Raw genomic sequence first — 72,089 nt, 5'->3', positions numbered from 1 at the left:
TTAAAAGCATTTGTCACACTGTTTCAGTGAAAACAAACATCACCTGCAGCTCTCAGAAGGGAATACTAATGTCGATCTCTGTGATGGTGTGAGCCAGGAATAATGATGAAGCTCCCTCTCAGCAGGTCTGTGTGGATTAGCATCAAAGCACAGAAAGCAAGTTCCCAAAATGTAGAAGCTCATTAAACACCATAGACATCCGTCAACTCATCACAGAGGAGCGTCCGGCTTAAGCAGTGGAAAGTAAAAAAAAAATTAAAAATTAAAAAAAAGCACATAACTGTCTCTGAAAAGTACAGTCATCCAAATGCTCGCCTAAAACTTTGCATAAAACGACTTCACTTTCTACCATTGTGAATTAAGGAAACCAATCCTTTCCATTCATTACTGTCTTTTATGTAAATAAACCTTTCCCAGAGAGTTTATGTTATTCCTGGGGGTGGAAATAAAGCATAGCAATGCTCAAAAACAACTTTAATATGATGTGAGTTTTGTGCTGTTGTTTGTTCTGTTGGAAAATGGGAAAAGTTTTCAACAAGTTCTCAACATGTTATGTATTATTATTATTTGTGCAGCAGTGGTAAATAACACTTGAAGTGCTTCGTAATATGAAGTTTACCAAGGACTGACAACAAAAATGGAAAAAAAACATCTTAATTTGCTGCATCATTGTGTCTCTTTGAGTGGTGTGTGTGTGTGTGTGTGTGTGTGTGTGTGTGTGTGGGGTTTAACCTTCAACTGTAGAAACTCTTCTGCTGGGAAAAGGTTTCTAATAAACAAAAGATGACAAGCTCAAAAAATAGCACAACAGATTAAGCAGTGAAACACCTTTTAACCATTATTTCTCTATTTTCACAAAAAACAAAAAGGAAACGTGCAACAGTTTTTGTGTTTTGACCACTTTAGTCACCAACATCCCTTGCAACCTTTTACAGACCCTGTTACCATGAAAAAGGAACAAATGGTTTAGAAAATGGAAGTCTGCAAGATTGTTTTTTATTTGTTTTTTTTTGTTTTTTTTAACAATAATTCATGTTGTATAATTACAAAACTGTATAACTACATATAGGTACTGTTAGAGCCCGATATGTAACAACAACCCAAATGCAACAAGACCCAAATTAAGAGCAAAATTGTTATTTAGAAAGTAATGTAATGAAGCCCAAAATGTAGAAAAAATTATAAGTGATGTAAGAAGATGCTGAGCCCAAATATACACATAAACTGAACAAAAATATTAAAAACACTTTTGCTCCTATTTTTCATGAGCTGATCTCAAAGATCTAAAACATTTTCTATGCACACAAAACACCTATTTCTGACAAATAGTGTTCACAAATGTTTCTAAATGTGTGTTAGTCAGCACTTCTCCTTTGCAGAGATAATCCATCCCACCTCACAGAAATACGTCTTTTGTGTATATAGAAAATGTTTTAGATCTTTATGATCACTTTCATAAGGGTTGGTACAGGACAAGTCGGTGCACTTGATCATGTGACCGACCGAGGGCAGTTCTAAAATATTATTATTTTGTTTTATTATTAATTCATTCATTTTCACTCTCTCCACCTTTCAAAGTAAACTCAAAACCTGCTTATTTGCTAAAGCGTATACCTTATAATAGCGTTAACCTAACCACTAGGAAAAAAAGCCCTAAACCTAATAATAGGAACTAAGAACTAAGATTATATAGTAGAACACCAACATTTAATTCAAACATGATCCACCATCTACACAAAGCTCTAATGGGCTAAATATATATATATATATATAGTTTTTCCTGCAGACAGTGCCTTCTCCCCATCTTGATGCTGGAGCTGACGGTTCCTGATCAATGGTTCGCGGCTCAACTAGTCTGAGACACTGGGATGTTCTGTCCTTCTATCATATCCTGTTTGCCCCTCTGTTCACTAACCCAACCAGTCAAAGCGGATGGATGGCTGCCACCTCTGAACCTGGTTCCGCTGGAGATTTCTTCCTATATATTTCTTCCCACTGTTGCTAAATGCTTGTTCATGTGGATCTTGTTGGGTTCTTTCTTTCTTACTATGGGCTTCATATTTTGCGCTTTGAGATGACTTTGTTGTATTTTGTGCTGTATAAATAAAGTTAAGTTGAATTGAAAATGATTTGATTTTTAAGAATAGTTCTTTCTGTCCAGTGTCCAACAATGTAAGTTGTAATCTGTATATTATTATTTGTTATATTCTCATTTCTGATCAAAAAAGTCGATCAAAACTCCCAGAAGATACTTTTGTTTTTTTCTAAGAGACTGTTTTTTTTGGGTTTTTTTTCTGTAATCAGATTTGTTTGGAGGACTTGTTTTTACAATCCTTGAAAATGTCAGTCCTTTTATGTCTGAGCACGCTTCTTCTCAAAATTGATCCTGTCTTCTCTAAAGGTTTACATTTCAACAGTAGATTCTTTACAGTCTAGCTTTTTCAGGAAAATTGTTTTTGCAGCAGTACATCATCTATGAGGTGTCATCATCCCAGCTCATGTTTCCAATTTAAAAATAAAATAAATCCATAGTTCATGATGAATTCTGCTTTTCAGGCTTTGGAAGCAAACACACTATATACAGGACATTCCTACTCTAAGTTTTATAACGCCACTTTTATCAAATCCAAAGATCTTTTTCTACATTTCACATAGCTTCCTCTTACTTTCTCATCTTTCCAAAATATTTGATCAGCTGTTCATTCATTTACATGTCATTCATCCACAAGTTACTTTTTTATAGCCTTCCAAATACATTAACTTAAAAAAAAATGTTCTTTATATAATATTGTGTTCATGTAAACTGAGATGCGTAAGAATTTTTAGATGCAAGATACTGTTTTATTTTTTGATGTCAATTTATTTTAAACTGTTTTTAAGTTGCCATTGACATGATCAATAAAAATCAAGTAAAATTAAATCAAACATTATTCTATATAACTTTAACTGTATTGAATTTAATTCACTGTATTGTCTTCATTAAGAAGGTATTTTTTCAGCTCCAGGAGGACTTTAATCCAGGTCAGATGAGGAAAAACTATTACTTTGAGCGTAAAGCATCTAAATGACATCATTACATCATACAAGCATGAAAGGGTTGAATAGATAAAGATTTAGGTGTTAGAGATCAAAGGAAGAAGACAGTTTAAACACAGTTCTTGGTGAAATCAGAATTTTCTATTTAGATATTTAAGTAGAAAAATAAATAAATGTAATTACATTTGGAGTTTTAGGCTATACTACCGCCCTGTGTGGGACAGACACACATAGATGTGCTGGCCTTTGTGATATAGTCAAAAGACGGTTGTGATTCTTGTCTAATAACTCACAAAAATGTAAAAATTAATAAAGGAAAAAAAATGCATTGTGTCAGTCACGTGTGGCATCCCTTCCAATTTTGTATGCAGCAGGGGCCACACAAATGTAATTGTCTAATCTAAGGGCCACATTATCAACATTCAGTGTATTTGAGTATCGTGTGTGTTTCTGTTGTCATTTTGTGTATTTGTGTTGTTTTATTTCTTGTTTTGTGTGTTTCTAGAGTCGTTTTGTTTATTTTTGTCGGAGTTTTGTATATTTTTCTGTTATTTTGTGTGTTTTTGGAGGAATTTTGATTATTTTAATTGTATTTTGTGTATTTTTGTGACAATTTTTTCCATGTTTTTGTAAGTTTGTAAGGTCATTTTGTGTATTTTTGTTCTAATTTTGTTAAATTTTGTCAAAGTTTTGTATATTTTTCAGTAATTTTTGGTATATTTTTCAGTAAATTTTTGTATACTTATTTTGAGTGTTTTTGTTGCTGTGTTGTATATCATTCCTAGTTTTGTGTTTTTGTTTAATTTTGTCAGAGTTTTGTATACTTTTCAGTTTTTTTTTTGTATACATATTTTTTGTGCTTTTGTTGTTGTTTTGTATATTATTCCTAGTTTTGTGTGTTTTTCTTTCATTTTGTCAGAGTTTTGTATATTTGTCATCATTTTGTGCATTTTTAGAGTAATTTTGATTATTGCAATTGGGTATCTGTGTTTTTTGTGACCATTTCATGTTTTTTCCTGTAAGTTTTTATATCGTTTTTCTGTGCATTTTTCAGAGTTTGGGGGCCGCAAAAAATTAGTCCAGTTTTTAGTCTGCTTTTAAAAGGTTCAATAAGAAGATTGAGAGTAAAAGCACAGAGCTCTGTCGCCCCCTTTAGGCAATTTCGATAAAAACATTTCTCAATAACACTGTGTGATATCCCTGTACTAACATAGTTTCTAAGAATGTGTGCTGTACATTAGACTCTGTGGGCTTTTTTTACAAGCTGGTGCATGTTTATGTGGATTTGTTGTTTTTTTTTTCTTAAGAATCTTAAATAAAGTTGATTTGAATTTAATTTGTGCTTATGGGAACTTATCTCAGATGTCTATAGGAGTATTGCTCACCATGTAATATGTCTATAGAATTACAAAGAGCCCAAGTTGTTTTTTATACAGTTATTGCACTTTGATGCGGTTTCTTTGTCTTTCTTTTTAAATTGTTATTGATGTGTTCAAAACTTTACTTAACTTAAATTATTAAAAGTTGTTGGTTTGAATCTGGCTCTTTGTGTGGAGACCCTGCCCATGGATGGGTTATCTTATTTCCTCTCAATATTTGGGAAAAAAAAATACACATTTGTTTATTTTTTAAGGTTTCTATGTATTTCATTTAGTATGATTGAATAGGTGTGACTTTATTGATATTTTACAGGTACTTTACAGAGTCTTGTTTGTTGTTTTATCAACAGTTTCCTCCCTTTTATTAATGGATTTGTTGATTTTAGACCTAATGGATGGTCTCTTTTCAACCAATCTGTCCATAGAAACATTCACAAAGGTTATTGATGAATTAGCCAACTTAAACACATTTAAAGGGTAAAGACATCAAATATGAAAAGACAGCACATTTTTCTCCTCTTTTAGATGACAGACAATACTTAAACTGTGTCCTAAAACAGTGTGAAAATATTCAGTTATTATCAGGTCAACAACAACAATCAGTGATTGTAAAAAGTCACAAGTCCACAAAGTCAACAGGTGTTGCTGCGAGTCATCTGTTTTTCTGCTGTATTTCTTTACTTTACTTTACATTGTGCTATACAAAGAAACAGCCATAGGAAGACAATAGTAGGATGTCAGCATGTTTATCTGTCTCATTGTGAAGGACTTTGTTTGAATGCGAGACACCACGACAAACATCAAGAGAAGGAAATTAGAAACGACTCCCAAAGGATCAGTCACTCCCTGCTCCTCAGATGGTCGTTCTCAGACAAAAGTTCATATTGATGTGTGAATTATACCAACACAATACATGCACAAACTGTTGACTCTTATACACATTTATATAGCATGTATTGATAATGTTAAATATTGAAAATAAAGGGCTGCTATGATAGAAAGTTGTGCGTTCAACTTAGCCCTGGTGGTAATTTTCTAGTTTTTCTGCAGGGTTTGCATGTTCTCCCAAAGAATGTGCATGTTTTTCCTGTGCAATCAGCTCTTCTGCCTCAAAACAAAAGCTTTAAATTGAGCCTATACAAAGGTGAAGTATGTCACAAAACCAAAAAATAAAATAAAAAAATGACCAAACCCCCACCCCTTTTTGGAGAAACTGAGAAAAACATAAACATGGAACAATACATATTTCATTACATACATTTTTAATACATTTATGGTTATGATTAAACATTTGATAAAAAGTTAAAAATGAAAGCTGAGGTTTCATCGATTAGATATTTTGTCATATCCTTGTATAAAGTGTGGTATGAGCATTTTTATTACCCTATGGTACACTTTTTTGTAATTTAGCATGTTTTATTTTGTTTGTTTTTTTGTAACTTTAATTTAGTAAATTTTTTGTATTTTTGTGTAATTTAATGTGTTTTTTTGCAAGCTTTTTTTTTTAGAGTAATTTTGCATATTTTTTAGTAATTTTCTGTAAGCATGTTTTTTTTTGTAATTTTGTGTATTTTTGCATGTTTTTTGTAATTTTGTGTATTTTTGCATGTTTTTTGTAATTTTGTGTATTTTTGCATGTATTTTCTTTTTTAGTCGTTTAAATTTTTTGAAAGATTTTTTGGTAATTTTGTGTAATTTAGCATCTGTTTTTTAGTCATTTAAATGCTTACAAGGTTTTTTTTTGTCATTTTGTATAATTTAGCATGTATTTTTGTCATTTTGTGTAATTTTGCATGTTTTTGGAGTAATTTTGCATATTTTTGAGTAATTTTACATGTTTTTGGAGAAATTTTGCATATTGTCATATAGTAATTTTGTGTACTTTTGCTGTTTAGTGAGTTTTTCCGAGTTATTTTGTAAGCTTGCTTTGGAGGTTGCAAAAATTTAAACCGACTAAAACTTGAGCAGAAAATCTGCAGCTCACAATTCAAAATAAGATCTACAATGTGACGTTTGAACCCTGTAGTTCAAAAACATACAACCAGGTAAAGATCCAATAACACAACATGATTTCTATGTAACAAACTGTATAAAACCGCTCTTCTATTGTGTGGATTTTGTGTAATCACATTAAAAGCGACCCTTTTTAATCAGCCTATACCTTAAAAATAAAGAATCACTGATGAGATCACATTTAGGGATGATTTATACTCACGGGGCACAAGGATGGAGGTTTATTACAGGAAACTTCTGTTCCTGTTGAAGTCATTAGAATAACATGGCTTTCAGGAAACTCAAAAATCTTTCTAAAATGCAGTTTTAGCTTTGAGCTAATGTTTGGTTGTGTTGTGAATTACTTTTTTAAATATGTAGAGAAATGGTATGGAGAGATAAAAGTCCACATCAAAGCAATATTTACCAAAGGCAAGACTCTGTTAATGAACACTGCTGAATAAGAAGACTGGTTACATCTTCATCTGCAGTAAAAAAGGGCAAAAGTCATAACCTTTCAATTCTGAGTCACGTCTTTATTAGCTACTTATTAGTAGCTATTCAAACAGTAACAAAACAGGCTTCCAACCCCCCCATCCCTGCACCCCAACCACTCCCCCATACATTCATACCACAATCATCCACTCATTCATAGTGTAACTTGGGGCAGGAAAGCGAAATATAAATAGAAAAGGAGCACAATGCAAACAAAAATCAATAACATAACAGAATGAAAAAGAAAGTAAAATCAGTAACACTAATCAAAAACCAATAAACAAAATTCAACACAATTAGCATAACATTCATATAACAAATGGCACACCTGTCAGAGAGTATACACCTAATCACTATATCTCTAACTCAAGTAAGCAGACATTCCATTTCTTTTCATGCTCAGTTATTCTTATTTGTTGCTATAACTGTTTCTAGCATATACTGATGATAAACTCTATTCTATACATTTGGGTAACACTTTATATGAGGGATTATTATTAACCATGAATTCATTGCTTATTAGCATTAGTAACATAATGGCTCTTAATTAGTCATTATTAAGTACTCATTAATGCCTTAGTCTTGTAGTCCAAACAGGGTTAGGGTTAACGTTAACCCTAACATATTGAGATCGTAATTCATATACGACTTCCTTATTTACTACTAATAAGTAATAATTCTGAGGTTATTGAGGGAAAACACTTAGTTAATGGCTTACTGGTTGTATAATAAGGCCATGCATGATAAGGCATCAATAAGTACTTAATAATGACTAGATAAAGAGTCAATATGTACTAATTTGCATGATAATAAGCAACTAATTCATGGTTAATAGATGTTCCTAAATTTGATATAGTTTGTTGAAAACTTTAAGTGACCTGCTTATTCCATCATAGTGCTACTATCAGAGATTATGACTGCATAATAAACATGGGTGTCAGCAAACTTGTAACTGTCTCCTTTGTTAACAATGGGCGAGATAGCCTGTACTCTCTCCCACTAAATATTTCCTGTCGTCAACCAGTGGAAATAACAAAGTGGAAAGTGATGTGAATATACAAGTTGGGCCAAGGACATGAGACATCCTGCACTGTGGACAATTGGGATCATTAGTGCTTTACGTGGTAGAAAGTCATTTAAGAGCTAAAACAATGTTGGTATCAGGTGATGTAAGTCATGTGTTTAAGTCACAAGTTGGACATTTTTTAGCTCTCTGGTGATGTTTGGAATTATTTTGTCAATAGAATATTCCTGATTATTGTGTATTGATTAGCTTTGTGAGCTCTCGAAATGCCTGAGTGCAGGGTTGGGGTCAATTACATTTTTAAATTACAATTACGTCTTCAAATATCCATGGTCAATTACAACTCAATTATGATTACGTTCACCAACATTTTTCCAATTACAGTTAAATTACAATTATTATTTTCCCCCTGAAAGTCAATTACAATTACGTTCTCAATTACTAAAGTTCAAGTACATTTAATTACAATTACTGAGCCTTTAATAAATAAGAACATTAAATGTAACCTTCCTTGTATGTTAGCCTTCTGTTAGCATCTCTGGGCGATACATCGATATTCAAGATACTGTATATCTAGTTTAATATTTTGGTGATATAGAAAATTACAATATCGCCTATATTATTATACATATGTTTTATATCTTATTTTGTATCAAAATACTTGTTTTAGGTGTTGCAGCTTTCGTTACTTCTCAGAGCAGCATGAAAAACGCAACTACAATGATGATTTTACAATTATGATTGACCCCAACCCTGGCTGGGACATATATCAAGATTCAAGATATATCAAGTTTATATATCAATATATGTATTTTTATAGCTTATTTTGTATCAAGATATACTCTTTTTAGGACTGGCTGCTTTTGTTATTTCTCAGAAAAGCATGAAAAGCACAGTTAATTGGATTTCTGAGTCCGTCCTAACCTGGACCTTCATCTAAACAAGCCACACTACAGAACTTACTCACACGTGCTGTCAGGAGAAAAAGCCAAAAATGTCACATTTTGTTCAGGTGTTTGTTAATAAATGTGACTGTGTACATTTTGAATCAGCAAATTTAACCCAGAATTGTCTTTCTGGTCAGACCTAATTTGAATTAAAATGATCAAGATTTATATTGTTTATTATCATTTTGAGTGAAAACATTGAGATATGAGTTTTGGTCCATATTGCCCTGCAGCCCTGGTTTGACTCATGTCTTAAATCAGCTGTAAAAAACACTAAAAATATTTACTATCATTTATTTTGATTTTTATCTTATGGTTACCTTGCTAGGCTTCCTTATCCATGAAAATATTGGTTTTAATGTTTTTCATGTGAGCGTCTTTTTTCTATCAGTTTAACCCTCAATTTAATTTTAATGCTATATTGATCCTTTAGAGGACTGACAGGTAAACTTGATATAAAACGTATTTCAATAATTGTTAACTATGTATGTGTAAGTCATAGAACTATAACGTGGTTCCCCGATTTTGCATTAAACTAAATTGTAAATGACAGTTTTTATAAAATTGCCAAATACAATTACACAATTGCAATTCAATTACGATTACAACAGCAACACGTTTTTACCCCAACCCTGCATGAGTGTCTTTCACAGCAGTCAGTGACCTTTTATGTTTCACCTCTTCACTGCTTTTAATACTTTTTGGCTGCAGATATGTAATAAATATGGTTGTTATGAGGCTGTTGCTATGACGATTTCCTCCCACTTTCAAAGTATATTAAGAAGTGTCAATCAAAGCATATGACTTTCTCTTTTTGTTTGCTTTCATAATGTAGATTTCACTTCTATCCTCCCACATTTGAGGATATGAAATACAATATTTCCACTGCATAATTACCTAATTTTACAATTTTCTGTGCTGACCTTCAAGTTTAACCAGCAGATGAACTCATCACACACAGCTGTAGTAATGGGGAAATTCACACGTCGTTTTTACGCAGAAAAACACACATTACATACACTTATGTGTTAGGATCAAGGGAGGAGGTGATTCAGGGAGGGACTCTGTGGGTGATTAATCACAAGTGCAGTGCATTGTGGTTGATCACACCTGTTTTCATTTTCTGGAGAGCGGGTGGAAAAGAGAGAGCTACACTCCTGCAGAGTCAGAATCTTCACTTTAAATGTATTTTGTGGCCAATTCCTATTTAATGAAAGAAATTTGATCTCATAATTTGAGGAAAATTTAGGGATTTTATTTGTAAGAATTCTGAGTCTTACAACAGTTTAACATTAAAAATGTCTGCAATCTTGCAAAATAAGCAAATACCAGGCAAAATGTTCTGGAATAGCCCTGGCAGTGGCTAAAAAATGCATTGCATGTTACAGGGAAGTCTGACTCTCCCCTGCCTTTAACCAAATGATACACAGAAATGAACAGTTGTGTGACTTTAGAAAAAATAGCATACAGCCTGAGGAAGTCATACAAAAAATTTTTTTTAAATTTGGCAACCATATTTGGACCATGTAGGAATACATTTGTAAACTAACTAGCCCTACTGTGTCAAAATTGGAGCATTTGTCTGTTTTTCTTTTTTTTTTAATTATTATTTTTAATTTTTGAGTGAGCATGGGAGGGGGGTCGGGGGGCTATAGTAATTGTTTTTGTTTGTATTTGTTTGTGTTGTCTTTTTAAAGTTTATTTTGTATGTAAATTCCAAAATTAAAATGAAATATTGCAAAGACAAAAAAAAGCATGGGGAGTTTCATTTAGACATAATTTCTCTGTCATTTTTACTTTTTCTTGCGGGCCAAATTGGATGCTCCAAAGGGACGGATTTGGCCCCCACGCCATGCGTTTGACACTTGTGACTTATTATAATACTGCAGCTTTAAAACTAAAAATAATCATTTTGATGACGTGTTTAGCCTTGGGTTAGTTACCACTCTATTGACTGAGAAAATGTTAAGAACATTTTAGAACAAGCTGACTTGTTGCACGTGTTTACTATATTTACTATAAAGGCATTCTATTTGTCTACTGCGTAAGACTGAGGGGGATTTTTAATCATATTATTGTCGATTTAATGTTTTTACTGATGATTTTAATGTTCTTATTGATTTTTAAACTGGTAAATGTTGCACTTTTTAATTATGTAAAGCAATGTTTCTCAAATAGGGGTACGCGATGGCACTAAAGGGGGTACTTAACAGAGAGATAGGGGAAAATTAGCAAATTAAAGCATTATTTTATAATTCTGATAATCACACTGAATATTACCAGAAACTCACAAAACAACAACAAAGACACACTAAATGAGAGAAAATTACACATCACTACAAAATAACAGAGAAACATACAAAACAACACAAAAAAACAACCAAAACACACACACACACTGAGATATAATAATTTAAATAATACCAACAACGCACAAAAAAGACAACAAAAACACACAAAATAAGAGAAAAACATACACTGAATAATAATAAGACGAAAAGACAAACAACAAACTATAGAAATAAATCTATTCAGGAGGCTCTAAATACTGTTTCATTCCACCTATTTACAAAATGAGATTCTTTAAAATGTGTGTTATCACTCATTCAGTCCATCAATATGCTCAATAGTTGTTTTTTTTTTCTTCTCAGAATTCTGAGCAAAATGTTGTAGTCAGACATAAGGGGGTACTTGGGTTCAAAAGTAAGAGAAAGGGGTACTCGAGCCAAAAAGGTTTGTCAACCACTGATGTAGAGAACATTGAATTGTGTTGTGTATGAAATGTGCTATACAAATACACTTGCCTTGCCTTACTATTAATTTTGGCACTAAGTAACAATGGGGAGTGTTGACAACTGCCAAGATAAATGTAAAACTAAGATAAGTTTTGTATGTTGGAATGTGAAGTATTCCATCTCTTTTTTTTACTGTATATATGAGCCAAATACTCACATGTTGTACTTTATTACATGCTTGACCATCGTACAGTTGGAGCACAATCTTCTCTTCATTTATTTATTTGTCGTCTCTACTATTGTAGATGAGAAATATTGTCTTTTTTTCAGGACACTCATACACTCTTCTCGGTTCCACCAAATATGTGCAGCATTTCCGAGCATGTGGCCAAGACACCTCAGCAACCGAGGAGGTAAAAACATGACCTACCAAGTGCCCTCGTTCATAAATCAGTGAAGTGAGTCCTACGATGTGGTGAACGCTCCCATTTTTGAACACTGTTCTGAAGTTTTAAGAACAAACCTTAGGGTTCTGGTTTCTCTGGATCCAAATGGCTAATTAGAGGGTCTCTTGAGATCAAATGGCCGAGCAGAAGAGGCTGGAATCTGGTGAAGAAGTAGGTGGAGTCCTTTGGATAACGTAAGGACTGAAATAGAAAGAAATGTGAGCACAGTCCATTCCTGGGAGTTGGCCAAGGATTGCATTGTAGCATTACATTTTTGTTTTGTTTTAGCCATTACTCGTATAACTGCTCACACTGGCTACATTTGGTGCACAATCATCTTAAATGACCACTAGAGACTACATCAATATGCAAGAAGTAAATATAATCCCTTTATTTTGTTTGATTTAAAATGCTTTACAGTACTCAAACCAAAAGTAGTTGGTTTAATTTTGTAACAGCTAACAAATTAGACAATTTTTAACCTATGTGACATCTTGTTGGTGGATGGTGATCTCACATATAATCCTTTATTTATAATGGCTCAGTTCTACAATTAAATAGAAAAAATAGATAAACTAAATGTCCCAAATAATTTTTTAGACATTAAAAGTCACCAAAAAGAAAGACTGTGCACTTTCAGTTGAACACAAAATTCAAATTTACTGTATTAAGGTTTAATTTATTCACACAACTTTTTTCAGGAAAGTTACTTTGAAATTTACTTTGAAATTTACCTTGATATTTACTTTGATATTTACATTGATCTCCTGACATGTTTTGACTGCCAACAGTCAGTCTTCCTCAGAGGCATCTACTGATCACCTGCTGAGAGGGGGCGTGGCCAGCCTGACAGAACTCTCAAGTAGGCCACACCCAGAAACAACTCATAAGGACATATCCAAATGACAAATAGATGCCTCTGAGGAAGACTGACAGTCGGCAGTCGAAACATGTCAGGAGATCAAAGTAAATTTCTAAAAAAAAGAGTTGTCTGAATAAATTAAACCTTAACATAATATTTCAAAATAGAAGACAAAATGAACTTGCTGGAATTATTGTAAATTTACCTTCGCTTAATATTTTTCTAATGAGAATTTAAGGTCACTTTTCTGTCTTTCTATGGTTAGTATCTAATTACAGTTGTGACATACACTAAATTCCTCTATGTAATACATTCTAAAGAGAAATTCCAATCAGTCACCAAAACTAAGAATCTTCCAAGAGACATTTGTCGTTGTTGTGGACTTTTTTCCACATTCTTCCAAGTTTGAGTTCAAACACTTTACCAAACAGATGGTTCACCATGTCTAATCAGGCCTCTATGTAATCGTTTGCAGATTGTCTTTTCAGCTTGAAAGCTACTGAAGCTGCGGTTTCACTAATTTCATGGTATTTGAGGTAATTTCGGAGCCACACTCACACTGTATTTGAATCTACACCCTTAGTTCAATATTGACGAGCTGTTGTAAAAATATGAGCTCATGTACAAATAAAGAACTTCTGTCGTTGTTCCTTTACACAATGGCCTGTTCAAAAGAGGAACATGCTATTGAAGCCGACCACGCCACTGATTGCATTTTCCTGTTATGTGCACCATACGTGTAAAGAAAACTTTTCAGCTTTTTTTACGATGTAGACTAAAGGGGAAATGGTGCCAAACAAACAATAGACATATTTCCCAAAGTCTATTTTTAAAAATTAGGCCATGCAGGAGATGAAAAAGGCCTCCTTTTTTTTTGCTCTTCAGACGAGTTGTTCTTTACAGACGACAATACATTTTGTCTTTGTTTGCACGTTAACACCTGTTTACCACTTGCATCACTTGCATTCTCAAAGCTCTTACGTCTGTGAGACAAAACACCCTGCGGATAAAGAACGAAGTGAAACGAGGGTCAGTGTAAGAAAAGCATGTGATCCTCAAGGCCAAACAAAGTGACTCAATGTTCTCATTGGTTTCAGTTCAGCAGCTCAGTGGAGGAACAAAATACATGTCCAAGCTTGTACATTTTAACTCTATAAATATATGGCTGTGGAAAAATAATCTGCAATTTTTTCTCCTACATCTATGAAAGTTATGGGTAGGGTTCAATAGTCATTATGGATATTGTAAACATTCATGATCAGCTTTTCAGTGCAGTGTTATTTACTGATATGCATAGGTGTTTCTGGCTATAAATACAATGTATTTGCATAAGGCAGTGTTTTTCAACCTTGGGGTCGGGACCCCATGCTGTGGAGTCACCTGGTGTTTAATTGAGGTCGCCTGAAATGTCTAGTAATTGATAAAAAAAACAAAACTAAATTTGTTTTACTTATTTGAAGTTATTATTCTTTTAAAAAATAAAAAACACAATTCTAAACAACAGTGTTCTATACTTTTTTTACTTCTTAAATCTTTGGGGTTGCCAGAATTTTGTGATTTCAAAATGGGGTCATGATCCAAAAAAAGCTTGGAAACCACTGCTATATTTACACAAAAAGATATGTCAATAAATGTGAATACTTTCTTAATGTACTTTTGGTTAAAATTGTCCTTATTCACAGGTTATTATGCCAGGATTCTCCTGGTGGCCACTGGAAGTGATGATGATGATGTTGATGATGATGATGATGATGATGATGATGATGATGATGATGATGATGATGATGATGATGATGATGATGATGATGCGGTTACTAGTTACCAGTTAGGGTTTCTCCAACCTTGGGGTAGTGACCACATGTAGGGTTGCCTGGAAATGTTTTTTTTAATTGTACTAAAAAATAGAAAAAAAAACCCCATACATAATTAAATTTTAAAAAAAACTGTTAAATAAATAAAGAATACAAGTACACACCTCCTGTAAAATATACAATACAAAATGTACAAATATACAAATATAATACAGAGAAATAAAAGTATAGTAAATAAATGTAAGTCAAGTAATCAATAAATGTGAACACTTTCTGAATGTACTTTTAGTTATAATTCTTCTTATTCACGGGTTTTTCGCAAATATTTGAGACCCAAATAATTGCATTTGAACACTTTTTTTTTTATTGAAAAAGGTTTTGCTTTTTCTCAAAAAAGGTGTTTTGATTGAAGTAAGTTCCTTTGTATTTGGGCCTTATTATGGGTAAGTACATTTGATTTTTTCTTCTGTCTGTGTGTGTTCCTCAGATATATCTGCGAATCAAGCTCAGACTTTCAACATGGCTGCTGCTTGGTTCAAGGGTGTGCAACGTCGGATTTGTTTGGACTGCAATGATACCGTTAATGAATTATTTCATAAAATTGTCTTGAATGCAGCTTTGCAGAACAGCTCAATGTTGACAGGCAGTCATGGCAACTCGGGATAAGCTGAAAGAGTGACTGCACAAAGGGCTTTTAAAAAAGACTAAAGTGGGTCTAATCTCCTAAAAAAAACACCCCGTAAATATTGACCAGCAGGTGTCCTCAGTGAGCAATGTTTGTAACGAAGAAAAGTAATAATAATAATAATAATAATAATAATAATAAATAAAGTGTTTACAAGGTCAGTTTTAAGATTTATTCTGAATTTAAGAGGAATTAAAGCTACCCATGTAAACTATCCATGAAAAAGCTACTTAACCTCCCACTTTTCTGTAGCAAGACATACTTCCTACGGTATCAAATGTTTTTTTTTTTTTGCATTTGAACAATTTTTTTTTCTTTGATTGAAAATATTTATTTTTGATTTAGGTATACATTTTGTTTTTAGTTGAAAATGTTTTTATTTTTTTATTTAATAATAAAGACAAAAATCTTCCTCCATACATTACTAGTGACTTGTTTTACTGATAGCGGGACGAGAAATGTACTGACGCTTCCTCGACCAATCAGGAAGCCGGACGCAGCTTGGGGGCGGAGCCCTGGCTGCCCGCTACAAATACAGCGTGGCATATTTCTTTATTCTGAGCTCACCCACGTTCTCAGCTTGTGACACAGCACACGGTGTGCTCATATTTCTCACAAAAAGCTCGTTTTCAGGGTCCAATTCTCACATTTAGACGCTCACTCAAACTTTTCTACAACTTTTTTAGGAGCGCAAAGAGGAAACGAAGCCACGCGGAAAGAGTTGGAAACTCCAAAGGAGGTCATTTCTGGTGAAAACGACTACAAGTCTGTGCTCCATCGGTTAGTGTGAGAGGAACCACCTGCAAACATGAGCCGGAGGTCCTGCTCCATCTACACGGTGGGGATCATATGTGCGCTGCTGCTGGTGCTGGGGATCGGACTGATGGTGGCACAGGTTTTCCGCACAATGATGCACAACCGCCTGAAAAAGGTATATATATATGTATATAAACTATAAACATGGTATCTTTAAATTTTGATTAATTAGGGCTGTTTGGTATGGGTGCCAATTGTAAAGTTGCACATGCTAAAAATAAACAGAAACTTTTTGAGACATTTAACAACAAACCACGTTTACAAAACGTATGTTGATTATTTAAATGTTACTTTTGACCAGATTTCCAGCAGAATTTGTGATATTTTTTTCTTGTAAAAATATAATGTCAATGTTAAATCTAAATGTTAATTATTAAACCTAAATCTAAAAGCTTAATGTTGCATCTAAATGTTAAATCTAAATATTACATGTTAAATCTAAATCTAAATGCAAAAATACCAGTGCAGTGCCCAGGAAGTATGTTTTGCTATAGAAAAGTGGGAGGTTTAATATTTAGCACTGTAATATAGGCTAGCATATATCTGCAGTTTGCTGAGAGAGAGAGAGAGAGAGAGAGAGAGAGAGAGAGAGATGTATATTAAATGTTAAATTTTTAGTTTCACCCATAAGATTTAGATGTAAAATCTAAATGTTAAATCTAAATCTCAATGTTAAATGTTTAATCTCAATGGTGAACTTGCATATTAGCTAATTACTTAGTTTCACCCGTGACATTTTGATTTAAGATTTAGATTTAACATTTACATTTTGCATTTGAGATTTAGATTTAGCATTTAGATCTACATTTATATTTTATATTTAACCTTTAGATTCAACATTGACATTATATTTTTATGAGAAAAACATTTTTTAAACATGGTTTGTTGCTAAATGTTTATTTTAGAATGTTCAACTTTACAATTGGAGACCCATAGTTTGGATAACAATTGAAAGGCATTTTCCCCACTGAATGGATCACTGTGTGTAAGTTGGGTCTATTATTGAAGAAAGAAAGAAGCGACAATGAGCTATTGAGGGATTGTGCTGTGTGTTATTCTACAGACCTCTTACTGTCTTAAAGTTTAGATCTGTTTAGCGTTTTTTAAGGGTATATTACAGATATGGGCAATTGGTGTCACAGGGGCCAATTGTGGCCTTAAAACAAAATTTTGTGAACCCCAAAGTAAGTGACTCAAAACATACACAAAATTAACCCCAAAAATTACAAAAATCACTGTGTAAAATACTCAAAAGAGCGTGATGATGTCATCCCTATGTTCTAATAGTCCTGCGTAGGGATGTAACGATTAATCGTAAGGCAGTTAAAAATCGATTCATAGGTATCACGGTTGATATCGATTTTCTGAAAATTGAATCGCAGTACTTTTTTTAACCAGCAGAGTAAAAAGTGTAGTGTAGGCGGGCGGAGTTTGCTAATACTTTCTTTCTGGCCGCCTTCTACTCTTAAATATGTTAATAAATGATTCATTATCCCTTTAGCACCTAAATAATATCTGTAATATTACTTGAATATCTGTAAAAGTCACGTTTTTCTATTAGCTCCGTCTGCTAGCATAGCTTCTCTTCTTCACTGCAAGATATCTGCATGCCAACTGACCACTGTGTTACCAGCGCCCTCTGCTGGTCCAAACAAATATGATGTAAATCAGTGAAATCACGGTTGTTGTTTTTTTTAAAGTCCAATTGTTAAGGCACAAAATACATTTTCAGTTGCACTTTTAAAAAGAAAAAGAACTATTATGCAGTTTTGCATTGTTTATTATAGAACCAGAATTTAAATTAATAGGCTTCATTTTCATTTGTATTATTCCTTTATTTATTTCATTCAAGATTTATTTTTAGTTAAATTGCATTGTTTTGAATAGTTTATCAAGGAATTCTTTTGACAATGAAAAATAAAAGGAAAATAATACAGTATTTTCTAGTTTTTTTCCCAAAAAACAAATTTGTCTACAGTCCCATTTTGTAAAATAAATCGTGAGAGAATCGTATCGTGAACCCAGTATCGTGAATCGAATCGTATCGGGAGTTGAGTGAATCGTTACATCCCTAGTCCTACGTCTTAAAAGCAAAGTTAGACATCAAAGCAAAGTTATGAAATAATTTAAGAACTGTATCATTGCAGTCCAAACAAATCTAACGTTACACACCCTTGAACCAAGCAGCGGCCATGTTGAAAATCTCAGGTCAATCTGAGCCAGCAAAATGTGGCAAACAATAGTGAAAAAAGGCAAAATGTGGCAAACAATATAGTGAAAAAAGGCAAAAAACGTGGAACAAAAGAGGCAAAATGTGGTATTTTTTGGGCAAAAGTTAGCTTATTTAGATGAAAAGTGGCCATAAAAAATTAAAGGACAAAATTTGGATAAAAGTGTCAAAAAGAACTTACAAAAATTGACGAAAAATAGGAAAAAAGGGATATTTATTGGCATAAAAAAGGGATATTTATTGGCATATTGATACATTTATTGGTCAAGAAATTAAAAAAAAATAACAATCCAGTTACTTTCAAGCTTTATATTCCAAGCATTGTTAATTTTTGCAGGATACAATGTCTCAAGGGGGGAAAAAGTCTTAAAGGAATAGGCATTATTATACCTAACCCCTATTTATACCACATTCACAATGACAACAAAAATACACAAAACGATTCAAAACGCACACCCACAAAACAGCAAAAACGCACCAAACAACAACAACCTATATATATATATACACAAAATACATAAAAAAATATACATACAGTAAATAACAGAAAGTATACAAAATGACAACATAAATACACAAAAATAACTCTAAAAACTCAAAACAGCATGCAGTAAAAATACGCAAAATGACTTCAAAAACACAAATAATCTAGTCTTTTTTTTTTCAAGTTTATTCAGACATACAAACATTTTTGGTCATTCCAAGCATTCTTAATTTGTGCAGGATATGATGTCTAAAAGGAAAAAAAAAAAAAAGTCTGAAAATGATCCTTACCCTTTAATTATAGCACATTCACATTGATAACAAAACAACTCAAAACTGCAAAAACACACCAAACAACAACCTATACATACAAAATGAATAAAAAAAAACATACAAAGACAACATGAACCCATAATAATCTTTCCTGGATTTTGTTCAAATCTGTCATTGTTCTAAATGCGGACATGAAAGTTGATATAGCCATCGGATCATACAGTTAATCATCAGACATCAGAGTTCCAAAGTGCAGACATTTAGGATCTGAGTCATTTGGAGTGACTATGAGGATGAAATCTATCAACAGACTAAAGTTTGTTATTGTTGGATAGACTTTTTTAGAAGGGAATGGAATTGGTGGATATACTGCTAACATTCCTAAATTGAATGCTGTTTGACTTTTGGGAAATTCCACTTCTAAGAAGAAGAATTGGGAAACTTGTTGTCGCGGACATTGGGTTTTAATTTCTTAAGGCATAGGGACACAAATGACCACTGTTCAGTTTATGATGACAGATAATGCTGAATACTAATATAATCCACGTTTTTCTATCATTTCTAGTGTGTTGTTTTCAAAGGCAGTAGCAAAGTTAGTGTAGTGTGTATATATTATATTATAACCTAATAAAAGCTTCGTAATAACCAAATTCATTAATCAAATAATTAAAAGATTAAAAATACACAAAAGAACAGCAAAGATGTATAAAAGTACACAAAAGGACTCGAAATATACACGAATAACAGAAAATATGCCAAATGGCAACATAAATACACAAAAATTACTTCAACACCAAACAGGGTGCAGCAGAAATTCACAGAATTACTCCAAAAACACAACAAAAATGACAAAAAATATATGCTGGATGAAGAAGGACCAAGGAGTTTTCCCAGAAGTTTCCTCTTGCTTTGATAGCCTGAGTGTGTTATTGTACTCTCTGTATTCTTATATGGCATTCCTTCATTTTTTATTTTCATATCAACCCAGTTTGTTCCAAAGTCCAAACAGATATCACATTTCTACTACTTACATTTTTACAGGTCAGGAGATAGAAAATACGTGTATATCATTGCAAATATAAAACACATGGACACCAGTATACAGGATCAAACACTTGAGGACAAGCTCTCTGGCTGATGGCGTAACCGTAACTCAAATATTTACGTATGACAGTATTTGTTTGAAGACTGTCCGTTAAAACATTCGACTTTGTAAAAGCATCAGAGCAATGTAGTGGTCATGGTTTAAAAGGTTCTTTTATTTTATGAACACTTTTTTTATTTTTTTATTTTAGAGTTGTAAGCAGGAGTTCAAAAACAAGGTCATGGGACTTTAGGGGGAGGGTGGGCAGTTAGCAATAGCAGGAGGGGGTGGGGTAAACTAGAACAGGGGTGTCCAACTCATTTTAGTTCAGGGACCAAATCTCAACTGGGCCGCAGTAATGGCGACTCAAATAATTTCACCATTAGTGATCATTTGCATTTCCATGTTACTTTTGATCACATTTACAGCAAAATTTATGAAGTTTGTGAATATATAATGTCAATGTTAAATCTAAATATTAAATCTAAATTTAAAAGCTTAATGTTGTATCTAAATGTAAAATCTAGATGTTAACTGTAAATATGAAATGTTAAATCTAAATGCAAAATCTAAATAATGAATTTACATATTAGCTAAATCATTTCTTTCATCCATAATATTTAGATGTAAAATCGAAATGATAATTGTAAATGCTAAATCTAAATTGTGATATTGTATATTAGTTAAAATATTTAGTTTCACCCTTAACATTTAGATGTAAACATCTAAATGTAGATGTAAAATCTAAATGCTAAATCTAAATGGTGGATTTGCATATTAGCTAAATATTTAGTTTCGCCCATGACATTGTATTTCAATGTAAAATAGAAATCAAAGGTTCAATCTAAATATTAAATGCTAAATCTAAATGGTGAATTTGCATATTAGCTAAATATTTAGTTTCACCCATAACATTGTATTTAGATGTAAAAGAGAAATTAAATGTTCAATCTAAATATTAAATGCTAAATCTAAATGGTGAATATGCATATTAGCTAAATATTTAGTTTCACCCGTGACATTTTGATTTTAAGATTTAGATTTGAAACAAAACCAACAATATTCACACAATAGGTGAGAGACAATGACTATAATTTAATTGTGAGATATTTTTGTTGAATAAAATGAGCATTGAGCAGGATTTTGGAAAAATTAGGTTTCTTTCAACAATTTGAGAGTAGAAATGACTTCCATCGTGTTATACAAGCCCTGCAAATATTGTAGAGTTTCACTAAATTTGTGACAAATTTAATGAAATAATAATCATTTGAATAATTGTGAAGTTCTACTTCCAAATAAATCTGTTGAAATGATGTTTTTTTTCTCCTAAATGTGTTATTTTGTATGGATGCCTATACTTATGTTTGGATACGATACAGTCATTTAAATTTGCTCCCAATTTCTGGTAAATTTAAATAAATAATTCCCATAAAAAGTTTCTATTTTTTCAAAATTGCCAAAATTTCTAAGCTTAAGTTTCCTTGGAAATTTGCCAGATATTTTACACCCCATTATGATTCATTTACATGATTATTCATGTTTTCTCTATTGTTTGAGTTTGACACGTGTGACCCACTTTTAAAAATTGAACCAACCAAGTTTAGTTTTTCAAAAATAGCCATTGAAAACATACATATCTATTCTTTTTTAAAACCTATATCTATATATTTTCCATTTCACAGCATGCCTGTCAAAAGAAAAGTTTCTTCCAAAATAAAAGACAAGTTAAACTTGAGAGAGATTAGGTTTTTTTTTTTTTTTCACCAGCTGTTCACGACCCACCCAGTACAGGTTTGTGACCCACTTTTGGGTCCTTACCCACCAGTTGAGAATCACTGACCAAGCGTAACTTTGGTGGAGGAAACCTGTAGTTTACAATATCAGAATATCAAAACGTTTTATGGCTGGACATGTGACAAGGGCAAAAAAGTTGAGAAATCAAAAAGTCAAACGATTTTTTTTAATTAGTGAGAATCACTCGCTATTGTTATTTTAATTGAATCAGTACTTAATATAGGGTTACATTAGGTCATGGGTCATGTGCACTAGGTAATCTGAGAAAGTGAGATCATTCGAATGCGTCCATTATTTACGCAAAATACACATTGTATGATAAAAGATTGCAACAAAAGTCATGAAAAATCCAAAATGCTGTTGCATGGGTTGATCTTGAGTAACTATAAAATCATAACTGGTCTCAAAAGTGTTACTGGGGTTGTGGGTGGGTGTGGCAGTGGCACACATGTTTATCTGCTACCTCAACAGCATGCTTTATTTCAGCTGCAGACCTCTCACATTAGCGTTTTTACCCCAGTTGCACCACTGTGTGTTTCCCATGGATACCTTCACAGCAGCAGACTTGTTTTGTATGCTAATCTGCTTTCACGCTGCTAGCTTTATTGAGGTGGAGGAGCGGCTCAGTCTGTATAAAATAATGCAGCAAATTTAGATATATGGAGATTTAAGATATATCAAATATATACAAATTTCTATCTTTTACTATTCATACTTTTTTGTGTCAAAATATTGGTTTTAAGTGTAGCAGCTTTCGCTCTGTCTCCCCCCAGCCTGTCTGTCTGTCACTTCCTCAAACTCAAACGCCCCGCCCTCCCTCACTAACTCACTGTCACAAGTGCAGAGGTTACGTGAGGACGCGCATGCAAGAAAGCAACGCAACAGCTCATTTATTCAGATATTGTTTGGGGTTTCATTATGTGCAGACCAACAGGAAGGTATAGGAGTGACATTCATACGCCACAAGAACTGCTGATACAATCATCTACTCGCTTATAAGAGAAAATAGCCAGGATGTTGATATTGTGTAACTAGTTGCTATAAAAGTGCCTCTGTAACACCTATTTGGTAAGACTGTTGAGAAAAAAATATCAAGATATATTCTTTGATCCATATAGTTCTAAGTAAATCCATTAATTACAGCTTATCTTTTTTTGGTAATAGATGCTCGAGTCATGTGACCAAATGGTTGGTTGGTTCTTCTTCTGACGTGCAATTCTTCTTCACAGTGTAAATGGTGAAACAACACAGCAGTTCATGTATGGTACTGCAGCAAAAATAAAGCAGAAAGCGGCCGTCTGGCCTGATTTTATCATGAATATACAACATTAAACGATGCGTCGATGCAAATCTTTTAAGCCAACATTATCAATTATGTTACTAATCATTTTTGCACTATTGTAAATGTTGCACACATTGTGGTTGGTGCGAATCTCAAGACGGTCTATTTTTTTTTTTTTCTCAAACTTTTTTCTTTATAAAAAATGTTATTCAAAAAGCGATTTTTGGACAATTTTTGGTTTGATTCGATAATCGTGTAGTGAAATATCGCAATATATCACTGAATCAAGTTTTTCTTACAGCCTTACACTTTACAGTGTTTTAACAGTGTCTAGTCTGTCCCAGCTAATACAAATAAGGGTCTGACCCCCCCAGAGAGGACACCAGTCTATTGTACACTATGTTCAGAGCAGAGTTCAGCTTGTTGTTCTTGTGTCTCTGGGCCACTGCAAACTAATTCAGAATATGTAAAGCTTGTGCGCCATGATTCAGTGAATGGCCCCTTGCAGAGCGTAGACTTATTCAGCGTGTGAACACCTTCACATCAAAGCACCAGCTCTTTATCCCATTTGTGTATTCATCTGCTGCACGTGTTATGGTAAAGGGAGTGGTTGGGGTGAGCGTTGAGATAACAAGCATTTTCTGTTCCTGTTTTCCATGCGTTTTCCATGTGTTTTCCGTAGCGTGCTGAGAAGGTCGCCGTATTGATTGTTCGGGGTTTGAGAAAAAAAAAAAAAAAAAGATGCAGGCATGCCGTTCTGTCCTTTTCCTCAATCTATAGTGTCAGCTTTATTGTTCTTGGCTACTCGGCTACATGTTGTTCCTGGACCCAGAAGGAATCCTGTCCTCTCTGTAACTCATGATGATGGAGCTGTTCAAAGCTTCCTGCTGTTAATTTAACTAATTGTTTGATTTTTATATATAAATCTGTCCCAAGGCGTTACATTTTATCCAGTTATTTATGTATTTATTTATTGAGCATGATGATTTATATACATTATAACTTTCTGTTCACATCACTTATGATAGCTGGCCCTAAATCAGCTTTAAAATGCTAATACTAATTTCTTTCTTATGTACAGGTTACCTTGTTAGGCTTCCTAATCAATAAATATATAGGTTTTAATATTTTTTTAAATGGTGAAATGTGGGAAAGCTTGATATGAAACATTTTAATAGTTATTAGCTACATATATGTAGACGTGTACATAGAACTGTAACATGGTTTCCTAGTTGAAGAATATGTGTACAGTTTACAGTGCAATGTTGAGCTTTAAAATTTAATTGTAATGAAAAAAAAACTTAAAAAATTTAACCCAAAAATTTACTGCGATGGACTGGCACCTGGTCCAGGGTGTACCCCTGCCTAACATCCAATGAGATTTGGAGATAGGCACCAGCAGACCACTGTAACCCTGAAAAAAAGCAGGTCAGAAAATGGATAGAATGATGGAACCCAATATTTTAAAATGTTGTAAAGGCTAACTGAACAAATACACTATTACAGAGTGCAGAGCCCGTATTTTAAATGGAAATATTGCTGACGATTTGGTTAATTTAAATGTGGCAAACAAAATTGTGATCACGATTAAAATTTGATTAATTGTGTAGCCCTTTGAGAAATCCAAAATAGGCTGAGACCTTGGTTGGGGGCTTGTTGTCGTCCCTTCTCTGCGCTTCCAGGGCCTCACAAGGCTGGGCTCTGAGGAATGTGGCTTAGATCATTAGGGTCGGAGCCCCTCACTTTATAACAGTGGGCATCCAGCGCTCCACATCACATGATCAGTTAGCGGAGCTCCCCGAGTGTGCGTCGTCAATGGCAACCGCTGACAATAGGCTGGTGGACGGGGTCTCCCCTCACACATTCAATGTGTACAACAATCCATGCTGTCGCCTGACGCTCAGACAGCAGCTTCCCTCCTCGACCCCCCACAAGGATGTTTTTGTTCTGGGCTTGTTTTCACTAGGAAGACACTGTGGAAAGTTCAGATTAAAAGCATGTTTGCTCTCTGCAGCTACAAGACATGGAACTTTTGTAGGGAATGTGTTATTAAATGGAAACAGTTTTGCAAGAGTGACTTTTGCAAACCCTTTTTTCTAAAGCAGTGTTTCTCAAATGGGGATAAAGGGGTACGCAATAGCACTAGTAGGGGTAACAAATTGAAAGCATTACAAATATGAGGTTTTATAAAGTTTATTTTCAGTTAGAAATAATAATCACACTAAATATTACCAACAACTCACAAAACGACAATAAAAACATACAAAATATACAGAATAATAAAAACAACAGACAAACAACAACAACAATATACTCTAAATGATTCCAAAAACACAAGAGAAATATACCAACTATTACCAGCAACACACAAAAACGACATAAAAATAGACATACTGTAATTGACCAAAAAAATACACAGAAATAACACAAAATTATATAAAATAGCAACAGAAATACACACCATTAACTAAAAGTGGCACAAGGCAACTGAAAATGCACAAAAAAAGACAGAGAAATTTACAAAATGACAAAAATACACTAAATGACAAAAAACTTTAAAAATCCTAAATAAAAACAGTTTTGCAAAAGTAACTTTTTCAAACCCAATTTTCTCAAGCAGTGTTTCTCAAATGGGGGTACGTGATGACACGAGAAAGGGTACTTGAGAAAGAGAGAGAGAGAGGAAAATTCACAAATTAAAGCATTAAAAATACGGGGTTTTGTAATGTTAATTTTTAGTTGAAAATAATAATCACACTAAATATTACAAGCAACTCACAAAACGACAACAAAAACACACAAAATAAGAGAAAAATATACAGAATAATAAAAAGAAAAGACAACCAACAACAGCAATATACTCTAAATGACACCAAAAACACAAGAGAAATATACCAACTATTACCAGCAACACACAAGACAACAAAGACACAATAAATGAGGGAAAATACACAAGATCAATACAAAATACACAAAAAATAACAGAGAAACATACAAAACTACATAGAAGTATAGAATAATTTAAATAATACCAAGAACACATAATTGAAAATACAAGAGTCAGCCTTGGTCCCACATCAGGAGGGAGATGACCGTAAATGATAAAAACTATAGAAATAATACTATCCAGTATGCACTAAATACTGTTTAATTAAATTTATTTACAGAATGAGATTCTTTAAAACTTGTTTTCAGTCATTCATTCCATCATTAAGCTCTATAGTTGTTTTTTTTTTTACAGAACTCTGAGTAAAATGTGGTGGTTCTCAAGGTTTAAGGTGCTGCCTGTGTCTGTTTGCTCTTTCAGAACATTGGAGTAATAATTCTGAATAAATTGACCTTAGCCTAATATTTGTTCTTTACATCTCTATAGGAAATTGTGCTGGTGGAGGGCAGCCGTGTGTTTGAATCATGGAAAGCCCCTCCCCCTCCTGTCTACATGGAGTTCTTCTTCTTCAACATGACCAATGAGCAGGAGTTTCTCAACGGGGCCAAACCAAAGCTCAAGCAAATCGGCCCCTACACTTACCGGTAGGACCCCGAGTTCATCGTACCAGAAAAATGTTGGGACATTTCATGAAAATGTCCTCTGTTACTCTATTCCTCAAGTAGTTTTGATTTCAGGACATTTACACCTCACCTTATCATTGCTGAATATTTTAAATTCATTCATTTATCTATTTCAGACATGGGCAACTGCTGGTCCAGGAGCCACATATGGCCCTGAGACTAACTGTGTGTGCCCTCCCCTCAAAGTAAACACACACAGGGCCTATACTACAAAGACAGATAACTATATCCTGATTTATCTCCGTCAGCGGGCTTCACCAAACCAAACATTCTCCGTCATACAGAAGCTGTCCTACGAATCTCGATTACAACTCGCTAAGTTAAGCGACTTGATTTCAGCCTGGCTATGTGAGGTGGAGATTACGGCATCGGACCAATCACAATCACAGAGGAACTGTAGAGCAATTTATGTCACAATTGAGGAGTAATTCTTTAAAAATATGAAGAATTAAAATCCATAATTCAGACCAAAAACAACATTGTTGCTGCAGTAAAAGCAGCAAGTAATTAATGCAGGAATTGATGAGTGTTAATGCTTAAATTAGGGAGATTAATCCGTGTATCATTCGTTCTTTCGTTTTTCAATCTGTAACAAAAACATGAAAAATGAAAAAAAAACACTCATTGTTTGATATTTGTTTCCAAAACCAAAATCAAAAAACGAAAAATGCCTTGAACACCTTTATCCATGTTCTCCATTACCGATTGGCCAAAGTACGTGACCCGGAAGTGTACTCTCATCCGACGTTAACGGCTATGCTAACGGTAGTTCGGCATGACAAGATCGCTGCTTCCAACTGTGCATCCGAAACGTGTCCTTTTCGCTTTAGCTGGTGTTGCTCACTGAACCTCCTCACGGACATTTCGCAGGATTTAGAGACTCGTAAGTGTTGCAGAGCTAAAGATATTGCGGAATCTTCCGGGTCACGTACTTTGGCAAATCGGTAATGGAGAAAACGGATAAAGGTGTTTGTTTTCCGTTTTTCGTTTTCTGTACCGAAGCAAAAGAGCCTAAATCGTAAGGTGGAATATATTTATATTTAATATTATCTTACAAGATTGAGGATCTTTACATCACCCCAGAATACATGAATTAATTTTTTTTTTTTTTCTGAAATCTGGCTCGGTGTGTACTAACGCTGAAGCCATGGCCAGAGAAGTAATACTTATAATTATTCTCCTACCTAGTATATTCAGTTAGGTGAAAACAAAAAGCTGGGTCACACATGTAACGTTGTAAGAGTTCAAGTTTTGTAGCCAAAAGCAACACTTGCATAGTTGCGCGAGTAACGGAATGTTACCCCAATAATGGGGTCAACGGTGAGTACTCGAGTACTCGTACCCATCCCTAAAAGCAACGACAAAAATAGACAAAATGAGAACAGAAACACAAAAAATGGCAATAAATTCAACAAAAATGCCTTCCAAAAGGATACAACACAATAAATATTCACAAAATGACAAAAAACACACAAAAAAACAGCAAACTAAATTAGAATTAATATACAAAGCAACAGAAATTCACACAATGACTTCAAAAATACAAAAAACCCTTTGTTCTTTCCTGTGTTCTTGTTAGAAATGTCATTACGTTAAATACTGACATTAATGTTGATAATGTGGCCCTCGGATCAGACGATCACATTTATCTGGCCCCTGCCTGTCTCTGATTTATTTATTCATGCATTCAGTTCACTCCGATAGTAGATTTTCCAAAACTTGGTGAAGTTGGGACCTACATTGGTTCCTGTACCAAGTCTTTTCAGGTCAGTCAGTAAATTTGACTTTACTTTGCATTTAAAAATAATGAAAATCTACACACAAGCCTTTTCCATCATGGTACAGCCCAGTTTATCCTTGTATATTTCAATTTCCCCTCAACCAATTTGTGAAATATGTGACTTAATGATGACCTTTCCACTGTCCAATCATAGTTTTTAATCATAAATGAGACAGGGCAGCTGTTTTATGAAGACCTATGCAGATTAGCAAATATATTTAAAGTATTTAAAGAGCATTTTCTTCAGCAGTACTGCAAAAAGCAACTTGATTTTACGATCAGTGCATATTTAAATACTTTAAATGTCACATGTTGAAGCTGAATAGGCCTCAGTATATTGTTTAATATCCTGCCTCTAAGTCATGATAGGAAAGGGGCGAGATCAGTCATTTGCCCCCAAATGCAAACATCAAGGTTCAGTGTGAAAGCACCAAAAAACAGCTGCGGCACATGTCGACACATCTGTACCCATGCCATGTTGTTGCACATGTTTATCTTTGAGGGATTACCAAATCTGAAGTGAGAGGCGGGACAATTATAATTGTAATCGCATAGTTGATAATTAATTACAGTTATGGCGTAATTGTAATTTAAAAATCTGTTGCTGTCGTAATCGGAATTAAATTGTAATTGAGTTTAGATAATTGACTTTGTACTTGTAATTGCCATGAAAATTCTATAAAAAATTTTCAATTGTAAATTAACGCAAAACTGGGGAACCGTGTTACAGTTCTATGTACAGTTCTACACATATGTAGTTAACAATTATTAAAATATGTTCATATCAAGCTTTACCACATTTTACTATTTAAAAAAAAATGAAATTGAGAGGTATACTGACACAAAGAAAGGCTCAGGCACCCACACAAGATCATTAAAACCTATAGTTTCATTGATTAGGAAGACTAACTATGTAACCAATAGATAGGAAATAAATTAGATGATAGATTTTTGTTTTTAGTGTATTTTATAGCTGATTTAGGGCCAGTTATCATAAGAGATGCTAACAGTAAGCTAACACAAAAGGAAGGTAAACTTTTTGGTTATATATTTCTAGTGATGTCCCGATACAACTCTTTAATTTCCGATATGATACCGATATTGCAGTCTTGCATATCGGCCTGTTCCGATATTGATCCGATATCAGCATGAATCATACATTTTTTAATAAATTTTTTTTCGCTCTGTTTTCTTTAATAAAATAATAATAATTATTTATGTTGTAGTGTGGAATGTTAGAAAAGTCTTGATCAAGTGATGTTACTCAAACAGGTTACATGGTTACATAATGTTTAACCTTCAACATAATATCTACAGTATTCTACAATTGAATAAAATAAATAAAAAATGAATTGAAAAAAAAAAATAAAAATCGGAAGATCCGGAAATTTGAATCCGATATCAATATCGAATCGGGACATCCCTATATATTTCAGGCTCAATAATTGTGATTTATTGTAACTAAACTTTAGTAATTGAGAACATAATTGTAATTTACTTTTTGAGGATAAAAAATTATTGCAATTTAATTGTAATTGGAAAAAATGCTAGTTACCATAATCACTGAATTGTGATTGAACATGGATAATTGAAAACGTAATTGTAACTGAAAAATGTAACCCGACCCCAACCCTGGTTCTCACTACTAAAAGTCCATTAGCAGTCAGTGAGTGTTGTGTGTGGCGTGTGCACAGGGAGTACAGGTACAAGGACAACGTGAGCATGGTGAGAGACGGAGCAATGGTGTCTGCGTACAACACCAAAAGCTTTGTGTTCATGAGGGAAAAGTCTGTGGGAGATCCAGCTGTGGACAGCATCACTACTGTCAACATCCCTGCGTGGGTGAGTCCTGAAGCCGAGGAAAGTGTTGGGGGAGGAGTGCATGTTCTCCTAAATACTAGGATTTCCTTTAGTTTACAGTATTCCCTCTCAGTACCTAGCACCATTTATTAACCACGTCATCCTGCTTCCTCCAGGCTGTAATGAACAAGGCGAAGGGGAGTTTTTGGAAGGCGCCCATGGTGTCCATCTGGATGGACAGTACTGGGAGCGGCTTCTTCACCACTCGCACAGTGGATGAACTGCTCTGGGGCTACGAAGACCCCCTGCTGGCCCGTGTCGCTCCCACCAATCCTGATGTGGAGAAGGTCTTTGGGCTCATGTACAAGGCATGTGGAGATTTAAGAAAACATCCCTTTGGCTTGAGTTTTTATGACCAAGATTGTTACTTTTTTTAGGTGGTATTTAAAGCTGCTGCTAATAACATGTTATGGTTTCATTTATTAAGACAACTTTTTTCAGGAAATTTACTTTGAAACCTGACATGTTTCGACTGTCTTCCTCTGAGAAAGAACTTATAAGGACACGTCAGAGCGATTAGCACATGCCTCTAAGGAAGACTGACAGTTGAAACGTGTCAGGAGAACAAAGTACATTTCCTGAAAAAAGTTATTTAGATTTTCATAAAAGTTTCACGCATTGCAATGTGGGATGTGGAGTCCCATCACAGTAAGAATTAAGTTAAAACCCTTCAATGCATCCAGCAACGGCAGTGTTTCTCAAATGGAGGTACGTGTACCCCTTGGGGTACGTGATGGCACAACAGGGGGTACTTGAGAGTGTCAGTCATGGGCCCACACCAGGCGTGATGTGACCGGAAAAACTATAGAAATAAATCTATTCAGGAGCCACTAAATATGTGCTTTTCAACCTTGGAGTTGGGACCCCATGTGGTGTCAGCTGAAATTCCTGAAAAACAAAAATTGATTTTTTTTTTTTTTTAATTATTATTAAAACAGCACACAATCTTAATAAACTGAATTTCTATACTTTCACAATGTGATATAAATCTAGTTAAACTAAAATGCAGTGTATATATATATATATATATATATATATATATAATCTGAGCTCAAACATGGTCAACAATTCTTGAAATCAAAATGGGGACACGATCCCAAAAAGGTTGGGAACCACTGCACGAAATACTGTTTTTTTCCACTTATTTGCAAAATGACATTCTTTAAAATGTGTATCACTCATTCATTCCGTCGTCATGATCTATAGGTGTTTTTAAGATAGGTTTCTATACAAAATGTTGTAGTCCAACAAAGGGGGTACTTGGATTCAGAAATAAGAGAAAGGGGGTACTCTAGCCAAAAAAGTATGAGAACCACTGATCTGACTGATCTAAGGGACTCCAGATCCCACAATGCAATGCGCAAAACCCTTCTGACAATATCCATAAACATAGTTTTTATAGTGGAGATGAAAATAAACTTTTGAGTGTCAATTTCAACCTTTTACCTAATCTTTGATTAATTGATCTACGAGGCCTTTGCTGTCTTTAATACAAGTTTTAAATCTTTAATTATGCTTTTGTGAACTGTGCTAAAGAAAGTTGCACATCTGGTAGCTCACATGCAAATCAGAAGGGAACGATTTGCTGCTCCTTGCTAATCTGTTCTTAGAAATCATTACCTAACGTTCCCTAAATGTTATGTAGGAGAAAAAAGCTTTAAATATATTTTTTGATTGATCAAACAAGTATCGTTGACTTACTAATAAACATTTGATAACTTTTTCTTTGGTTTAGAAAAACGGAAGTAACGACGGTGAATTTGTCTTCCACACCGGACAGCAAAACTCTTTGGATTACGGCCGTGTTGTAACGTGGAAAGGTGAAAGGTAAGCCTCGCACAAGCTCACACAGTCGCACACTCCTTCTCTGACTTCATTCACTGTCTTTATGGGCCAAACTTTGGATCAACCCTCTTTCCAAAACCACTGCATTTAGATGAGACAGTGGTCTGTGGCATTTGACTGCGAAATGAAAAACAGGCCAGTATATCCTGAAAACTTGGAATTCCTTAATTATGGCTTTTTTTCAGATACAATAATTGTTATCCGTTTACTCCTGAGACACTTCTTTCCATGCGTGACTTTTAGTTAAAAACAAGTTTTATCATCAAAAGCATTTGTAATTTGCTGTTATTAAGATAAGATGATGGCAGTCTGTTCTCTCTGCAAGAAGACATTCCGAAGATGGTTTGTTGTGTTCGCATTTGTTCCATTTGTATTTCATTCCACTCCAATAATCATTTTTGACGTGATATTGTTTTTCAGCAAGTTGACTTTCTGGAAGTCAAACCAAAGCAATGCAATCAACGGATCGGACGGGAGTGCTTTCCATCCGCTGTTGGATAAGAATGAACGCATCTACGTTTTCACTCCAGATCTTTGCAGGTGAAGTTCAGCTTTGATTAGGGGTGATTATGAGTGCTTTATTGATTTAAGGTGAAAGAACATGGCACTGAACACATCACACCCACTACTTTTGTAATTTAACAACAACACGAGGCAGTTTTTCAGTTGATGAAGGAAGAGAACAAAGCAGAAGCTCAGGGAGGATGTATGTTTGATCATTATTTATTTAAGGTGCAAATTAGATTAATTCCTACACAGCACATGTTTTGTGCCCATGAATCTGATCAGCTAGTGATCATCTCAAATATGTGGCAGGAAATCACCTTTTCCCTTTGAATTATAGTCATATAACAACTAAAGCCCATCAAAATGACTGTTTTCATGTTGGAAGCTTTATGTTGTACATGTGTCTTTTCCTCAAAGGAAATGTGTTCAGAATTCACATTTTTTAATTAATAATAAATTAGATCATTGAACTCTGTTAAAGAAGATGCACTCTAATATATTTATTTGGTAGTGAACATATTGCCTGGAGTTTCTTTTACAAAAACAAATTAAAATATAAGAAATAGGTGAAATAGGTAAATTCTACAGACAAATCTAAAATTCCAGCAAGTTTATTTTGTCTATTTTTTTATATATATATATATATATTTCAGATTTAATATGCTGAGGTTTCAACTTTTTTCATGAAATTTACTTTGAAATTTAACTTTGATCTCCTGTCATGTTTCAACTGCCAATTGTCAGTCTTCCTCAGAGGCATCTGTTGATCGCTTTGATGTGTCCTTATGAGTTTTTTCGGGGCGTGGCCAACTTGAGAGTTCTGTCAGGCTGGATCAGTAGATGCCTTTGAGGAAGACTGACAGTTGGAAGTTGAAACACGTCAAGAGATCAAATAGTACATTTGAAAGTAAATATCCTGAAAAAAGTTGTCCGAATAAATTATACCTTAATATAGTCAATGTACAATGCACGAGTGATGTTTGTGTTCAACAAAAAATGTGTCTTTATCAGCAGACACCTTTGAGGAAGACTGACAGTAGGTTGTCGGAACATGTCAGGAGATCAAAGTAAATTTCCTGAAAAAAGTTGTCTGAATGTATGAAACCTTAACATATTAAAACAGGACATTTGTTTTAATAATAAAATATAATGAAATACATTATAACAAAGAACCAGAGCGCTTCAGACACAGATATATGGGTAAAAGCCCTGGGGATCTCTTTGTGTTCCGCTGAAGTAAGCATAAAAGCCTCTAAACTGCCTGTAAATATATGGGTGTAAACTTTTTGAGCAGGATATTAGCATGGATGTTGTTACTGTTGTGTTGAAATCAATCATACTTGTAGCCATTATCTGGAACACTAGCAAACAATCCTATTTTCCTGTCCAAGCTGTGGTCTCCTGGTGGGACACGTATTCTTCCAGGCATACTTTAAATCTGATATCCGGAGTTTCTCAGAAACGTCTCGATGCCCCGCCCTAAACAGCCTCACTTCCTCCCACTGCCTCTCCCAATCTACCAGATTGTGCATCGCGGAACATAACAAGGTCGCATCAGGTCACATTGATATAGGTCAATGGGTCAGAGCCATAATCATATTTACTGTTTGCTGCTGTGACGCGCGGCCTTGTTTCCGTGCACAGTTCCGCATTCACTTTGATTGACAGTCTCAAAAACAGGAAGTCGAAGCCTACTGGCTGGGCGCGCTTGGCGATCGTTTCTATTTGTATAGGGGTCTATAGGACGAAGGAGGGACCTATATACAATAATGTATATGAATGACCACCGGCAGTAGACCTTAGTAAAAGACTAGTTAGGTATTTTTTCGCATTTCAAAGGAATCATACATAAACAGATTTCTCAGAAACTCCAAATATCAGCTTTAAGAAGCCTGTTGCAGCTTCACTTGAATGAACATAATAATAAAAGACAAATTAAGATAAATAACCAAAATAAGAGCAAAAATAAAAAATATTAATGATGTTATGCACAAGTGAGACCTCTTTGGAGTTAATTTCTGACTGATTAATCTTCGAATCTCTGGCATTTTCTGAAAGATCCTCCAAGATTCAGACATGAGGCTCCCAGTCAGAAGGACCCATAAAACAGTTTCTCAGGTTCAGATTCGCTAAATGTTCTGTCGTCAGTCATTATCCTAATTTAGAAAACAACCTTGACCTAAAAAGAACTCCATTACACCATCCCTGTTTGTGTTTGGTGTGGAAATAATTTCTCCAAGGCTTTACCTTTGACCCCCATTGGCTGCGTGTCAGAAATCTCTCTGTCAAAACTATGTACCAAAAAAACCCTCATCTGCTGACTGTGTCATAATAGCCCTCTGTTACAGTAAATAAAGGAACTTCTCCCTTTTACTGCACTTTTCACCTTAATGGTAGGAGGTGTCCAACTTTCACACACTCAACGTTGTGCTTGTTCAAGACGATCAGCTGACGCCACTTTGTCGGAAAATACGTCCGACGCGCAGGTTTTAAAAAGGAACTGAATTCTCCGTACGCTGACTGTGACCCTTTGGTCCACAAAGTGACAGCTGACCCACAGAACCATCAAGATCATGATGAATTACCAACAGATGTCATTTTTGAGATACCAGCTCACCATGTGCTTCCCCTTGAGCTTTTCCCATAGCTGTGATCACAAGTTCAAAAGATCTGCATTTAATCGTTTTTCCTGTCATAAATTAAAACATCCTAACATGAAATCTTAACATAAAAAAACTCTAAAACTGTAAAAAAAAAAAATGGTAAAATGCCTCATACCAGATCAATAATAATAATAATAACTAGAATATTTGCATTTCCTGAAAAAAATGCAAGTGAAGATGCAGGGGATTGCCTCCGTCTCACTGCATTAGTTTAGCATTAACTAGCGTTTGCATTTAGTAGCTAGCATTGACGTAAATTAGCATTAGCGTTTGCATTATTGTTTGCGTTAGCATTAGTATTAGCTATCATTAGTATTGGCATTTGCATTATTGTTTGCGTTAGCATTAGTATTAGCTATCATTAGTATTGGCATTTGCATTCATTAGCCTTTATTTAGTCAGGAGAACCACAAGTGTGTCCTGGATTAGTGTTTGTGTTAGCATTAGCATTAAAGGTAGGGTAGGTAATTTTCTCCAGATACACTTTTTAAGTTTTTGGTTGCAATTTTCTTCATGCCCTGACAGAAATTAAGATCGTATGTGCTCTGAAAAACTCCGACCAATCACTTCTCCTTGTCTCCCTGCTCGTTCTCAACCCCTCGCATGCACAAGCCCACACAAAGCGCGTCACCGGTGACAAAGTTAAAACAGAATTTTTAGTCAGGTTTTTTTTTTACAAATATAATGATAAAGTTTAGTGTTTTCTTACCGCTGAATGAGACATAAGATGACGACGTTTCTACACAATACAAGCAATGAGCTGAGGTCCGCTATTGGAGCACCGGTGCTCGTGCATGTGAGGGAGGGACGTGGCTTTAGAGGGAGCACAGAGGGGAGGGGGCGGGGGTAAAGGCGGAGCCCTCAGAGGATGCTACATTCAAAATCATGTTAGCTTTCGAAAAATTACCTATCCTGCCTTTAATATTGGCAGTTATCTTAGCTAGCATTAGCATGAGCTAGCATTAGTATTGGCATTAGCATTAGCTAGCATTAGCATGAGCTAGCATTAGTATTGGCATTAGCATTAGCATGAGCTAGCATTAGCATGAGCCAGCATTAGCATTTAGTAGCTAGCGTTAGCGTTAGCATTAGCTAGCATTAGTATTGGCATTTGTATTAGCCTAGTGTTAGCATTTTCAGAATCAGAATCAGAATCAGAAATGTTTTATTTGCCATGTACAGTTTTGAGGACAGTACAAGGAATTTGACTTGGTGGTTGGTGCACAAAACAAGCAACAAAAAGAAATAAAAGAAATAAAAACAGAACAACAAAGCACAACCCAGCAACAATAATAATAATAATAATGATAAATATAAAGGATGAGGGATAAATAAAGGATAGATAGAGAATAAAGGATAAATAGGATAAATATAAATATAAATATATATATATATATACAGTGCAGCAGGTATCAAGCTGGTGGAGGTGGTGATCGGGTGGGGGGGGGGGGGGGGGGGGGTTCAGTGGGTGACTTGGGGTGTGTTCATGTGGATGGTGGCAGAGGGAAAGAAGCTGTTTTTGTGTCTGGAGGTTCTGGTCCTGATGGACCGAAACCTCCTACCAGAAGGGAGAGATTGAAACAGTTTATGACCGGGGTGGGAGGGGTCGGCCACAATCTTTCCTGCACGCCTCAAAATCCTGGAGGCGTACAGGTCCTGGAGGGAGGGCAGATTGCAGCCGATAGCATTAACCTAGCGATAGCATTAAACTAGCAATAGCTTAACATAAGCAATAAGGCTGAAAAGGTTTAAATGGGCTGAAGGCACTAGCTGAACATGGATGGGAACAAAGAAATTGCACGCACAAGGACTCAAAAAGTTAAAAGTTACAAATTATAAGAGTAGAAGCTTAAATCTATGTATCCGCACTATTATTAATAATACATTTTATTTAAAAGCGCTTTTCTAGAAACGCAAAGACACTTTACAGGTTAAAACAAAAAGAGCAAATACAGTGATGAAATCAAAGCAATATAAATCAGAAAAAAACATAAGTAAAAAAAGGCAATAAACAGCCATGAATAAGTGGGTGATTAAATGTTAAAAGCTGAGTGAAACAGGTGAGTTTTGAGAAGTGATATGAAAGATGGGAGGTCAGTGCAGTGGTTACGGATATGTCTTGGGAGGGAGTTAAACATTAAACATGTGCACACGTATTAAGTATTTCACATCAATTCCTTTCCTGTGTCAAATTTAGGCTGCGTGTGACCGTCTGATTCCCAGCTGTACTTTCCCATTCCCTTGCAGAAACACACATTTTTTGGCTTCCCTCACCAAAGGTCAAGGGAAAGGGCTGTACAGTATTGTTGCACAATTGGTGGGCTGCATAGGGAAGAGCTGCAGACTCACAGGCCAGTTGGCAGACAATGTATGGTGGGCTTTGTTCTCTTTGAGAATCACTGGGATTCCCTCGACGGGGCCGAGCAGCAGAGACACAGAGCAAAAAGACAAGCTCCTCATATCAATGCAGTCCTCCTTTAAAACTATTTAACATCTGAGAATGTTTGGCTCTTCTTCTGCCCCCTTGCAATTGGTAGATCAACGTGACATTGCACCTTAATGACTGTTTACAAAAGAAGGATAAGACAAAAACAATGAAGAGTTTAGACTCAATCAGGCAAAAAAAAAGCTTATAGTGGAAAAATTCTAGTAAGTTCATTTAGTCTTCTTCTTGAATAATATGTTAAGGTTTAATTTATCCTTTAATTTATTTATTTAATTTTTTTAGGAAATTTACTTTGATCCCCTTGTTGGTCCCCGTGTTTCCACTGTCAACTGCCAGTCTTCTTCAGAGGTGTCTGCCGATTGCGTTGATGTTTTTTTTAACCTCCTAGTAATAATTCCAGGAAGTTAATTTTGTCTTATTTTTTAATAATATGTTAAGGTTTCTTTTATTCACACAATGTTTTTCAGGAAATTTACTTTGATCTCCTGATATGTTTTGACTGTCAACTGCCAGTCTTCTTCAGAGGCGTCTGCTGATCGCTTTGATCTTTTCTTGACTTCCAAAAAATAATTTCAGGAAGTCAATTTTGTCTTCTTTTTCAATAATATTTTACGGTTTCTTTTATTCAGACAACTTTTTTTAGTAAATTTACTTTGATGTGTCCTCATGAGTTCTTTCTCAAAAGCGATCAACAAACGCCTCTGAGGAAGCCTGGCAGTTGACCGTCGAAACATATTATAGTGGAAAAGATATATTTTTTTTTATGTTTTTTTTTTTATTCTAACACATTTAATTTTTCAATATTTTAAAATCAGAAAAGGTAGGCCAATTACAAGGAAAAAACAATAAGAAGCCCATAAAAAAGTCATATTCATTATTTAACTGCATAAAAAATAATTCATGTAAATGCCATTAGGTAAAAATAAGTACACACCTGACATTGTCTGAGTTCTGCAGTTATTAATCTATTTGTGATTGTATAGTGAAGTCTTTTTGACCCTTTTTTGTCCCGTCCAGGTCGATCTACATGGAGTTTGAGAAAGATGTAGAAGTCAAAGGAATCCCAGCGTACCGCTTCACTCCTCCACGCTCGGTTCTGGCCAGCAAAGAGGAGAATCCAGCCAATGAGGGCTTCTGTATCAGCCCTGAGGAGTGCCTGGGAACGGGCCTGCTCAAAGTCAGCCCCTGTCGTAAAGGTAAAATATCAGCTGATCCTTTTTTTTTTCAGCCATACTTTGAACTCTTGCATTTCTCTTCTATGCCTGCGACTATCAATCATCAACACTTTGTCATATTTCTAATCTCTTCTTTTTGCTTTTGTGTTTCTTTGATCAGATGCTATTCATTAGTTACAGCACTTTATATTAACCCTCCTATTATCCTAAAATATCACTAACACATTTTACCCTTGGGGTCAATCTGACCCCAGGGATGTTTGCTTCCAATCAACTCTGCACCTGCAGGTGTGGGGATGTATGGTCACACATGGGTCACACACTGCTAAAACAGCTTGGGGTCAAATTGACCCCAGAGGAACACCAATGTGTTCAGCACACAAAAATATCCTTTAGCAAATGACACTTAATGATTTATGTTAACCCTCCTATTATCCTAAAATATTACTAAAACATTTTACCCATGGGGTCAATCTGACCCCAGGGGTATTTGCCTCCCGAAAATGATTTTCATGCCCATAGTGTGGGAAAGTTCTCATGAGAATATTGTCCTCGTCGTCGCCCTCCGCCAATGTCATGTATCAACTCACAAGGTCACACACGGGTCACACACAGACAGACAAGTTTTACACAGCTAAAACGGCTTGGGGTCAAATGGACCCCAGAGGAACACTAATGATAATTTTGCTTAATCAATTGTACCCATCTAATTAAGAAAAGTCGTGAAATATGAAGCAAAAAAAGTAAAATCTACTATTATTTTTTGAATGATAAACATTGAATGGGGTCAAATTGACCCTAAGGATAATAGGAGGGTTAAACGGACCACTACATGTCCGGGTCTCGTTACTGATAACGCTTATTTTTGAATAATATGTTAAGGTTTCTTTTATTCACACAATGTTTTTCAGGAAATTTCCGGCTCTCGTTACTGATAACGCTGCACTGGAGCTTTCTGATTAGATCCTTCAAGCCTATTCCTTTTGTTTTTCCTTTTGCTGTCACCAGTTTCTCTAATGCTCCCTAAATAACCCGTGTGACACAGCTCTCTCTCCACACCTCAGGCGCCATCTAACCACAAATGACCCAGTAGCAGTGCGGGGCGGGGGGTGGTGGGTTCTAAGCCCTGTCACCTGACTCTGTCCTTGAAAATGACCACGAATTACCTTTGTGCCTACATTCACTGCCAATCACGCCTAAAAGATTTCCATCCAATGTGAAACTATTAGTGTTTACCACACAGGAACATTTTGTTTTGGGTTTCTCTTGCACTATTTTACAACATATAGATCTTAACTTTAACCAAAGTACACCCAGCATTGAGTTGTAAACTATTTTATGCAAATAAATACCATAGCTTGGTGTTGTGCAGCATGTTTGTCAGCTGAGATGACTTGAAAAGCTGCTTTGTTATGAGAAAAGGCTTTTATTTTCACTAATGGAGTTTGTTAAATGAGTTAAAACATTCTTAAGATTCTCATAAAAATAGCATAGAGAGTATGCCGCAGCAGAAATGTGTCATGTTAACGCGGCGTGTCTGGATCCAGAGTGCTGGAGTGTTTGCTCGTGTGATTGTGTTTGACCTTGTGCGTCGTCCCGTGAACAGTTCCTCAGGTGACCGCAGGAGATGTTTTCATCAGGCGTCTGTTTCCAAACATAAGGGCAGGAAAACTGTCACCTCTGGCCCACTTCATCAGCTCCCGTGAACATGACGTTGTGTGTCACACGTAGCTCTCACAAAACTGGGCGTGCCACATGTTTACTGGCTGAGTTCATGTAGAATCTTAGTAGTTTTAGTCAAATTTTAGTCAACTAATATCCCTGTTATTTTAGCTGATAAAATCTACTGTAAAAATACTGCAGCTAAAACATTTATTACGTCCACCAATTAGCAGAGGTGTAAAGTGTACGGATATATCCTACCTAAGTACAAGTACAAGTAAGTCATTCATAAATTACTTAAGTACAAGTTAAAAGTAGCTCAATGAAATAGTACTCAAACTAAAAGTTACTAGTTACTTTCACGCCCCATGTTTATTTTCGGTAATAAATGTTGCTATGGTTCCCTTGAATACAGTAATCATCTTATGTATGAACTTAAAAAGGAAGAGACCAAATCTTGCACAATTGGAACTCAATTCATCTGTATAAAATAAAATGTTGGTCAAAATGTACATTTCTTTTTTTAAAAAAAGTAATTATTTACTCAGTAACGGTTGGGTGTAGAAATATAAAATTACTTTATTTCTTTTAAAACATACGTATGTACAAGTAAAAGTACTGATTTTTAGGTATATTCTAAAAAGTACAAGTACCCATAAAAGCCACTAATTTACCTCTGCCAATTATTGTTTACAGGATTACATTACAAGTACAAAACATTTTAACCAAAGAAGGATCTTACACCGAGGAACATTCCATTACATTTTGGAGGGCATGCAGAAGAATTTTCTGGTTGTGTATCAGCCTGAAAATAAAAAAATCACTATTTTTGACCTTTGGCAAAATTTCAACAATTCCAATCTTGGTTCGGAATTGACCAATGTTTATGAAATTTGATTTAGTTGTGTCGGATTGGTTACTCAATTATCCCATAGAGTTTCATCTGGATGGGATCCGGATTGCACCTTTCATCGGTTTTTTTTTTTTTTTTTTTTAAAAAAAGAGAAAATCCCAGTCAATCCCAGATTGAGTACTTAGTCATAGTTTTTAGAACAAATCGATTCAGCGATATATTGCGATATTTCGCCACGCGATTATCGTATCAATCAAAAAAATTGTCTAAATCGATTTTTTTGATTATGTTTTTAACAAAGAAACCATTTAATTGCGCTAACATATGCATAGCACGTAAACGCCCAGGCACTAGGTGTCAGTGAACCACATCAGACCTTGTTAAACTACCTCACTTTATTTACAGAAAACAAACAGGGCACTTTTATAGATGTGAGTGGTTACTTTAAAAAAAAAAAAAAAAAGGAGAACTTAACAGAATCAGAAACTGTTGTAGAAGCAAAAGTTGACCTTTTTTTTTTTTTTTTTTTTTTTAAAAATTTATTTGACAGTTTGGTAAACATACGAAATGTTTTTGATATTGGTATTTGAATTACAGTTAGTTACCATTTACTTGTTCTCGCAAGTTAAAAAAAAAAATGAAATAAATTGTATTTCATACCATTTTGTACTTGTAAAGGTGAAATTTATAATCATTGATATTGCGATAAATCTTGATGTATATCATATTGTTTGTATCAGGATATATCGTATCATGACATGCAAACCGTGAGTCGTCTTGTTGTCTTTGTTCATTTTTGTTGGTTAATTTCCTTGATTATTTGAGAAGGAAATGAACGGCGTTTGGCTGCTCTCCACCTGAACTCGCTCTCTATTGTTTTGTCTAAGGCAGCTTTGTTGGAAACATGTTGACAATGCAAGAAAGGAACTTAGCATGTTTACATGTTCCCTGAAGATCTATTCCTGCCTTTAATGAGTTCTACATATAATGTGATCCGTTCACGCGTATTTGTTTTTTTGTTTTGCTCGTAGAATCTGCCCTTGTGTAACCTGTGCTGTGTCCAGCTGCAGAGCTCAGATTAGATCTTTGTCCCCAAAGACTTTCCCCCAAAATTTCCACTCTTTTCTTGTCAGATCAAACTTCAAACAGAAGGGCTTTCCTTCTCATGAATCCTTCCAAAACCGTTTAACGCAGGCAGGATTTCTCTCCCGTCACATGCAGAGAGAAAGAAAAGGAGACTTTTACAAAGTGGTGTATAGATAAGTTTTAATCGGTTTGTATTTAAAGCTGCTGGAGATCACATTTATTTATCAGATTAATCCAAATTATTTGCCTCATAGATGAATAAATCAAAGATCATTCCCTCGAAATAAAGATGTAAAAGGTTGAAATTGCCGATTTAAAGTTTGTATTTATCTCCATCGGAAAGACTCGGAATGTTTCGCGCATTGCATTGTGTGTTGTGAAGTTTCATAGACGGATGCATAAAAGTGTTTCTCCTGCATTCTTTCTGTGATTTCTTGTGTTTGACCCCAAAAAACTCTGGCAAAGTGACTTCCCAACACGTTTCTGGTGTTTTCACGGCCTGAAAGTTATGACAATATCGACATCATGTATCGCACGGATTAAGGTGATATCACGGAGAATATACCAGAAATAAACTAGAACAATAATGGTGTAGAGGGAATCACTGTTCTCCTTGTCTGGTGAAGAAACGCCAGAAATCACAGTTACAGTTACATTTTAGGTGACCCCATTTTAATTCCAGGCGACCCCGCCAAAGTTGAAAAACACCAGTTTACAGTGAAGACAAAACTAATTTCCAGCGGCAAATTCACACATTTTTTCCGAGCTACAATTTATTGATCAGTGAGGAATACCCTACACTCTGTGTTTAATGTTCGTCTCCAGCAGCTTTAATAACATTATTTTATTTTTTGGACATTATTGTATCTTAAAATATGAAATATTTTGGTCTTTTATCTCTCTATACCTGAAACTTTTTATACCAGCTTCCCCCTCCTGGGATGTTTACCGTTTCTGTGGCCTCACTGAGTGTAAAATATTATTAGTTGAATAAACTAACAATACTAGTTATTACTAGTTAATTAAAGCATTTTTTAGTTGTTGACTCACTTGTGAAGCTGGTGTAATTGCTTCTGTAATGTCTTTGCTGTCATTAGGTGCTCCAGTGGTCGCCTCGTTTCCACATTTCTACCTGGCTGACTCCAAGTATGTGGATGCCTTTGAAGGGATTAATCCTCAAAGGACGCATCATCAAACATACCTGGATCTTAACCCGGTAAGTGTACCTCCTCAATCCTCAGCCTCACACACCTGATTACAAAATACTGGCACGCCACCTAGTGGTTTGCATCTAGCAGTGCAGAAGTATGCTCCACATCAGGCTTCTTCATTGTTGTACTTTTATATTTACTTCCTTTTCAGGTCGTCACAGTGGAATGTATTGATTATTATCTGGGTTTTTTTTCACAGACCACTGGAGTGATTGTACGTGCAAACAAAAGAGCGCAGGTCAATGTCTTGATGAGCAGGCTGTCTGGATTTCCGTCAGTATCAGTTAACAAACGCAGATTGACGTTCAGTACTTTATCGTCGAGTGGTTGTTACGCTGTGTGCAAAACATCAAAGTCTCACTTTTATTAACAGGAAAACCAGAGTCCTGAATGAAACCATATTTCCTGTGATGTTCATCAATGAGGTGAGAAACGGCAAAAACGCCAGGGTTTTCAACTCTTCAATTACCCATGTTCAATTACAATACAATTACGATTACAGTGACTAGAATCCTTTCCCATTACAATTAAAATTACAATTATTTTGTATTCTCAGAAAGTCAATTACAATGAATGACAATTACTGAGCCTGAAATAAATAACCTAATAAAAGTTAATCTTCCTTTTTCTTGTGTTAGCTTTCTGTTAGCATCTCTTATGATAACGGGTCCTAAATCAGCTGTAAAATACACTAAAAACAAATGTCTATCATATCTAATTTTTTTTCTTATTTGTTGGTTACATTGTTAGGCTTCCTAGTCAATGAAAATATAGGTTTTAATATTTTTGGTGTGGACATCTGAGCCTTTTTTGTGTCATTATACCCCTAGATTTCATTTTTTTTAAACAGTAAAATGTGGGAAAGCTTGATATGAAACATATTTTAATAATTGTTAACTACATACCTGTAGAACTGTACATAGAACTGTAACAGGGTTCCCCAGTTTTACGTAAAATTATAATTAACAATTTTTATCACATTTTTATGGTAATTACAATTACAAAATCAATTATCTGAATTCAATTACAATTTCATTACAATTAAGACAGCAACAGAATTTTTAAATTACAATTATAATTATGCCATAATTGTAATTAATTACCAATTACGCAATTACAATTATAGTTGACCCCAACCCTGGTTATGGGGTTATTTATTAAAGGCTCAGTAATTGTGATTCATTGTAATTTAACTGTAATTGTAATTGACTTTCAGAGGGAAAAATAATACTTGTAAATGTAAATGTAATTATTAAAAATGTTGGTCACGGTAATCATAATTGAGATGTAACTAAACATGGATAATTGAAGACATAATTGTAATTGATAATGTAAATGACCCCAACCCTGTCCTGCATTGCCCACTCCTTGCCCCCTTCAGAGCGTGGTGATCGATGACGCGTCTGCAGCCAGAGTCCATAAGCTGCTGACCATCGTCACTCTGGGGTCCAACTTCCCACTCATCATCGTGGGACTGGGGGGCATCATGCTCCTCATCGTCATCATCCTCCTGGCCCGGGATCGCAAACAGAAGGTGAGACAGACGGCGTCTCACACTGTACTAACCGCTTTCAGCTCGCTCGCTGCTAAAAACATGTCTGACAGCGTTAACCCTCACACACTGACTGCACCGTGCATGTTTGTGTCTGTCACTGTTTGTCTCCGTGCAGAAGGAAGTTAAGCGCATGGTCTTTACCAAGCCTCTTTATGCTGTAAGTCTTTACGCTTCATTTATCAAGTTATTACCATACTTTCTGCTTAATGCTTTCATAAAGTTATAACCCTGCTTTTAACTAACCTAAACCATTTGGAGGGGATGTTTATCGAAATGAGACACTTTTAGTTGTTCTGTTTTGGGGGGGGGGGGTTGCGTTCACTTACTAATAAGGATTCCCTTTTTTCTGTCCTATTTCAAATATTATTTTTTCAATAATTTTCTAAATTAGGCTTTGTTTGAACAAAAAAAAGAAGTTTACAGTTAAGTTGTTGCACTCTTTCTTATTTGTCCTGATGTGGTTTTTAGCCAAATTCCAAGAATTATGGAAAAATGTGCTCATTAATATAAAAGATTGGCACAGTTTTTTTTTTCAAAAAACATATATACATTTGAATGAAAATAGTTTACAAGGAAGGTTTGATCTATTTTTTTATTGTTTTTTTAAAACCATATGATAAAATATTATTTTGTTATTATTGTTGTTCATATTAATATTATTATTATTGTAAATAAACTTTATATTATTAGTAGTAGTATTAGTTATGTTATTATTATGTATTTTTTACTTGCTTTTTAACCTTAGGGGTGTTGCACAAAACCAGGATAGGTAATAAAGGCTGGAATAATCCTGGATAAACTTATCCCCAAGTCGGTTGAACGAAAGCCGGCCAAGTTTATCCAGGTCAAGTAACCATGGTGATTTAGCCTCTACAGCTAACCTGTTGCAGGATAAAGTTATCCCTGTTGTGGCTGTGCTGTCAGTACTGTGAGAAATTAGTGTTTTATAGATGTTTTTATACATGTTTCTTCATTTGTTTGTTGACTTTTGGTTTTAATATTTTTTATTATCATAGTTTATATATAAAGATGAAAAGAACATATAAAAAGACAAGATCTGAGCAGTTTTTAGGAATATTTTCCTTATGAATAAAACACCAACACTGAAAAGATACAGAATAATCTGACTTTACTCATTATGACTGCAATGTAACTAATAGAAGATGTTTTGTTTTTTTTCAAGTGTGTCCTAAAAATAAGAAAATGGGTACTGTACTGTTGGATCTGAAGGGTTTCACATTATTTTGACTTCACTTTTCAACTTTACAATAACTATTCATTTCATTTATTTTTCTCTCAGGCTTATGGCTATTTTCTAACACTAATACATCCTGCTTGTCGAATAGCTGCCAGAGGTTTGATTTAAACGGATTATTGGAGTTATTTATTATTTATTTTTTGTTAAATTATAGATGACATATTTTTTTGAAACGTATCTATATGTATATGTAACGTAGCCTAAACATGTAGAATTAATAAAGTGAACTGCTATATTTACAGAAAGAGGAGGTGGAGCTGATCACTTTTCTAGATCACTGATTATTAGATATAGAATAGAATAAAATAGACCTTTATAAATCTCCCAGAGGTGCATTGATACGGTCAGCTATTGTCTGCTAGCCTCTCTTTCTCCTTTTCAGCAGCACTGCCGTTCCTTTTTTCCGTATCATGTCTATCATTTCTTCATCCTGCTGCAGAACCATCAGTTGTTCAGCAGGTATAAATGAAGCTTTCATTTATAACTTTCATCGGTGATTCTGTGAAAGCTGTGACCGCCCACTTATCTCAAACATCCATAGCCGGTGTCACGGTCTGAGTTCACCTCCGTACTGAGATTCTCTTACAATCTCAGTACGTGACTGCTACATACTGAGATGTACCCGTGCTGGATTAGCAATGCACAGAGATTACTGTACTGATTTTAAAAAATGCTTAAAATATCACATCAGTCGACCATCAATAAAAAATTGACCAATGATAAAAAAAAAAATAATATGATTGTCATGATCAGATTTATATGAATACAACAGCTTAATGTTGTAAAGTTACATTAGGTTAACTGTTATTTATTGCAATGTATATTATAATCAGGCTGTTAGGAGATTTGATTTGATTTTTTTTTGTATTGAGTTTTATTATAATCATGTTTTTTGGAGAATAAATTATTCATATTCCTATTTTTCCCCAAGAAAAGGAGCCATTCAGCACTCGTCAAATGATATTAGCTTTGAACATTAGCTTTGAAACGGCGGAAGTTGCAAAACTCACAGCGGAACTAGCAAAAATTAATTTTCCGGTATAGTGCGCATGCTCATAATCGTTCCTAGCATGAGGTAAACTCAGACTGTGACACCGGCTTCACTAAGCCTCGTCTCTTTATCCTGACTCGGCAAACGTGCAACCAATTAATCCAAGATAGCACCGACTAGACTTTGTCTAACCGCGCATTCTCCTTTATCCTGGATGTATTTATCCGACTTTTGTGCAATAACCCCCAGGTTCAATTTATTATCCTGTTTAATTTATACATTTGAATGAAAACAGTTTACAAGGGAGGTTTATCTATTTGATATTTTTAAACTATTTTAAATTTGTCATTAAGTGCTATTTATTTATTTGTTAATAATAATTATTATTATTATTGATATTACTATTATTAATCTTATTGTTATTTTAGGTTTTTTCTTTATGTGAATGCAGTTTTCTTCCATACGGAACAATAATCTAACATTCCCAATCGTCTTCCCTGCTGCAGGCCGCTGCTGAAGATGACACCTCGTACTCTCCGGTCAACTTGAAGGAAAAAGAAGATTCTCAAAATGGGACGTATATCGGCCTGACACAGAAAGGCGAGCCTCAAGCATGAAGTCAATGGAGACGTAGCTAAGGCTTTGATTGGCATTGGGAAGGGTTAAATTAAAAATGCTGTTCTTAAACATACAGTGCTGAATGTTTGTAAGGTTGTTTTTTTCTGTTTTTTTTTTTTTGTTTTTTTTGGCATAGCTACCTTATACCTCGCACAGTGTAATCCCAGAAGAAGATTTGACACGTAGTCCAAGTGGCTCTTGAAAAAATGAACAAAACGTGTCCTAAATGTGAGTGGACTGTTGGAGCGTTCAGCACTGGAGGATTTTTCACGCAGAGGGCGATCTTCTTCTTTAAACACATTTCATTCACTTCAGTATTAAAGCGTCTCGTTTGAATTTAATGTTTAATTCAATGTTACAATGCGTCATTACTGTAATACACGTCATATTACAGATGCCCTCGCACCATCGCCTTTTGTTTGTATCAGGGTTGGGGTCAATTATAATTGCGTAATTAATCATTTATTAGAATTATGACATAATTATAATTGTAACTGGGTTCAAATAATTGACCTTGTAATTTTAATTGGCATTGAAATTCTATGAAAAAAACTGTCATTTTTAATTTCATTTAAAACTATTATTTTTCATGGATTGGGAACAATTTGGATGTTAGATAATATTTTTTTAGCGTGTTTTACATTTGATTTAAGAGTCAAAACTGACCCGTTATCATAAGAGATGCTAACACAAGAGGAAGGTTTACTTTTATGGGCTTTTTTTATTAAAAAAAAGTTCATTATTTGTGATTAATTATAACTGAACTTGAGTAATTGAGAGCGTAATTGTAATTGACTTTCAAGGGGAAATTATTGTAATTTTTAGTTGTAATTGGAAAAAAGATATTGGTCGACGTAATCATAATTGAGTTGTAATTGAACGTGGATAATTGAAGACGTAATTGTGATTTATAAATATAATTGACCCCAACCCTGGTTTGTATATATATATATATATACACACATGTGGTGTTAGACGTGTTGAGCTGCTTACATTCCTCTCAGTGTATGACGGGGATGAATGTCTGACAAAATGTGCATTTGAATATGTTCAATAAGAGGTCCCTGACATTTTTTGTATTATAGAATAGCTTCATTCTGAGGTTAAAAATGTAACTTTTAGCGCCGTGATGAAGGACGTCTGTGTTAGCCGTCGACTCCCCCTGAATCTGAGGAAGGTTTTCGTGGTTGAAACACAGATTTTTTTTGAAGTACTGCCGTTGTGTGTTGGTGATATTTTTCACCCTGTATAAATGCTTTTACTAATCATAATGTTAGAGTGTATTAAATGTTGTAGCGCTGCCGTACAAGATGTTAGTTCGTTTTATGAGTAGTTTTGCTGTTGTTTTTTGTGCCATACTTAACAAAAATCCTCAACCTGTTTCCTTTAATCTTTGTACAGCCAATAGAGTCAAAGTGCACTGTGAAAAGTCTTCTGTTACGCTGACTTTAGATGAAGACTTTAGAGCGCAGATGTCAATTGTTATTGCTGCCGGAGGAAACTTTTAACTGTGACCGATCTTTTGTTATTGCTCTCATTACATTGTGTAAACTTGTATTAAATAATTCCATACCACCTCAGTTAATGCAATTCAATACGTCAGTGGTTCTCAATTGAATAAATGATAGTCATAAAAAACCTCTCCTTCAAAATAAAATGACCATTTCCCCCCTAAACCCCATTTTGGTACCAAAACTACAAGTTGACAACCCCTATGCAATCATTATCTATATTAAAACTGACATATTGTTTAGTTTTACTCCAGTTGCATCCCATTAAATTGAAGGACATTGTTCACATCATGAAGAAAAGTGTATGAAGTTCTTGTTTGTGTGACTGAATATATTTAGTTTCCAATATTATGGTATTAATGCCATAAGCACTATTTTCATCAAAGGCGATGTGTTATTTTGTTACACTGACTAATATAAACCAAATCATTAAAAAAAAACATACTCTTGTGTTCTTTTGTGTCATACTTTGAATACAGATTTTACTCTTTTGGAAATTGTTACTGCTGTAACCCCATCTTCTCATTGTTTGTTTGGAAACTGTTAATACTCTTTTTACTCTGTACACAGAAATAAAAATGTAGTTTCAGTACCTTTTTGTCATTACTGGAGTCATTTACCAAAGAAATTAATTTTTATACATTTGTTTCATCGCAATTAATAGCCCCGCCCCTTGTGTTACTTTACAATTGATAGCTTGTTACGTTTCAATTGATAGCCCCACCCCTTTTGCAACGTTACAGTAATTTGCTCTGTCCCTTTTGGCACTTCACAATTATTAGCTCCACCACTTGTGTTGTTACAGCAATTAACCCCGCCCCTTTTGTTACATTACAATTATTAGCTCCCCATCTTCGCCCCTATTGTTACTTTATAGTAATTTTGAGTTTACTTTTGTTGGAGTCATTTTATGTATGTTGTCATATTGTGTATATTTTTTCTCATTTTGTGTATTCTTTGTTGTCGTGTTATCTGTTTTTGCAGTCTTTTTGTATGTTTTTCTCTCATGAATATATTTATTTACTTATTTTTATTTAATATATTTGGGGTTATTCACTATAAATTCACTTTAATGCATTTCCAATGACTCAAGTATATTTTATCTAATACATTACCACTTTTCAATTTGTATCAGTATTTTATTTGCCAGCAATGTTGATCATCTTAACATTTTTTATTTTTGAAATAAACCACATTATTATTATTATTATTATTATTATTATTATTGTTGCTGGGTTGTTCTTTGTTTTTTTTGTTTTGTTTTGTTTTGTTTTGTGCACCAACTACCAAGACAAATTCCTTGTACTGTCCTTAAAACTGTACATGGCCATTAAAAACATTTCTGATTCTGATTCTGATTACACTCCATTTTCTCCTGTTGACGCCAGGTGGCGGTAGAGTTTCAGAGTTGTTGATTTTATAACCACGTGAAGAAGGCGCTACTCAAAAACGCGTCTTCATCCGGTCGGCATATTTTACAGCAGTTCGTTTACTATTTAATACACAATTAAAAACACCACAAAACAGTCACATATTTAAATGCGTATTATCAAAAATATTTAACAAACGTCGTAGGATTGGTTTACTTTAAAATATCACGTCCCAGCATCACTGTCGTATATGAGTGAAGGAAGTGACGTAGTCTCCATGAGAGGACTCGATAGTGACATCACTGTGACAACAGCAAACATGGCGTTCAATTTTGGCGGAGCCGCGAGTAATCCTGCGGCAAGTAAGGACATTTATTTACACTCTGTGACGGAATGAAAATTTTAAACATCGTTTTTTACACTCATATACAGATTAATTTACTATGAATGATCAATTTAGATAGCTGTTTGTAAACAGACAGCCGTTATTCCGTAGTTTAGGCAACCCATTGGTGTTTTGACAGTGCTGGGACCCCATTTAATGGTGTGACTTCCGACTATATCCGTATTGTATATTTAATGTTGCCTACTTTTTTGTGTACTTTCTGTATAGCTTAAAAATGCTCAAATTGAAATCCCCTAATGTGTGTTTGTATCAGGAAGTTGATCACCAGTTGAGGTGGGCACGAGTAGAAATAGAAGCGCCTGGTTAAACTTAGTCGAAAGCCCAGTTGAGGCTTTAAACTGTTCTATTGAAACAAGCGACATGAATATAAAGCAGAACATTTAACACATGATGTGGTTACTGTTTTTTTTTTTTTTGTTTTAATCAAAAATGCTTCCTTTGAATGTTATGTTATTGTCTGTTGTGTATATATATATTTTTCTGTTTGCCACGAAGACGCCTCTGGGTTTTCTTTGGGTACCTTTGGTGCTAAAACTACTGCAGCATCCACAGCATTTGGCTTTGGCACAGCTGCAACCACCACCGCCTCATCTGGATTTGGTAGTAAGTCCTCACCCCCATTGGTGGTGTCACACAAATACTGCTGTTCTAGATCAGGGGTTTTCAACCTTGCGGTCAGAACTAGGGGACCCAGTGTATGTTATTCAGATGAATAAATAAATGTGGTTATCACAGATTCATAGAACAATGGACCGTCATTTTGCTGACTTTATGGATGGGCCCCAAAAATCTCTCCCCTTTTTTCCCACTTATAGATGGCCCTGTCTCCACATGACTGTTCTTCAATGTTCATGTCTGTGTTCAACCACCTTCAGATACAGTGGGGGTTCTCGGTATCTGGCACCTTTATTTTGGGGGCTGACAAGGTTGAGAACCACTGATCTAGATTATGATATGCTATCTGTGTGTCATAGGATGTAACACAAGGTCTACGTTTGTGTCTCTGCAGCAGTCACAGCTCCTGCTTTTGGAGCCGTCGCCACCACCACCACTGCTGCAGCCGCCCCTGGATTCGGTTTCGGCTCAACCAACGCAGGCAGGTTCCCATTAGGAGCAAACGATGTGTTGCCGTTTTTGGTTTTTTGGAGCTGATGCTTGAGGACTGTGCTGGTTTGAGCTCTGCTTTTGTGTTATTTGTTTTGACTCCATGTCCGTTCTTTTTTTCTCGCTGCCCGACTCCTCCGGCTGCAGGATTTGGGGGGCTGGGAGCTGGAAACTCTGCGGCTGGTGGGTTTAGTTTTGGGGGGTTCGGTTTAAATGCCAACCCGGCAGCAGTCAGCTTTACTGTGGGGTGCTTTGGTACAGCAACCACCACTGGCACTGTTTTCAATTTTGGTAATAGCCTGGCTAGCACAGGTAGATGATAATTCCTACTCAGTACAGTCCCTGTCACTCCTCTCATCCTCTGCTCTAACACATGACTGTGGTACAATGGCTGTGTCATTTCTTCATCTCACAACGTGATTCATTTCAGAAATGTCACTAAAGTCATTTGCATGGTGAAAAGAATCCGTTGAATTGAACGTTTTGTCACTTTTGAGTGACTCATTTTCATTTGTCACTCATTGATGTCACTTCAAAAATGCAAAATGTTGAATAAATTATAATATTTTTGTCCAATCACCAGGGTTGGGGTCAATTATAATTAAAATCAAGTAATTGATAATTAATTACAATTATGGTGTAATTACAATTATAAATGAGAAAATATTTTGTCGTTGTAATCATAATTGATTAGGACTTGAGTTCAGATAATTGACTTTTTAAATAGTTTAAAATGTGTCAACAAATCTGGATAAAGAGTTGAATCCTGATTCAATATAGTTTTTCAAGTTGCACTTAGATGAAGACATTGAAATGTGTGTCAAACTCAAGGCCCGGGGTCCAAATCCGGCCCTTTAGAGCATCCAATTTGGCCCGAGGGAGAAAGTAAAAGTGACAGAAAACGTGAATCATTGTTGAAATGAAACAACAATATTTGCAGGTGCTCACATGAGTTTACCTGGTGCTTTTATCTAAAGATTTCAGTCATTTTTAATGGTAAACTGTTGATAAAACTTAAATTCTTACAAAATTCTTAAATTTTCCTGAAAATATTCTGTAATATTTTCCTTAATTAAATGGAAATTGGGCACAAAATCTAGGAAATTTAAATAGTCAAGACCCTGTTGGGACTGATATCTGTCACTTATTGCTAGGGCACAATATTGTGGAAATTACTCATTTTGTCACTCACGTATAGAATTGATATCACTCCAAAAAATGCAAATTGTGGCCTATTTACATTTAATCCTATTTACAGCAGCAGCTGATACAGCAGGATAATAATAAATAAATAAAATCACATTTTATGAGACACTCATGTTCAAAAGGTGTAAATAGAAGTATAAAACGTTTCTAGGCCAACCCGCTTGTATTATTTATTTAATAATGAAGTGAATGTAAAAAGTCTCCCCCAAATACTCAAGTGAAGTACAGAAACTACAAAATATTACTTGTGCACAGCGGAGGTGTCCACCACCGCCTTGAATAAACAAAACATGCTCGCGCACACATAAAAACACACAAACACACGTACTAACAGCAGACGCTGCCCTTGACTTCTTCCCCAGTGGACTGGGGAAGAAGTCCGGTGTCACGTACTGAGTTTACCTCCGAACTGAGATTATAACCCTAACAGAATTCAATAAACAAATAAAACACGTGCCCGTTCACGTTGAAAACAAAAATGACTGTTTTTTTTTTTTGTTTTTTTTTAGCAAAAATTCATTTTTTGGTGGTGTGCATGCTCATATACAGTGCAATCTCCGTACAATGTGAACTCAGGACATGACACCAGCCGCTTTGCTCCAACTGAGAGACGTTTTTTCACCTTTGTGCACAAATGCGAGTGAATTAAAGCCATGTTACGTAAAGCAAACAACTCTTCGATGTAAATGAGACGATAAAACAATGTAATGGGAACATCTACAGAAAGTTTCATTACAACAATGATGTCATTGATCGGATTGGCAAATTAAGATAATACAGCCAATCATATTAATTGCATAAAAATGCAAAATATCAACCGATCCGATATATCAGATCGTTGTAAAGCCTGGTAACAATACTGTCAATTAACTGATGTTTTGTACAAAGAGTTTATAGCTGTTGTTAAATCCCATTTACATAAGATACTCTAATTAATGCACTAAAATATAAATGTAAAGATGCTAAAACACCACACACATACAAAAGCACATACAATCATCACAACAGGCCTATAAATGACAACATACACTGTACACCAAAGTACAAGAGACACTACATGAGATCATTAGTAAAGCACTTTTGTTTTTAAGCACTATATAAATTAGTAAAATTGTAGTTGACAAAATAATTCTAATTACTTTCAGGGAAAAAAAATATAATTAAAAAAAATGACAGTCACCATACTGATAATTTAACATCTAAAATTAAAAACATAATTGTAATTGACCCCCATCCTGCCAAACACTATCATTCATTTTCACATCTGGCTTGTCGTGTGGTGGCTTTTATTTTTTGTTCACACTTGTCATGATATCCTATGTTTTTGTTTCTCAGGCGCATTCGGTGGATTTGGGACGACCACAACAACCGCTGCTGCGCCAGGGTCGACTTTTAGCTTCGCTCAGCCAACAAACGCCACAGGTCAGTCATCAACATGTTCTCGAACACTTCCCAGATCTGTACTGAGCAACACGTCCATTTACAAGCAAAAAAACAAACAAACTGCTTTATCACTGTATTCAAAGCAGTTTTAATGCAATGCAAACAACTTACAGAACAATAATTACAAAAGCAATACATGGCGAAGGAAAATGTACTAACACTTTCAGGGCATGTGATGCAGCATTTATTACTGTTATGGTAATGATGATGGATATATATATTACATGTTAGTATTTTGAAGGAAAAAAACCCACCAACATAAGAGAAAATGTAGAACGTGAGAAATTTGATAATAATAAATATTGTTTTTTCAAAAGTAAATGTTTTTCTGATCCAATGGGTTTTATATTCTTTATTTTACTTATGTACTTTATTTTACTATTAAATCATTATAAGACACAGAGGTAAGCTACAGTGGCCTCGTGTAAATATGTTTCAATATTTTTGGGGTCCAAAATAAAACCGATGTAGTCGCATAAAGATAAATTGTTTTAATTCCGCAGAAAGGGTAACCTTTATACTATAAATTCAGAGATCAAGTTTTTTTTTTCTTACGTTCCCACATGCAGTTATGGACCAATGAAAATAGTTTAAAAAAAAGTGTTTTTTGAGATTTCAAGAGACTGTCACCCAAGAACAAATGCATATATGTGACTAATAATTTATTGATGTGAACAGTCAATGTTCATAGCTCAAAGCTGATCAAATTACAGGGCGCTGAGGCATATGTTAAGTTATTTACTGAAGACAAACATTTTTCAGCCCCAAACCCAAACAAACTTTTTTCCAGATTTGAGGTGGCATGTCCACCAGATCGAATGTCTAGCCGATATGTTTGTATTCTGAGAGAGTAGGTAGAGCTGTATTACTATACTAAAGTTCAGTTTCTTATGTGGTGTAATTCCTGAGATATTGGAAGCTGAAAATGGAAGAAAAATAAGGAACAATAGGTAAAAATGTCAGAATGTTTTGAGACCGAAGTGTGTGGCATGTCCTGAATTCCTGTTTGTTTTTTAATCAGTTGTATAATTGATCTTTATTAAATACAGTTTGAATCACATTACTACAGTTTACCTATGAAAAAAGGTATCTTTCACCTCATTAAACATATTTTCTTTTATTGATTTCTATATTTATTCCTGTCCACAGCTGAGTGAAATACCAATAATATAACATAAAGGTGTTTAACTTATGTTCAATTGTACTTTTCTATTGTTTTTCAAACTGCATCGTCTTCGTCACTGTTCTAGGGGGGCTGTTTGGTGCTACACAGAACAAAGGCTTTGGGTTCTCCACTGGGCTCGGCACAGGAACCACAGCCGGTACCACAGGATTTGGGACCGGCTTAGGAACTGCTGGTCTGGGTGGGTTTGGTTTTAGTATCCAACCTGCTCAGCAGCAACAAGGTGAGATTTGTTTGGTTTTTTAATTCATTTCCTACTGCTGTAATAACAACCCTTATACATGTTTATAGTAAACATGTTGCACTTTGGGGTTCATTTCGTGGAGGAGGGGGTTCTTTTTTAGTAAAATGACTTAAAACGGTCATCTGTGATCACTGCAATGCTGTTTTGCTTTATAATGATGTTGCATTTGAAATCCAGTAAGAATAAACAAAGTATTTTTAATCAAAAAAATCTTATCATAAATGCACCGATAGATTTGTTGACGTGCATAAATCGAGGAACGCCTCCCATTACTTTGAGATTCCACCCCTGCAGATGGCGCCAGTGTGTTTAAGATTAGCTCAACCATTAGAACCGTGGTTTTCAAACTTTTTGTACGTTCACAGGTGAACTTTTAAGCCCCACCTGTGCCCTTTCCCCCCTGACAAATAAAACATTTTCAGATAACATCAAATTGCTTAATAAATCAAAAATCTAAATCTAAATTAAAGTAATCACCTGCATAAAAAACAAATGTAAAAGTGCAGCAGTCAAAAATACAGGAAATAATGAAACATTGTTTGCAATCTCACATGCTGACCTCAATAATTAGTTTTGCACTTTAGTTCCAAATTACATACACATTAATTGAATGTTTTTTTAATTTCTGATACATTTTTAGTCTTCTTATTATTACATTCTTTGTGTGTAGGTATTTTGTTTAGTGTGAATGATCTTTATTGTCCACGAAGAAACATTTGAGAAGCAAAAATGTGTTTACAAATCAGGATAAACAGTTTAATCCTGATTTAATGTGCGTAATGACATAAAAACATGAATAAACTAAGAGTCTGACTGGATTTGTTGCCTTTCTCACCCTTTTTTCCTGGACCAGGAGGGCTGTTCGGCCTGCAGGCCCAGCAGCAGCAGCAGCAGGGTCAGGCTCAGCCCACTCAGCTCTACCAGCAGGTCACGGCTCTATCGGCCCCAATGCTGTTGGGAGACGAGCGCGACTCCATACTGGCTAAATGGAACCAGCTGCAGGCGTACTGGGGCACTGGGAAAGGTTACTACAGCAGTAACAACCCCCCTGTGGACTTGACCCTGGAGAACCCATTCTGCAGGTTTAAGGTGATAATTTCACAGTCCACTACATTATCAGTGACACCATGTAGAAGTCATTTTTAAGTCAGTGATGCTCAACATGTGGCTCTTTATGTCTTCATTTTAATTATTCTTCCCCCAGAAGAAGCTTTTTAACCCCTTTTTACCTGTTTCCTTTGGGCATTTTGCAACTTCTTTTGTCCCATTTTTGCCCCTTTTTAAAAAGTTTTGACAATTTTTTCAGACTTTAGCTACCTTTTGCCACTAAATATTTATTTTTTTCCTTTTTTTTTGTCAATTTTTTCAAGTTCTTTTTGACACTTTTATCAAATTTCTTTATTTATTTTTTATTTTTTTGGCCACTCTTAATCCAAATAAGCTACCTTTCCCCCAATAAATATTACTTGTTTCTTTTTTCCCTACATTTAGCGTCTTTTTATTCCACATTTTTGCTCTTTTACATATTTACATAGCCTAGAATCCATCCTAATCTCCTTACGTTATTCAATGTTTAATACAGGCGTTTGCACTTTCTTACAAAAAGTAAGGAAGTGGGTGTGGCTTATTGCCAGGCTAATTACATACCACCCATTTCCTCTTTATTTGCATTTTTTTGCCACTCTTGACTGTTTTTGGCCAATTTTAGTCACTTTTCACTCTTTTCTTGCCACATTTTTGCCACTTTCAAACCATTTTTGTCAAAAAAGAAAATGTAGCGGACCGTACCGGCCCACTTTGGGTCGATGGCCCACCGGAACGATGCCCCAGTCCAGCCTTGATACATGACTAGTAGAGGTTTGTTTTGTTTTTGTTTTTAATAAATGCTAAGTGCTAGCGTTCTGCGTCCTACAGGCAGTGGGCTACAGCTGTGTTCCCATGAGTAAGGATGAAGATGGGTTGGTGGTTTTGGTGCTGAATAAGAAGGAAGCAGATGTGCGCTTGCAGCAGCAACAGCTGGTGGAGTCTCTCCATAAGATCCTGGGAAGCAACCAGACCCTCCACGTGAACGTGGAGGGGGTGAAATCCCTGCTGAGCGACCAGTACGTAACATGCACTCCCAGTGCCAGGGTTGGGGTCAATTACATTTTTCAGTTATAATTACGTTTTCAGTTATCCATGTTCAATTACAGTGACTGACATTTTTTCCTATTACAATCATTTTTTATCCTCAATCAATTACAATTACATCTCAATTATTAAAGATTGATTAAAATTAATCACAATTACCGAGCTTGAAATAAATTACTTAATAAAAGTTAACCTTCCTCTTGTGTTAGCTTTCTGTTTGCATCTCTGATGATAACAGGTCCTAAATCAGCTGTAAAATACACTAATAATAAATATCTATCATCTAATTTCTTTTCTATCTATTGGTTACTTTGTTAGGCTTCCTAATCAATGGAAATATATGTTTTAATATTTTTGGTGTTGGCGTCTGAGCCTTGTTTATGTCAATGTACCCCTCGATTTCAATTTTTTTAAACAGTAAAATGTGAGAAAGCTTGATATAAAACATATTTTAATAACTGTTAACTACAAATGTAGGGCCCTATTAAATCCATTTTTATTTTTTTCCAAGTTTTATGTTCTTCCCATTATTTTTTTTTTTTTAAATTCAGGGTTTTTTTTTTTAAGAAATATTTATGAATTTCCTCAGAAAATATTAGTTTTTAACTCCTGGGAGTAAACAAAATAAATACTAATGAAAAAGAAAGCCATAATTAAACAAAAATGTATGTCAGAAATAAAAATGTAATTTAAAATAATGAGTATGCTACAATTAAAAGTTAGATATAAGTTGTACTATCATTTAATTATTTTGACTGCTCCTTTTTAAATATTTATAATGTGTCATATAAAGATGTATGAGAGCAGTATTCATGTCACACAATTTCCCCTCAGGGATCAATGATTTACTGAATCTGAGCAGGTTTATTGATTAAGTTTTGATCAACTTAATTTAAATGATATCATGATTACATCAGCAACAGTTTTTTTTTAATTACCATTATAATTACGTCAGAATTATAATTATCAATTGTGTGATTACCTTACGTACTTTATGTATGTGTTTTTTTTGTTAATTGTTTTCTTTGTTTGTTCTGTTCTGTTTTGGTCTTTTTTTTATGCCATGTACTTTTGATGACAACTGTCTGTGAAAATGTCATTTTGTTTGTTAATTAATGCCATAAAGAATTTTAAAAAATTATGATAATTTGCACGATTAATTGACCCCAACCCTGCCCAATGTCATCATAGATCTGGTAATTAACAGTTTTTGTTGGGTCTATCAGGACAGAGGTGATCATTTACGTTGTAGAGCGTTCTCCTAACGGAACGTCTAAGAGGATCTCAGCCTCCACTCTCCTCAGCTACCTGGAACAGGCCAACGTCAAGATGCAGCTGAACCAGCTGGGTGTGTCCATGTCCATCACCCGCACCGAGATGTCCCCCGCACAACTCAAACAGCTGCTGCAGAATGCACCTGCAGGTACACATAGACATATGTGACTATAGATGTGTTGTGTGTTTGGTTTGTAAGGCTCAGTGTTTAAAGAGATTGTTCTGCTTTTTCTAGGTGTGGATCCCATTATTTGGGAACAGGCTAAAGTGGACAACCCTGATCCAGAGAAGTGCGTTATATTCAGCAGTCTATATCTTAACCCACAGGTTTTCAACCTTAGGGTCGTGACCCCATGTCACAGGGATGTCAAACTCATTTTAGTTCAAGGGCCAAATACGAGGTAGTTTGATCTTAAGTTGGCTGGTAAAACGAGCTATTTCAATATTATTGTCCCCAAGTTTGCACTTTACACGACTTATATATGATATATAAATGACATCAGGTCCAAACAATATCCAGGCAATAAGTGACAGATATGAGTTACTGCAGCATTTTCTCTATACATTTTACATTTATTTTATATTTTTATTTAATTAGGGAAAATTATGTTAAATCATTTCGCGAAAAGGTAGTTCTTTGAACAATTTGAGATTTAAAACGACTGCAGTCGTGATAATAGCATGGGCAAAATTGCAATCCTCCAAATATTGTGTCATTGAATGTGTGTATTCAGAAAGGCTGCGATATCTACAATGTTTTGTCTTTTCAACTTTCTCCTGCGTGTCGAATTAGATGGTCTAAATGGTCAGATTTGGCCCCCTGGACTTGAGTTTGACACATTTGCCATGCAGGGTCACCTGAAATGTCTCGTAATAACAATATAAAATAAATTACTGATTTAAATTTGTATTTCTTTTAAATGTATTTCTTTTTATTTTTCTATTTTGCACAATTAAAAACAATACATTACTTAATATCACAAATAAACATACAGTGTAGAAAGCTCTAAGAGCTTAAATATCTATTATTCTTTTTCAAATTAAAACACGACATTCAATTGTGCCTGACATCAGAAATGTTAAAATGAAAGATCCAACTATAGATTGTGTGTTAATGCTGCCAAACCTTAATTATAAACCCTATGGAATGAAATGGGATGTGATTTAAATGTGTCATGAACATCACTAGTCTATTATCACTAATTACTTTTTTTTTTGTCTTTTTTTCTCTTGTTTGGACCAGATATCGTGACTGTTTAACCTTTTTTAAACCCATTCCTTGTCCTGTCCTCTAGGTTAATTCCTGTGCCCATGGTAGGTTTTAAAGAGCTGCTCCGAAGGCTGCAAATCCAAGAGCAGATGACCAAACAGCACCAGACCAGGGTGGACGTAAGTTTACCATTTCCTGGTGTAGAAAAGCTTTGTGTGGACATGTGTTCAGCGTACGATTTTCAACGAAAGTATCCTGAAACAGAATTTTTCAACAACACAGATGTTGGCTGTTATTTTCTGCCAGCAGAATAAATACAACTGTAAGTGGGAGGCTGTGGATTTATGAGCAGCAATAAATTAGCTTGTAAATTAGGGCTGTGCAAAAAATCGACGTCCGATTTATCGAATTATATGTATATCTGATGTCTGCTGTCATTAAGTGCATTGGAAAAAAAAAATCGAATCAAATCCAATTTTTGTTTGAAAAATATGAGACACACTGCTAATGTGTGCATGGGCTGTAAGAATGTAAGAATTTGAGTGAGTAACGAGTAGTTCTACATGAAGTTTGAATTTCTGGGAAATAGTCGCTCAAACGTGTCTGAATTCTGTGTCTGAAATGTTGTGCAGATCATTTCTAATGACATCAGTGAGCTGCAGAAAAACCAGGCGACCACAGTGGCCAAGATCGCCCAGTACAAGAGGAAACTGATGGATCTGTCTCACAGAGCGCTGCAGGTACCTGCGCTGATCATTTATTACATTATACACACGTGTAGAAACACTCAGACATTTTTTTATATGTGCCATAGAAATTCTTCATATTTACCAGCCTCTGAATAACACAACCCTAATTATTTTATTGTATCCATTGAAATCAGGGAGGTCAATATTAACTCTTGCTTTTGGAATAAAAAAAAAAAATCCCAAAACTCCCACTGGACTGATTCTCGTCCTTGGTTGTGTTTGTTTTGCTGAAAGGTGCTGATCAAACAGGAGATCCAGAGGAAAAGTGGTTACGCCATCCAAGTGGACGAGGAGCATCTCCGAGTGCAGCTGGACACCATTCAGTCTGAACTCAATGCCCCCACACAGTTCAAGGCCAGTGTGTTTTAACTCTAACACACACACACACACACATATGTACACCCTGTAACAAGAAGAGTGCTTCGTGCATTCAGTAGAATGTTTTAAAAGTGTTGTTTCTGTCAGTTTTTAACTCTGATTGATTGGTTTATTGTTGGCTATCGTATGTACAGCATCATTGGAGACAAATTATTGCCAGAAAATCTCACAGGCTTCGTTTTGTTTTTTTATTACAGGGCCGATTAAATGAGTTAATGTCACAAATCCGAATGCAAAACCACTTCGGAGCTGTGAAATCTGAGGAACGCTACAATGTGGATGCAGACCTGCTCCGGGAAATCAAACAAGTGAGTATTTTTATTTTTTTATTATACTTTTTTTTTAAGCTTGACCTCTGACCGAATCCTCTGAAGGTTTTCCACGTCATGACAATTTATTAAGTCATGACTTATGACTTAATAAATTGATTCATTATCTATTTTTTGACCCAAGTCCTTTTACAATTAATTTTGTGTGGTTTTTTTTTCAGCATTTGAAGCAGCAGCAGGATGGTTTGACTCATCTGATCAGTGTGATCAAAGACGACTTGGAGGACATCAAACTCATTGAACACGGACTGAGTGACAGTGGACACATGAGAGGAGGCCTCCATAGCTGAACACACACACACATCAGCTTACTACCATACCAATCTGTGAATACTCCTATGTCACTCTTCGTATCAGTTTTTTATATTAATTGGTCTTTTTTGTGTAAAGTTTAATAAAGCTGAGAAACTAAGTGTGCATCAGATTGTGTGTGTGCGATCATGAAAAATGTAAATACATGTTTGTATTGCTTTTTTTTTTTTTTTTTTTTTTTTTTAAAATGTTAGAATAAAAATAAAATTTTCTTTAAAACCAAAAACTTTTTTCACTTTGTATTTTAATGTCATCACCGCTGGCTTCTCTTTAGCTCAGCGTATAGTTGGACGGCTTTTCAAACGACCCCCGTGTCAACATCTCATCAAAGCAGAGCTTTACCTGATAGGATTTATGTCCTGGGTTCACACCCAACAGATTTAAATCTGACTGAAAGATTAGACACATTATCTACTGCAGAAAGGTCACCTGACTGCAAACCAAAAACAATCTTTACATGTGTAGCATTAAATTTAAGGCCTTTGGATCACTAAAGTCTAATTATTGTGTCCATTACAGGTTTCCATAAGTTGTGTTAACCTGAAACTACAAGTGTTGCTACACAATTTGCATCCAAAGGTTTGGGCACATCTCATTTAATGATTTTTAATATTTACTTGTGGTCGATTAAATAGTGAAGACATAAGGACTATATATTATATATAAAGATTTAATCAAAAAAATATATATTTTTAGCTGCTTCTTTATATTTACTTATGTATGTTCCTTCATAGCAGTATTGATCAAAATGAAAAAAGTAAAAATACATGAAATCCATTAAATGAGGTCTGTACAGTTTTCAATGCCTACTCATTGATTGATTGATTTTTATTGTTTTTTTTTTTTCATTTTTGTTTTTGTATGTTTGAGGCGAAGTTGCAAAAATGTGAATTAACTATTTAAGGTATCACACTTTTGAAGTTTTTTATTTATTTTTTCAATCATCAATCAACTATTGGGATTTTCAGTGTTCCAGTATTTATTTTCTACAGAAATTTAAAAAAAAAAACTCAACCTTGGGGTTGTGAGACACTAGGAGGGGGTCGCCTGATGCTTTAAAAAAAAAACTAAGAATTTTTTTTAATTTTTTTTATTTGAGCCCTATTTTCCAATATTTACCCTTTTTCTGCAACTACAGCAAACTTGCCATATTTTAACCTATTTTCATTACTTTTTTTTTTTTTTTTTTTTTTTTACTATTTTTGCCTTTTTTAATGCATTTTTTGTTACATTACTCCCATTTCTGCCGCTTCTTTATCAAATTTCAATGCCATTTCTGCACATTTTTTCCACTTTAAAGATATTTCCGGCACTTCTAAACCCTTTCCACCACTTTTCCCACCTAATGTTGCATATGCCCATTATTGTCACTTTTAACCTCTTTTCACCATATTTCATGCTACCCCCCCCCCCCCCCCCCCCTCTGTTTCTGCCACTTTTAAGCTGATATTGACACTTTGAACCCTTTTTACAACTTTTTCTGTCCATTTTTGGCCACTCTAATTTGCTACTTTTTACCAATTTCTGTATTTTTTTAAACCCCATTTGACAACCATTTCCACCATTTTCTTTTACTTTTAACCCATGATTAAAATGAGGATTTACATCTTGAAGATGACTATATACAGTGACGCAAATAATAATAAACTTCCTGGATAACAGTGGATATTATTCAGATAAATATCACAGATTCATAGAATAATGGACCATCATTTTGTTGACTTTATGGATGGACCCCAAAAAGCTCTCCCCTTTACCCCCTTATATATGGCCCTGTCTCCATACGACTGTTCTTCAATGTGTGTGTTCAATTCTTGTTACATATAATGATGGAAACCTCATTGTTTTTTCATGCATGTGCAGAAATGTCCACCAATCGGAAAGCCTCCATGAACTCATTAATATCGATGCTACCGTCCTTGTTGAAGTCGATGCTCTGAGCGAGACCTTTAATGGCGTCGTCACTGATATCTGTTTGGAGATGAGAACTCAGGAGTTTCCACGTCTGACGAAACTCCTCGAAAGAAATTGAACCTGAAAGAAAAGTTCACGGTTTAAAATGACCAAATACGTATATGCAATGTATCTAATGTTTTTTTTTTTTGTGTGTGTGTGTGTGTGTTTTTTAGCACGGCTGACAGGCTGGTGTTCTGACCTGAATGATCTGCATCTATGATCTGAAAAATAGTCTCCAGGTTGGAGTGGTTTCTATAGATCGTCTCCATGATGCTGGTGTCTGAGATCTGTCAGAGGATCACATTGGATATCAAAGTAAGACATTGTCCATCGTTATACAGTTTAGTAATTTAGAGTGAAGGACAGGATTGTGGTCAATTAAATGTTTTTCATTACAATTCATTTTTTCCAATTATAATTAAAATTTACAAATATTTTTTCCCTCCGTCAATTACAAGAAAAGTTCTCAATTACTGAAATTCAAATTCAATTAATCACAATTATCGAGGCTTAAATAAATAATCCCAAAAAACGTGGCCTTCCTCTTGTGTTAGCTTTCTGTTAGCATCTCTTATGATAACGGGTGGGTTTTGTCTTAAATCAGCTTTAAAATACACTAAAAATATTATCTATCATCTCATTTGTTTCTCATCTCTAGGTAACCTTGTTAGATTTAATAATCAATGAAAATTTTGGTAACAATATTTGAAATTTTAGCCTTTTTTCTATCTTTATACCCTTAAATTTCAACTAAAAATAAAATAAAATGGTTAAATCATCTTCAAGAGAACTGACTGCTAGTGGGGAAAGTTGATATGAAACATATTTTAATAATTGTTGTCTACGTATGTTTTGTATTTAATTCAACTGTAATTGACAGTTTTTTGAAGAATTTCCATGCCAATTACAATTACAAAGTAAATTATGTGGACTTAATTACAAATCAATTATGATTACAATTGCAACATATATTTTCAATTACAATTACAACTAGAATATTTGAATTTCCTGAAGAAAATGCAAGTGAGGAATGGATGCAGGTGCTGACCCGCGTCATTGAATGTGGCATTAGCATTAGCCTAGCATTAGCAATAGCAAGCATTAGCATTAACCTATCATAGCTAGCATTAGCATTACCTAGCATTAATATTACCATTAGCTACCATTAGAATGAGCTAACATTAGCATTTGCTAACATTAGCATTAGCTACCATTATCATTAGCTAGTATTAGCATTAGCTAACATTAGCATTAACATCAGCCTTACTCTTACAGCAGCACTAGCTAGTTTTAGCTAATATTAGCATTAGCCTAGCATTAGCGTTCACCTAATATTAGCATTAGTTAGCATTAGCCTAGCTTTAGCATTAGCCTAGCAATAATTATGTGATTACAATGATAGGTCAGGTGAAGGAGCATGGTGTACTACTTGTAGCGTAGGCTCTCTGATAGAAAGCTCTTTTATCCATTGTTGGTAGTTCATCAGGCCGTGCTCTGTGGTGCTGATGAGCTGAACACGTAGCGTCCTCCAGGGTAAACCCAGCTTTAGAACCTTCTCTGTAGCACAGGCCCAGTCCTTTAGTGAGATCATTCCTTATAATGGGACAACGATACACATTAAAATCCACAGTGATGATTAGCTCCATGTCTGTTCAGTGTGTTGATGAGATGAGCGTTACGTGAGTAAACCAGTGGATATTTATTTACCTGTGCTGTTGGGGTCAAACTCCTGAAAGGCACTGATGAGATCTGATTTATGCACAAACAGTCGCTCCCTCAGAGCTCTCAGAGCTGATCTCTCTACCCAGCCAACACTGCATGTGGAAAACAGATTCATTCATGTTTCTCATTTATTCACTGTGGATGTTTGTGGTTTGTCCTGTCAGGGTGAGTTGGAATGTTTGGTAAACCCTTTACTTGAAGTTTTATACAAAAGGTTGACATTACGCTGTCATTATCTGTCCTTAGCAGGGGCGTTTCTAGACCCCCTGGGGGCCCTAGGCAAGAAGGACTATGGGGCCTCCGGGCCCCAGAATGATCATGAATGAAGTCCAGGGCGACAGATCAGTAAATAAATACTTCATTAAATAATTAACATATAAAATAAATAACAAGTAACATATATATCTAAACTGAATGCAAAGTTTACACACAATAAATAAATGCCAGAAAAACTGAAATATGCAAAATCTTAAATATGATAAAAAATGCATACAAGTGACAACAAAAAAAACAAGGAATTTAAATTTTACAGTAAGAACTGTGACACTTTGGTCTTTTAGGCTATATTCTTATATTATACTATTTAGGTTATAGCAGAAAATGTATGGATACATTACTATATTACCTTTCAATTCTAAATACATATTAGCCACACAGTCTAGACTAAACTGACAGCAGGATTGATGCTAGTATCAATTTTAGCATTTGATAACAAATGCTTTATTCTGGGAGAAAATATCATTCAATATCATTAACTTATTGTGTGGCTATGAATGTGTACACAACCATTGGCAACAAGACTTATGACATACTGTGTGAGCAAAGCTGGACTACGTCTTTAAATAAAGCTGTTAAAATTGGTGTAAAGTAAGAATAAATATGTGCCCTAAGTTTGTCATACCACACGGCCAAATTGGAATGATTAATAAATACATATATACACGCTTTATGAATGTGTTTAGAAGAAAATGGCAGAATTCACTTGACGCGGACTTAAAGGTGCAGTTAACTTCTCTGGTGATGGGTGGATGACTGGGAGTTTGGGACAAAGTGCCTGTGACTAACTGGGACAAACTTGATTTTATAATGTAACACCCATAGCTTACACATTCTCACTTACCACTACCACATTTTTTTTCTTTTCATCATCTTCTTGTTTTTTTCTTTTCTTTTCATGTTTGCTTCAATTTTTCAGTGTGTTTGACAACAAGGACTGCACGTTGATGCAGGCTGGTAGCAGTGACGTGCCGTGACCACTAGGGCTGGGTAGGCACGTTGCAAATCGAGACCACCAATGACAATTTTATATGTTTCTGCTGGCAAGTGTTAATTCAATTCAAATCAACTTTATTTGTATAAAGCAATTTACAACAAAGTCATCTCAATGCGCTTATCAAAATGTGAAATTCATAATGGGAAAGAAAAAACCCAACAAGATCCACATGAACAAGCATTTAGCCATCTAACAAAATCAACATCGTAAAACACCATTAAAGAAACATAAACAATGATTTAATATAGCCTCCATACTCTCCCAACAAGATATATCTCATGTTGTTTGTGTTGGAAACCCAGAGACACGGAGAAAATGACAACAACAACAACTCGGAACAGCCTCAGTGAGGAGCATCCACAAAGTCAATCCTTCCTTTTGTTCCATTCACTGTAGAAAGTATGAAACATTTTCTGACCTTACCTTTGCTGAAGCTCTGGTAGCTCAGGTGTTGGTCTCCCATCTTTTAAAAGCTGTCATTTTTCCTCAAAAAAAAGTTTCTCTATCGTCTCTGGCGCTGTCATCCTGACTGTAGTGTTATCCTGCCCACTAGCTAGAGAACGTAGCAGCAGCGGTCACATGGAATCAATTCACTAATGCACTGTGAACATAGGTTTAGCATTTAGTATAGCGCGGTTATGTCCAATGGCAGCTCTCTACGCTGCCTTTGGACGTAAATAGTTGTCATCTTGGGGACCTGACTGCGCATGCGTAAACACGTAAAAACACGCAATGGGAACGGAGGCAGAGCAGCAACGTGCCTTTGGGAGTGGGCGTGGCCTCCCTCTGCCTGACACGGAGTAAGACTGTGCAGCTGTTCCAGGAAATAGCGCTGTTTAGTAATTTGGGCTATGAAATGCACAAAATGCTGACACTTTCAAACATATAGGTACTGTAGGCTATTGGAAATGGAAAAATAAATAATTTATAATTATATTATAATTAAAACAAATAATCAAAATATCAATTGCCTATGTTATCTACCCCGTCGTGGCGCTTCTGGTCATTAGCATGAATAAGGTGTCATGAAGGCTGTTATTAAGTGTTGTTCACTAAATTTTGACACCTTTGGAGCTATGTTGGCATTTTTTTAGTTAAGATGGAGGGATCTAGTGAGGTTAGGGTACTGACACTTAATAACAGCCTTCATGACACCTTATTTATGCTAATGATGGCATAATGTCAGCCTTTATGAATACAACTTCAATTAAAGTGTTACCCAATGTTCTTCTGTGCCTCTTTTTGTGTTTCCCCCTTATTTACATGCTTTTATACGTCATGTAACATATTAAACATTCCACAGTGTGTAGTGTTTACAATCAGTGGTTCCCAACCTTTTTTGGGTCGTAGCCCAATTTTTATATCACAAATTTCTGGTGACCCCAGACACTTTTTCTCACTAATATTAGTTTTTTTTTAAACATATTGTTTATGCTGTGTTACAAATACAAGGATTAGTGCACAGTGACAATAAATGCCCCAGCTCAGATATTTTTATACTGCATTTTATTTGAACAACATTTATACTAAGTGAAAGTATAGAAGTTAGAAATACAGTTGTTTGAAAAAAGAATGATACATTTTTAAGCTCTTCTACCTTTTCTGCCTCTTCCTGCACTGTATGTTTATACTTCTGTAATATTATGTATTGTTTTTAATTGTGCAAAATAGATAAATAAATACAATTAAAAAATATTTATCAGTAATTTATTTTATTTTCCTATTACTAAACATTTCAGTCAACCCCATTTTATTTCCAGGCAACCCCACGTGAGGTCACGACCCCAAGGTTGAAAAACCCTGGTTTAGAGTGATGCACTCAAAGCACTCAAGCAATCTGTCCTTTTAGCCTTGTACACTCTCTACACTGCTTATTGCAGGGTTTTCAACCTTGGGGTTGTGACCCCATGTGGGGTTGCCTGGAAATAAAATAACATTGAGACTTTGAGTACCCAGAAAAGCGTTATATAAAACTGATGTATACTAATAATAATAATAATAGTAATAATGATAATAATAGAAATAATAAAATAAAATAAATTACTGATTAAAATGTTATATTATTTAATTGTATTTATTTATTTCTATTTATCTATTTTTCACAATTAAAAAAACAATACATAACATTACAGAAATGGATATACAGTGCAGGAAGAGGCAGAAAGCTCAAAGATTATTATTATTTTTCAAATTAAAACTAATCCTTACTACTCTGTATTTGTAACACAGTAAAAACAATATGGTTGAAATATTCATTTTAGAGAAAAAAAGTCTCTGGGCCACCAGAAATTTGTGATACAAAAATTGTAAAAATGGGGTCACGACCCAAAATAGGTTGGAAACCACTGGTTTATTGACAGATAAATATAATGTGTAATGTTTAGGTTTAACAGTGTGTACCTTTGCCTAAGAGAGAGATCTCTGCATGTCCTGCTGGCCCGGTACTGAATGAGGTGTGGAACCAAATCAGTACCCATTCTGATATACGCTCCTCTGTTGCTTCCAACCTCATAATAGTTAGAGGCTGAGAACAGAGTCAGCACCTGAATCACGAGAGCAAAAAAAAAAAATGAGTCAAGTTCATCTCGTTTAGCAGTTTTTCTGGTGCTCACCCTGCGGTTATGGCAGAACTCATATCCGTCCTGTTTACACTCATGGGAGCGAACCAGGAGCTGCAGGTTGTGTTTTCCCAGAAACGCCTGGGTCACATCTGGGCCCCAGTAGCAGCCTCCGCCTCTGATCTCATTGGGGGTGCATCCATTTTGGGGCATGGGGTCACTCCACAAGAGATCCACAATCTGTGGAATGAAGGATACATCATTCAGAGACATATAACCATGTAACCATTAGGCGCCCATTGTAAAGTTGTGCATGCTAAAAGAAACTGCAACTTTTTTTTTTTACAACATTTAGCAACAAACCACGTTTTTTAATGTTACTTTTAACCAGATTTCCTTTTTCCTAAAAATTCAATGTCAAGGTTGAATCTAAATCTAAATGTTAAATATTAAATCTAAATCTAAATGTTAATAATTATATCTAAATGTTACAAGTGAAACTAAACTAAATATTTAGCTAATATGCAAATTCACCAGAAGTACCAAAATAACAGCTCATTCTTGTGAATTTGCATATTAGCTAAATATTTAGTTTCACCCGTGACATTTAGATTTGACATTTAAATTTATATTTCGATTTAACATTTATATTTAAGATTTGGATTTAGATTCAACAATTAGCATTTAGATTTAATTTTAACATTTAGCATTTAGATTTAACATTTAGTTTTAACTTTAACATTTAGATATGACATTGACATTATATTTTTACGAGAAAATAAATATAAAAAATTTCACAAGTATTGCTGTAAATCTGGTCAAAAGTCAAATAAAAAAATTTAAATGATGTTTGTTGGTAAATGTAAAAAGTTGCTGTTTATTTTAGCATTTGCAACTTTACAATTGACACCCCATAGACAAATAAGTGGCTTTATTTTTTTTTTTACCAGAGGTGAAAGTACTCACGTTACTGTAAATGAGTTGCTTTTATGGGTACTTTTTTGAGTATATTTCTAAATCAGTAATTTCATTTGTGCTTAAGTAAGTTTTAAAAGAAGTAAAGTAATTTTTAACATTTCTACACCCAACTGTTACTATCTAATTGAGCAAAGTTTTACTTGAAATTGAGTATTTTATGTATGACTTACTTGTACTTGTAAGTGAGTACAATTTCAATCAAGTAGCATTACTTCTACTTGAGTTGGACATATCAGTACTCTTTACACCTCTGCTTATGATCTATAACGTGTTAAATTAGTGGCTTTATTTTCACATA

At 35.0% G+C, this 72,089-nt stretch overlaps 3 protein-coding genes across 5 annotated transcripts in view; 2 read left to right on the top strand and 1 right to left on the bottom strand.

Annotated features, from left to right (window-relative positions):
• Positions 1-15,976: 15,976 nt before the first annotated feature.
• On the top strand, positions 15,977-50,557 carry LOC114472790 (lysosome membrane protein 2-like). The gene is made up of 13 exons (XM_028462038.1): positions 15,977-16,009; positions 16,099-16,343; positions 26,748-26,905; positions 30,419-30,566; positions 30,701-30,892; positions 32,320-32,411; positions 32,850-32,969; positions 39,063-39,241; positions 43,919-44,037; positions 44,232-44,305; positions 44,406-44,457; positions 45,414-45,566; positions 48,343-50,557. The coding sequence occupies exons 2-13, from the start codon at positions 16,221-16,223 to the stop codon at positions 48,451-48,453; spliced, it is 1,521 nt and encodes a 506-aa protein (XP_028317839.1). The 5' UTR covers positions 15,977-16,009; positions 16,099-16,220; the 3' UTR covers positions 48,454-50,557.
• Positions 50,558-51,595: 1,038 nt separating this feature from the next.
• On the top strand, positions 51,596-63,404 carry nup54 (nucleoporin 54). Of its 3 annotated transcripts, XM_028462037.1 has the most exons (15): positions 51,596-51,697; positions 52,237-52,344; positions 52,751-52,837; positions 52,993-53,157; positions 55,387-55,473; positions 56,745-56,900; positions 57,775-58,010; positions 58,836-59,023; positions 60,278-60,474; positions 60,562-60,616; positions 61,622-61,715; positions 62,169-62,276; positions 62,520-62,639; positions 62,861-62,971; positions 63,154-63,404. In XM_028462037.1, the coding sequence occupies exons 1-15, from the start codon at positions 51,613-51,615 to the stop codon at positions 63,280-63,282; spliced, it is 1,926 nt and encodes a 641-aa protein (XP_028317838.1). In that variant the 5' UTR covers positions 51,596-51,612; the 3' UTR covers positions 63,283-63,404. The 3 variants fall into 3 exon arrangements, with proteins under 3 accessions (XP_028317838.1, XP_028317836.1, XP_028317837.1); XM_028462035.1 differs by lacking the exon at positions 52,993-53,157; XM_028462036.1 differs by lacking the exons at positions 52,237-52,344; positions 52,993-53,157 and having other exon boundaries at positions 51,620-51,697; positions 63,154-63,295.
• A 1,422-nt stretch (positions 63,405-64,826) lies between these two features.
• Positions 64,827-72,089, bottom strand: part of ppef2b (protein phosphatase with EF-hand domain 2b) — a 12,760-nt gene continuing 5,497 nt past the window's right edge. Inside the window, exons 13-18 of the mRNA XM_028462040.1 lie at positions 70,868-71,053; positions 70,656-70,798; positions 66,968-67,074; positions 66,690-66,853; positions 65,460-65,547; positions 64,827-65,338 (exon numbers count right to left, since the gene is read on the bottom strand). Coding sequence (XP_028317841.1) covers positions 65,154-65,338; positions 65,460-65,547; positions 66,690-66,853; positions 66,968-67,074; positions 70,656-70,798; positions 70,868-71,053 — 873 coding nt within the window. The 3' untranslated portion in view covers positions 64,827-65,153. The remainder of the gene's footprint in view (positions 65,339-65,459; positions 65,548-66,689; positions 66,854-66,967; positions 67,075-70,655; positions 70,799-70,867; positions 71,054-72,089) is intronic.

The sequence above is a fragment of the Gouania willdenowi genome, chromosome 12 (genome assembly GCF_900634775.1).
Source record: "Gouania willdenowi chromosome 12, fGouWil2.1, whole genome shotgun sequence".
In the NCBI taxonomy this organism is placed as follows: domain Eukaryota; kingdom Metazoa; phylum Chordata; class Actinopteri; order Blenniiformes; family Gobiesocidae; genus Gouania; species Gouania willdenowi.
This window is presented reverse-complemented; position numbering and strand designations above follow the sequence as displayed.

Bases quoted from the DNA above. Each gene is read 5' to 3' on its own strand.
- LOC114472790 (XM_028462038.1), top strand. From the start codon at position 16,221: ATGAGCCGGAGGTCCTGCTCCATCTACACGGTGGGGATCATATGTGCG. The intron at 32,412-32,849 runs GTAAGCCTCGCA...ATTGTTTTTCAG, and splicing joins GTAACGTGGAAAGGTGAAAG to CAAGTTGACTTTCTGGAAGT. The intron at 39,242-43,918 runs GTAAAATATCAG...TGCTGTCATTAG, and splicing joins AGTCAGCCCCTGTCGTAAAG to GTGCTCCAGTGGTCGCCTCG.
- nup54 (XM_028462037.1), top strand. From the start codon at position 51,613: ATGAGAGGACTCGATAGTGACATCACTGTGACAACAGCAAACATGGCG. The intron at 59,024-60,277 runs GTACGTAACATG...TGGGTCTATCAG, and splicing joins AAATCCCTGCTGAGCGACCA to GACAGAGGTGATCATTTACG. The intron at 60,617-61,621 runs GTGCGTTATATT...CCTGTCCTCTAG, and splicing joins GACAACCCTGATCCAGAGAA to GTTAATTCCTGTGCCCATGG.